Below are 72,089 nucleotides of genomic sequence, written 5' to 3'. Positions count from 1 at the left end.
ATGTAAAGGCTTCAATGTGTCTTATGCTTATGAAAATGCAATTTATCCAAGACGCTAATCCAGCACATATATTGTGAAACAATTAGTTACTTAAGACAAACTATTATAAAGTTAGATTTTATATCATTTACACATGTAAAAATATGATCGTTCCTTGTGTTAACATTCTATAATGATAATGAACATACTTTTTTTTAAATGAAATTTAAATAAGGATCACCGGTTCATAATTTAGTTAGTGAAATTGAATATATAACCGTCGGCTTGACGCAATATCACCTGGACTTTCACAGAAGTGGTAAATATTTTAACTTACAGAATACGTTGATAACATCACGGCATAATATAAATCATCCGATCAAAACCATATCTGTAATTTCGTGATTGTTTACCGTTATTAACGTAAATGAAATGTATGGTATTCCAAGACCGATGTTTAGTATAAGTGTTGCTGATAAATCCTAAAACAATATAACATTTGAATCGTTGCTAAAACTAATAAAAAATATAAGTGAAGTATAACTAAATATTTATCTAAATTCACAAAATATTTGTCTCTGATATAGCAATTTTCGGTTAGGAAAACGAAAATATAAAGGAAAAAAATAAGAATAAATAATTATGTGTGTCTGCATTCAGTAATATAAAGGCTAAAAGCTCATTTGAACGGTCGTGATAAGTTGGTATTATTTTGTCCTGAAATTAATATAGAAGCTCATTTTAGCGCAGGCAATCAGCACACGTTTTTGAAAGATATGCAAGCATTTTAAATTATTTTTTGATTAATTTTGACTTCCGGTTATGTCCAATGGCGGACAGTGTTTAACATCGCTAATGAAAAATATGATTTGTTGATGTTTCCCTAAATGTTATGAGGACATGAGTATATCGGTACATTGTACAAGCGTGTGCTGTAACTATGTGTTAGTCTACTTTTGCCAATGGACAAGAAGTTGTTGAATGAAACACTTAAACTGTGTCAGGTTGGTCTATATACATGAATTGTTGTACTGTATATTGACTTCTATTTAAAATATGGCATTTATTATACTTGATGCATTCAAAATGCACGCTTTCTTCCAAATAAGATTTACCACAATTAGTAATATTGTTTAATATTCCAAAAAAGATGTATAAATGTCGAAAACAATGGTTCTTATGAAGGATACCAAGTTTAATTTGAAAGAAATGAGCCTAAAACATTGTATTGCTACCTTATGAGATTATAGTAGATCACAGTAAATCTTTAAGTATTCACCAATCATTAAATCGCTTTCTGCTAATAAATACACGGTTACAATCTTGTTATCATTAATTGATATTTTCCAAAAATGCATTATTTAGTAAGTAGTCAAATGTTTAACAGTCAAAAATGATGTTTGTTTTACATATGTATGTATTAATTATGAATAAGAGTGTCACTTTAAACAAAATAAAAACAAGAAGTATAATACAAACAACATGTTTTGTTTGTTAATAAATATTTTGTTAAGTAATATTTAGTAACAATTTGATACCCAACAGTGATAACAGCTTACGGTATTGACGTAATATCAATTTTAAATATGATATCATTATTTTATTTAATTCGATTCAATATTTTTATTGCATTAAACTTATTAAACATGTTTATAGCAAATACATAATATAAACACATGTGAAATGCATTGAATAAGACATCAATTGTTTTGATAGAAAAGCAGAACATTTTTGATGGATACAAACAACGAAATATGTTCTAGTTTCTTAAGATGTTTGTGAAAATAAATAATTTTTGATCAATTAATTAGATATTCATTAGAATTTTTATATTATAAATGAATACATTTTCGCTGTTTTTGGCCAAAATAGTGGCATTAAAGGAATTTTAGGCTTTTCCAAATTGTCCCATATGCTTTAAGGTTGACCATTTTAAACCAAAAGAAGTGTTAAAGACAAAGTATTTGACGAATTTATAATAAGAATACTTTAGGGCTTTCATTCTGGAAATAAACGATCGTTTTTACATTCTAGACTTAATTATTTTGGAACACAAACCACATCTGAAGTAAACAAATAGAAACACCTTCAATTGGTATGTTCCTTGCATACTTTAGCTAACATTGGTGGCTTATTTAAGAAGATTACTCATTATAAAATGATTGATAAATACTTCAAAGAAACACTATAACAGACAAATAAAATAATACACAGTCTGCCTCAGTTACTCCAAAATGAGCTCAAAATGAGCTTGTGCTTATCAGCATAGCTAATCATAGTAAACAGTTTTGTGGTCATAATTTGTCCTCCCCTGCTGGGCTGACCACTGCCCAAAGTAAACACAAGCTTGTTTTCTCTCTCCCGAATTAAAATGTAAATGTGATTTTTTTTTTCATTTTGGAAACAGGAAAAACAGGTATGTAATCATTGTTTTATTTAAATATATACAGTATAACAATACATATTATATCATAATCATCATCATCATCAGATAGTGGGCTATATTTATAAAATGTTTATTGTTCCTTCAAATCTAGATACAACATATGTCAAGATGATATTCAATAGCCCTATTTTAAAAGATCTCTCAATTGTCATTGATGAAAATGGGACGTTTATTTTTTTTTTAAAGTATGGTGCACAGGAAGGATTGTGCAACGTTTCTAAAACAGACATACCCGATTTAAGTGATGTTGAAGGGCCAAAACTGCTGTTGCAAAAAGGTAATTCAACAAAGGGAGTCACAATAAAACGAATTTCTGCAAAACTTGCTAATGAGCCTAAAACAAAACAGGAATAAAGAGAAGAATCTCGAAAGAAGACAGTAAAACAACAACTATAGCGCCTTGATTTTCCGAGTTCATAAATGAATGCTTGCCAAACCATAGTCCAAACCGGACTGCACAAAACTAAAACTTTAAAAATCCAAAAAATATGACACCTTTGTCGTTTGAAGATAACAGAAACCCACAGCTTTGGATGCCACCAATAAGTGTCATTGAAAACATGTCTAAGAATGTCCAATTTCTCTTAGCTTACCATTTGACTGTTGGTGGCCATTCAAAACAAATGCCAAACCGATACAGGAGTCACAAAATTTTATCTTGGCCGAGACACGCACGTGAACAGTATCGGAGAATGCGTCGGGTGACAGATCCTGAAGAGCTAGCCTTTCGACTGAAGAAATGTGGCAAAAGGAGACAGGTTGAAACACCACAAAGATGAAGTAGGCGAAAACTCAGACCACAGGCTTCTTCAACGCCTAGGTATTCAGTTTTAAAATCATAATAATAATGCCTTTATGATAACACGTAACAGGCAGTTTGCGCTTCGAACTACCTCAATATTGCTTAGCTGAAATCATTTCATTAACATAGTAAATTTGCATGCTCGTGAGATTTTTACATAGACTTTGAGAATCCTGAGTAGCAGACATATATGTATAAACACCCATCGACAACAAATTGCCGATTTAAATAACATTTGCGCTCACCAAATCTACCTGAATGTATGTTGGATATAGGTTAAGAAATATAAATATGTAATAAACACCCAGTTCATTGAGTTCCATGCAATTCTTACTACACATTATATGCATATAATATTCATTTTAATATCGGTTGCTTTGAATATTGTCACCCAGGTAGCTGCAGTGGTTTGCCTAGGCTAGCTACGTGCCTGTACATATATGTTTACATAAGAAATTCAATAATTTGTAACCATGAGGTGAAATGCTTATCAGTTTTAAAGTCCTAATACTTTTTTATATTTTCAGAAAAAAATGACATCACAAAGAGAGAAAACGGACGGACATCCTGCTGACATCCTGATGACATGATTGTAATATGAGACTTAACATGTTAACATGACACTGACTATTATACACAAGTTTGTAGGAATTTAAAGTAACATAATGTATTTACAGTAGTTAAACTACAATATATCATCTACATATTATAATGATGCAAATATAAATATTCGTTTCAACAAACTTAAAGTAAAGGTAATTATTCAGACTTGAATAAGATATATCTAATTGAAAATATATCCTTTGTAAAATGAATTTGGAAAAAAAATTGGCTTCGTGATTGAAACAGCATATATTTAAGCTTAATGCGTTAAAATATGTACAGTTAAACAATTTAACAAACTGTTTTGCAATACGATTTACAAAATTTAATGAAAATGTGTCTGCTGGAATGATTAAGGCCAAAATCAGTTGTTGTACTCAGTCATTTTTGGAACACATGAACATCTGCATATGTTAGCATTATAAACTAAGGCGATTAACTGAGATGATTTTTTTCATTGTCTGTTACGTATTACCGTTTAAGCAGCACTGCTTTTATTACGCATGGTTTCGTTAATAACATTTTCCCGTATTAGCAAGGGAAAAGTTCATTACATTTACCGTTTTAGGAATTTATAAAGAATGTTGATGAACCATATTTTATCTAAGCTTGTGCTAAATTCGGTATCCTATGATATAAGTGTTATATGCTAGAAATGTATTACGAGTGTTGCTTAACCATGTTTCCTCACAGCTTGTGCTGTGTTCGGTATCTTATGAAAAAAGTGTTATTTGCTAGAAGTATAGAAAGAGTGTTGCTTAAACATGTTTCATCTCAGCTTGTGCTGTGTTCGGTTCCCTATCATAATATGAAATAAGGCACTGCCTTAGAAGGGCTCTAGGTATGTTGTCAAACTACAGGCAAACTTGATTTTATATGACATACTATGGCTATGACTACGACCAATTAAATCATTTAGGTGCATCACAAGTAAGTTTAAGGCAATGCAAAGCAAATTTAATATTTTAATGTTTGAGAAAACACATAATTACAAAAACAATAAATACTCTTATTTATCTAATACTGAATATCATACAAGCAGTTACAGAACAAAATAATGATTCCTACTTTAAACATAACAAGGTAAACAAACCTTAACTTAAAAATTAATGACCACAGTTATTTGACAATCAACCTGTACTTAACTATTTGTATATGTAAAACGGCATTGTGTATATTTTAGATGTTTAAGATTCTGCAAAAAAAAACAACGAAAAAATGACCACCTCATCAGCAGTTTGAAATGAATATAAATTCCCTGTAGTTGACGTTGTTAATACCATTCCATCATTGAACATAACACTGTATGCAGAAAGTATGAACATATTTAATTATTTAAAGTATGAGACTTTAAACTGAATAATAAACATTCAACAACTATACATCTATAACATTTAAAAAAACAAGCACATAGATTATTCAACAAAACATTATTATTATTGAAATATGTTATAGTTATATATTTACTTAGGGCATTAAGGAGACAGTATATATTTTACGGCATTAAGGAGACAATTTGTATATTTTTTTGTTTTATACTTTATATTGCTTTTTCGTTACTGAAATGATCATTTATTATGTGTTCAAGCTTTAGGCTTCTTAAATTAATTAACAAAAAATATACGTTATTTGCGGTCGCCTTAATAATTTGTAAGTATGTTGCAGGTTTTAAGGGGACAGGTATATATGCATAAGGGTTTGTAGAGACCAGTGTTTATATGATATTAATTTTTAGGCATTAAGGGACCATCCATATTTTATGGCATTAGGGGGACAAATTATATATATCTTTATTTTGACACTGAAAGCTCCCGTAACCTTAAGAGACAACTTGGTAATGGTAAATTTTCATAATTGTTTGTAATGAGTCCCGAAACAATGACCAGTCGAAACGGGAGGACTGCAAATTTCATAGGATATTCATCGGAAATCTTTTATCGACCATCTCGTTCATTAAATGCAAATTAGATTCAGTCTGTGTACCGTTTGGTAAACAAAATGTATAATGGTCAGGGGCGGGTCCAGGAATTGACGTTAGAGGGGGCGTAACTTAGGGCCATTTACATGAGGATTTGGGGTTCCTCAATCAAGAAAATTTTAACAATCTGTAGTCGGAAATGATGCATTATGTGCGTATATTATTATTTTCTTCTCCTATATTGACATTGAAAGTAAACTTGGACAATTTTAGAGGAGGCGTGCGCCGTCTGCGCCCCCCGCTCAAACCGCTAGTGAATGGTGACTTAATATTTAATGTATCATGGTTAAAAAGAACTTTCAATTGAATCACATAGAAACTGTAAATGCTCAATCCAAATTTTGTGCTAATTAAAAAAAATAAAAGTTTCCTCTTCACACGAATTTGTCTGCTAACGCTTGAAACAGTTCATGATTAAAGAACATTGTTCATTGGGTTACATGTTTTAATTGTGACCCATGGATATAAATGATTTTCAAGTGGGGATCGAATTTCGGCATAGTGATAAACATTAAATAGAGAAAACATACTTATTGAAGTACCCTATTGACATCAAAAACAATAGGGGTCATCTACTTGTCAATATCAACAAACTACCAAGTTTGAGGTCACTATGCCTGACCATTCATCAATTATTAATTTCTTTTGTATACAGGCAGAAATGGTTATTTGAAAGTAACAAATGGCCATAACTCTACTATACATAACTATATAGATTTTGAAGGCATTTGACATGCATCATTCATGCATATTACCTTAAAGAAAGTGATATATGATCCACCAGTATTAAGATATGGCTCCTGGTGGAAATGTTTTCTTAAAGAAATAGCTATAATATTATTAAAGGGACTGTACACCAGATTGGCACCAAAAAAAGTTTTTTTCTGTAACGGATCTCAGGACAATTATCTAATAGAATGTGTTACGCATTGATATCATAATTTAAAAAAAAAATAACAAAATGTAAAAAAGAAATGTGACGGAGGCCGGATTCGAGCCCAGTACAGTTCACCCTTGTATTAAGTTCTAATGCTGTTTCATGTTACATGTTGCATTATATCATATTATGTTTATAAACATTAAGTAAAACTGAGGGTTATGGAAGATACTGGTGTCTCTGTTCATACTATGCTATCCTCTGCCTATACATGCCAGTCGAAAACCTAGTTTGGTTTTATAAAAGAATAAACACCGGAATTTATTTAGAAATATTTACTGAACATCCAAATAACAAACATTCACAAACTTTGACACAATGTTATATTTAAGCACTCATGTTACCAAATCTCTTAAATGATTATATTGAATGATGGTTGTATACATATGACAAGGTTTTTGTATTATTATGGCCTAAGGCTCCAATATTCAAGATCTGGGTGCAACAATATTTCACCAATGCAAAAAATCTCCATTTAATGAATTGTTGACTGATTTATGTATTGTCTCTTTGAAACTCAATGTCATTTTTTATGACAAAATCACTATAACTGTATCAACAATGCAGCATGCAGTTGACAAAATGTTGGAAAATTGTACACAAATTTTAAAGCTACATTAGCTTTTGAGGAATACAAAAAGAGTGACATAATGTGGCTACTGAGAAAATATCCAAAATTACCTTTCAGTTTTATATTTGCATGTGTATTTTCATACAAAGTGGCACACTTATCCTGGAAAGACCTAAGTTGTGTTATCATTATATGATTATATAGATTCTGAGACATTTTTTTTTTAAAAGGTCAAAACTGTCAATTTGTGAGATTGCAGCTTTAATGGTCACTCTAATATATATGGCTATATATCACTGTGTGTGCATAGTGGTCAGTCAAACAAATAGGTAGCTGTTGTGCTATTTATTTCACACCTGTTCATGAAGGCACCAGACTAAACTTATATGAATAATAAAATTACTTTTTGCATATTATAGCTTGTTAGGTAGAGATCAAACTGAGTCCAAATGTTCTTGAATAATGTGAAAGTATTTATAAAAAGTTCTTCCACAGTATGTATCTTTTAAATATTTTTAATTCATTATTGTCTTGAGAATGATTATTTTTTTGCATCTTTAAATTTTTACAAATCCTTTCCCCCTCTTACAAATATTGGACTGATCATATCATAAATATGTCAAATACATCTTCACTTCATGCGAACTTATGTTTAAAGTTCAAAGACAGTATCTTGAAAACTTTAGTCCAAGTATTCCGGTTTTGCGTCACAATTGTTTTTGCACTTTTGCAGACCACCTGCAAAACCGACCGACTTGATTACTTTCTTTATGGTATCTTATCGTGGTGAAACTCCAATCTCTTCAGTGTATCGTCATTGCTGAATTTTTCTTCTGTGCTTTCTAAAGAAAGTGTTTTGTTTTCATTAAAAAGTTTTGTTTTTTTTCAATACTGCTCTATTCTGCTTAATCCCTACAGGGAGTGGGTCATGTCCATATCCAGGAAATCATCGATCCGTTTTTTACCTTAAAATACAAAAATGAATTTAAACAAGAAAGGCATCACTAATGTCATAATTTCTCAAATTGATTTACATTAATTATCAAGAATCCTGTTATTCTACTTACAGGATTATCATACTTCTTTTGAACCAAAAACCCAAGGATATTTCATGGATACGAATCAGTAAAATATCAAGTTATTACACTATTAAATCTCCAAATATCACTGGTGGTCTCACACTGGGGGAATATAATAAAGCCATTTAACCATACAAAAAGACGATTTTCTATTGAATGTACAATAGTAGTAATAAGCATAGTTATTATCTCACAAAAAATGTCAAGACCAGTTCATTTACCAGTAGCATCTGAGAGTTAATAATGGTTTTGGGTTTAAAGAGCATAATTTCCATTTTATTATTAGTTTAAACATTATACGGGCTCTAAACCGACCGAAGCTCGACAGAGCCCTATTACGGTCACACATAGCACTACTTTCGTTCAAAAGTTGCACATACTATCAGCCTGAATACAAGACGTAAAGGTGATGGAACCAGTATTTTTTCTGTTCATAAACTATATTAAGCGCGTACATGCCAGACACCAACGTCATCAGAGCGTGACGATACGGAAGAAAACATGCCCATGAAATTTAAACTATGAGATGCGGCGAAATAGCACCCAACTAGTTATTAAAATAATTCAAAATGTGCTCATAAGCAATTACTATGAATACTTTTGGTAAACTCAAAAAGACAAATAAAACATATTTCTATAGATTGTCTTAGATATATACTTTGTTTTCACTTCTTTATTAAAGATATTCATACGCATTGTTTACCATTCTATACGAAGGTCACACTTGACAGTTAGTAGTTGTCATTTTAGGCTTTACAATATCAATACTATTTAGATGTTTGACAGTTGCTGATCGGATAGAAATTGCGAATAATTAATGCCTGTTGGATTACCGATTTAATTACGACCATGGTTTATACCGGTACACATAGCAGAGCTTGTCACGTCAGCCAGGTACAGTATGATTATTTTTAAAAAATGTAAAACAACTTTTCAGTAAATCATACAATGAAGATATCAATTTCATAAACTTATGACATGCGGTTGATCAGTTCAGAAATCGCTATGGCTGAGCGAGATATTGTCACTGAAAAGATGGATGGGGTGTACTGTGTGTGAACCTCAACAATGGATGAGCGAGATGTTTTAACTGAGATCAAAGGATATGAACACCTTTCAATAACCATCACGCTGGTTGATAGATTGAAACTAAAAAGATATACAGGAATTGTGTGACAGGTGAACTCTTGTGCCATGCAACACCACTTTTGTGTAAATTAAGAAGTTGGGCGGGGAGGGTGCGGGAGGGGTATCCCCTCCTGCCAAGACGAACCATGGCGGAGCGCAAGATTATGACTGAAAAGATCAATGGACGGTTGCTGTCCGGCACCATGTGAATGATAAAGATTGTATGTAATATTAAACTATTTAATATGTAAAAATATACAACTAAAAGTGGATTATTTGTTTATTATATGTATCATAGAGTACACAGTGGCAAACACATTTTTTATATTTCTCAGACCAAGAGATCACCCAAGGGACTGAATCGCCCCAATCAGATAGCTCGACTGGCCACAACTGCAGTCCAAATACCAGGTAACTGAAATGCAACACCAATTTTTTGTGACAGATGTTATTAAATTAAGAAGTTGGAAGTAGAGGGTGCGAGAGGGGTTTCAACTCCTGCCAAAAAACCCATGGCGGAGCGCAATATTATGACTGAAAAGATAAATGGACGGTTGCGGTCCAACACCATGGCTTTGTGAGCTATTGTGACTGTAAAGATGAATGGTTTTGATTTGATCCACAGATTGTGTGAAAGATTGCAAATAAATAGTGCCGAGTAACCCCTCGTGCCAAGCAACACTATGTCAGATGAGAGATTGTGACTGAATATGTTGAGAGGAAGGCTGGCACCATAAGAGTGCAAGATTGTGATTGAAAAACAAATCGGCAAATGCAGGTTGATGGTTTTGCTGTGGGACACAGATCGTGTGAAATCTTGTAACTAAATAGTCAGTCCAGGGTGTGGAGAAGCCGAACCATCCTTCCAAACAACCTCCATGACTGAGTGAAAGTTGCCATACCCTTACAATGAAACAACATGGCTTTGTGAGAGAATCATCAATGTTACTAAAATACACTTACTTTACAGGTGCACCTGTATGTTATCAAGCTATGCAATTCTTTATTCATTCGTTCTGTTCTATATATATTTTAAAACTTTAAAATGGAGGTGCACCTCTTACATAAATACAACTGCACCTCTATATTTAAGATGGATGTGCACATCTTTAATATACAACTGCACCTCTATATTTAGACCGTCATGCCTTTTCTTACAGCTGCACCTTAAAAAATTAGGTGCAACTCCATTTTTTCAATTTACCTCGCCGTTTAGTATTTTTTCACCCAAATGGTAAGTCAAACTGTACTGGCTTGCTCACACTCAATTTCATGGTAAAGTTTGTTATAAAAGTGCCATTGTGTCAAAATTTCTGTTTATTATTAAGAAAAAAGTCTAAATGAGATGCCTTAAGAAGTTTGTGTTGTTGAGAATAAATTATGTAAACACTCTCTGCGATTCACTCAAATTTGCATGCGATAATGCACCAGTCAATTGTACCCCCCCCCCCAGGTCCGGGGAATAGTGGGGACTTTGACATTTGTTCCAGCCAACCCTGGCTAAAATCCCCGCCCTGTGGGGACGAACAGATGGTTAGATCCCCGCCAAATGCCCCTGCACCCAAGGGACCCTAGGAAAGGCCCATTACCCGCTATATTTAAAGCGAAGACAAAACCACCACATTCACCCGGCACTGAGGGCCACCTGAAAGGTAAACACACGGCCCATTTCCCAGTCTATCCCCTGTATACCCCCAGACCTGGGGGGCCGTTGTTACAATTGACTGGTGCATAACACCCCCAGCTTCTCGATAAATCTTAAGCGTAACGGACTTAAAAAGCTTGAACCTGTTATAAAATATTTCCATAAATTGTTGCAAAGAAACATGACATACAAAATAAAAAAAGTCATGTACATACAGTGTACTATGCTCAATAGCAATATGTTTGGTCATAAAAAAGTTGTGTTACTATAGTTACCCTATAGATTTCAGTGTAAATCACTTGTAAATGGGATATGTAAGATTAGCACAAATTACAGACTGTATTTCAGAATGAATCCATGCCACGTGGTTTTTGACATTACTGCTGTGGACTGATTTTCAGCAATGCAGGTATTGCCATGTTATGTATTACTGGAGGCAATAAGTTTGGAAATAAACCATACTTTTTTCAAGCTTTCCCTGAAATAAATTGCAATTATGTTTCTTGCTCTTTGATATTAACATTCGCTTGTTATGACATCATGATCAGTGTTTATTTCATTAGCTCATTGGTGAACTGTTCCTTTCCGAATTGAATTTCTTTCATGCCGTTTTTGTTGCGGCTTTGAGATAATATCATTTTCTAATAAAACTGCTGACCTTCATTGGTCTTTGGACTGTAGTGTGCATCTATTGTCACATTTTGTTTGCTCTTTTAAGCAAGCATTGCATTAATTGCAAACAAGTATCACAACTTACTACACATGATGCAGAATTATGTTTCATTTAGTGTGCATATGATTTTAAGCTTATGAACATGATAAACATCTACTTAAACAATCACAGCAACACAATAAGATCCCTATCTAAAGAAATATTGCTACTTTTCATTCATTCATACTGTCTATCTTTCATGAATATATACATTTACTTGAAGTTAATACATTGAAAAAATTTACATCTCAACTCTGATGGCAAAAGCAATAAAAAGTGAGCAGGGGGATTAAGATAAGTACCTTTTCCCTTTATGCATTAAAGAAAAGACCTAAATACGCTCAAAAGGCCTTAAAGGGTTCACCAGATTGGCACCAAAAATATTATTTTCTGTAGCGAATCTCGGTACAATTGTTTCATTAAATTTGATCAAAACGTTCAATCTGTGAGAGTGCAGCTTTAATAAATTAAAACACTAATTTATTGTTTATTTAATATAGCCATCCTGGTTGCTGAAGCCACAGAGGTATTTTCAAGGACAAGAACGAATGCTGATCAAAACATGGTCTAGTGATGAAATTCCATACCCGTTCTTGGCAAGGATTATTTAGAAAGGACATTGTCTGCAAGTAAGAAAGATTTCTAAGAAAGTCTGGTTGAAAGGCTTTCAAAATGCATCTGGGTACTTGATAAGTAAAGACTATATATTTAATAATTTTTGTTATAATTTTTATTGGAATTAATGAACTTTTCTGCACATTTATCGCATTAATGCACCAGTCAATTGTAACCTTGGACCCTCCAGGTCTAGTGGTAAACCGGATATTTACCATTAAGGTGTCACTGCAGTGCCGAATGAATACGGTGGTTTTGTATTGGTGCAAAATATAGCAGTGCGGGGACATTTGGTGGGTATTTTAACATCATTTCTTCCCTGCAGGGCGGGGATTTTACCCTGGGTTGGCTGGACTGAAAGTCAAAGTCATCGCTATTTCCCGGGCTTGAGTGGTGTTTACAATTGACTGGAGCATAATTTCTACATAAAAGGTTATGTATGTCTCAAATGAGTGTTTACATGCATTTTTCATACTTTTACAGTAGAAGAAGATCTTATTCTGTGTCAAACATTGATTTTGTGTATTGCTTGCAGAATATGATGTGCCAATAAGCTCCAGTTTGCTGCGGCTTTTTGCCCATGGCAGTGGTCCTGCAATCTAGATCCAGGAATTGCAGCTCTGAATCTAATATTTCAGGATGAAGATGTAAGTTAACTTTTAACCTTTTAATCTAGCCTTCAAAACAGATACTTTAAGCATTTTTTTTTTTAAACTTAGCATAATTAAGCTATCACTGCATTTTCTACATCATGTAGCCATCTCATACATGAAAACACTAGCAGTTGTCATGAATCTTTCAGTTTTGGTGTTTTTTTACCATTTCCTTTGCTGCGCCATTTGTCCCTGGAAGCAATTCAGCATTTCTTATTTTGCTTTGAAAAAAATCTTAATAGAGTAGGCAGGCCATTTTTATGGTGCTGTCTTATATATATATATATATATATATAAATATATATATATATATATATATATATATATATATATATATATATATATATATATATATATGTATATAAACTTTACTTGGTCAGATAAATCCAATGCATAAGGAAATAATGGCTCTTTAAAAGTTTGCGGCCTACCGATTGATGGAAATGGCTATTTCTGCTTTTTATGAAAACACCATGGTGCTTATACTCATTCTAAAAGTGTCTATTATATCATTGCCAAACTTTCCGTCTGTGTTGCATACAGTCTGAAATTGAAATATAGGAGTTTTGAAGTCTGTTTTTGCAAAAATATTATATGAAAATACTGTTTTGAAGAGATACATTGTAAGCTTGGTTAGTGTCTATATGAAACAAATAGTTAGAATAACTGTGGTCTTAGGCCATATTTACATATTTTTAACAACAGTGACTTCATTTGTTAGTGTGGTAGTCTCTTCATCTGCGTCAATGTAAACAAATTGACCCTTGTTTATTATATTCTGAGTCTTAAATAAGTGTTAATCTGTTTCAGATCGGAATTCATCACTATAGTACCGTATTTACCAGTAAGGTTTTATCCAGGATAACAGAGTGGCATCTGGGATTGATTTCTTCAGTAAGTTGGATTCACCAGTAACGTTTAGTCCAGGATACCAGAGTGGCATCAGGATTTGATCACTTCAGTACTGTATTCACCAGTAACATTTCAGTAACATTTCATGCAGGATACCAAAGTTTGCATATGGGACGATCACTTTAGTACCCTATACCAGAGTGCATTATGTATCTTGGATCACTGACTTCAGTACTGTAATCATCATGAACAAGTATTGAATTGAAATAAGAGACAAAAATTGCATATGTATCAAATGCAGAGAAATGTGTCAATTTTCTTGGAGAGTATTCCCCTATCAATAGATCAATACATCATAGTTTATTACAGTCCTCTTGTCAGTAGGCTGCTAAACTCTTGCTGGGGGGGGGGGGGCAATTTACTATGTCTAAAATACAGTGACATTGTTAAAATTAAAACAAAGCCTAATAGGTTCTGAACAATTAAGTGTATTGGCAAAGAATATACTTTTTTGTAGTTTTAAACTGAATGAGCTAATGTAAGCATAATTATAGTACATTTTTGTTCTGATAATGTTGTGAACAGTTAAATTGCTTTATTGTGCATATTTTATAAGTTTACAACTTAAATATATATGTATCAATAACAAGAACTAATGTTTTGTTGAATAATCTATGTGCTTATTTTTAGCTCACCAGAGCACAACATGCTCAAGGTGAGCTATTGTGATCGCCCTGTGTCCGTCATCCGTCGTAGTCGTCCGTCGTCGTCCGTCGTCAACAATTTGACTGTTAACACTCTAGAGGTCACAGTTTGGGCACTATCTTAATGAAACTTGGTCAGAATGTTACTCTCAATAAAATCTTGGACAAGTTCGATATTGGGTCAGCTGGGGTTAAACTAGGTCACCCGGTCAAATTAAAGGAAAAGCTTGTTAACACTATAGAAGTCACATTTATGACTGTATCTTCAGGAAATTTGGTCAGAATGTTAATATTGATAATCTCTAGGTCAAGTTCGAATCTGGGTCAAGTGTGGTCAAAAAATAGGTCACCTGGTCAAATTGAAGGAAAAGCTTGTTAACACTATAGAAGTCACATTTATGACTGTATCTTCAGGAAACTTGGTCAGAATGTTAATATTGATAATCTCTAGGTCAAGTTTGAATCTGGGTCAAGTATGGTCAAAAAATAGGTCACCTGGTCAAATTGAAGGAAAAGCTTGTTAATACTCCAGGCCCCAATTTCTAGAAACTTCTTAAGCTTAACAGGCTTAAGTATTTTTTTTTTATTTCAATTACTCGAAATACATACTTGAATGGAATTTTGATAAATGAAAAATGGTTTAATTTAACATATAGATGATTCCTATCTAAAGTATAAAAAGAAGTAAATATTATCCAAATTATTGAAAACCAAAAATAGCGAGTTTAGCTTAGTTATAAGGGACTTAAGAAGTTTCGAGAAATTGAGGCTTGAGGTCTCATTTACGACTGTATCTTCCTGAAAGTTGGTCAGAATGTTTATATTGATTAGCTCTAGGCCAAGTTTGATCTTGGTCATGTGCGGTCAAAACTAGGTCATTAGGTCAAATAATAAGAAAAGCTTGTTACCACTCTAGAAGTCATGACTGTATGTTAATTATACTTTGTCAGAATGTTTATATCGATTAGTTTTAGGCCAAGTTCGAATCTGGGTCATGTACAGTCAAAAACTAGGTCACCAGGTCAAGTAATAGGAAAAGCATGTTAACACTCTAGAGGCCACATTTATGACCACATGTTCATTGAACTTGATCAGATTGTTATTCTTGATTATCTGTATTGGATTAGATGAGGGATACAGGGCCTTCAGGGCCCTCTTGTTCTTTTAACTGTTATAGATGTATAATTCAGTTTAAAGACTCATACTTTAAATAATTAAATATTTTCATACTTTCTGCATACATTGTTTTATTCATTGATGGAATGGTGCTAACAACACCAACTACAGGGAATTTATATTCATTTCAAACTGCTGAGGTGGTCAAACCATTTTTTTCAGGTTATTTGCAGAACCTTAAAAATCTAAAACATGCACAATGCTGTTTTACATATTAAAATAGTTTAGGAGAAGTTAATTGTCAGATAACTGTAATAATTAGTTTTATGTAAACTCAATCTGTTTCGTTTACCTTCTTATGTTTAAAGTAGGAATCATTTATTTTTACTGTAAATGCCTGTATGATATTTAGCATTAGGTAAATTAAAATACTTGTGTTTGTTATTATGAGTTTTTTCAAACATTAAAGTATTAAATTTGCTTTGCATTGCCTTAACCTTACTTGTTATGCACCTTTATAATCTAATTGGTGTAGTCAAAGTCATAGTATGTCATATAAAATGAATTTTGCCTTTGACACTTGTTTACCTAAGACAAAATGTACTGCATTAGCAGTTTCTGCAGTTGATAACATACCTTGAGCCCGTCTAAGGCAGTGCCTTATTTCATATTATATTTAACAACAATTGTGAAGAAAGGTGTTATCATCATATAATATCTGCAGTGGGTGATACTGTTAAGCGATAGTTGAAAATATTGTCCTGGAGTTTTTACTCGAGGGCTGAGCGCGAAACTGTTACATCTGCATTTTTGTAAATTGTTCAGGAGAACCTAAAAACTGTTTATTTCTTATTTAGGCTTTTCTAGTTACTATATTCAGAAATTAAGTTCAAAATGATGTCAGAAATATAGGTATTACTCAAACTTTTACCAATGCCGTTTTAAAATATGTATTTTTTACAATATGCTACTTAGAACAGTTTCGCGGTCAAAATTGACTAAAACTAAAATCTTGTTTCACTGCGAAACTGTTCTATATGACATTTTATTTTTAAAAGTATGGTTCATAACTTTATACACAAACTAGTTATGAACATTTGTCACTTTTAGGAAAAAAGCAGCAAATAAATACTTTTTGAAATAAAAATTACTGCGAAACTATCCTATTTGCCGTTTTCGAATTGCCCTTCATATATCAGTTATCGAATGTCTTTACCAAATTTAACAACTATGAACTGAAACCATTTTATTAAATTGAAAATTGAAGTTAATAGTTGAAACATGATAAATAACATTAATTAAGCATGATTTGCAGGAACAAAATATGCATTTCAAGAAACATATTTCCTCAGTTGAATGAACAAATAATATAATATAATTGATATGTTCCCAAGCAAGAAATACGTTAGACCATGAAAAATGATTGTATGATATTATTATCTATGATGTAAGATTTTAAAGTAAACTGTGAACTATAAACTTTCATATTATTGTGAAAAAAGCATCTTTATGCCAATGTTTTTTTTTACGATTGAGCAAAACATCTGAACAGTTGTACAAAACAGAACAAACCAAAAGTGCGACAACAATTAGTTAAAAAAGTGTGACAACATTAGTTAAAAAGACTACAAATTTTTGTGTACACGTTATATCTGCGATGATGACCAAATTACTGCACTGTCACATCAGTCAATGTCAAGTGAATCGTGTGAAATTATGTATGGATATCCTGGACTCGAATTTTATTCACATAGCCTTCAGCCGATCATGAACAATCATATTTTTTTGGTGGCTAGTGATAACTACCCTGTGTATCATTCTACTAAATATCTCTACTAAACAATTTTAATAATAGTTAATGAAGTAAAAACACTTATTTATTAGTGTTTGCCAAGGATATCTCTTTACTAGCAAGCGCGCATGCAAAACGTCTAGATGAGAAACTGTATATATATATATATATATATATATATATATATATATATATATATGGCCTATAAATGAACTACGTTAATTAAAAGTTGGCGATTATTTTCATCAGATCTGTCTGTCAATTGATTTAATACAGACATTAGCGTTAACACTAAGGCATGATTGTGGTCACATATCTTTGTGAATTTGAAATGAATCTGCCTGACAAAATCATGACTTTACCTCCCAATTCAACATATTTTATCATTTTATAATTTATTATGAAATGGGATCATTGTTGTGACTTTGAGAGATAGGCTAAAGTCTGATTAAAAATTCAGAGTTATCAAGTTGGTTTGTTATTAGTTATTTTAAAAGCAAATATGGCATTGCTATATTAACAAGCAAATTCGTTGAATTGATATCCCCCGCCTGATTTGGCTAAGTAAAGGGATGGAAATCAATTGTTGATGAAATATATATACCTGAGTTTGAGTTTGATTGCAACTGTTTGAAATAAAAAAATGAATATTGTATATAATGTAACATTTAGTATTGACCAATAAGCCTAGTTTATGACTCAATATTACCCAGTTCAAAACTAATCTAACATTTCATCAAGGCAACCATTCTGATCAAGTTTCATGAAGATTGGTCCAGATATATTCATTGAGGCATTCTGATCAAGTTTCATGGAAATTAGAGCAGATGTATTGCCTCTAGTGTGTTCCCAAGATTTTTGTAAGATATGACCTAGTGACCTAGTTTTTGACACATATGAACCACTTTTAAAACGCAATCGAAATTTAACCTAAGACAACATTCTAACCATGTTTGAACTTAATCAGACCAATCAACACCATAAAATAGTTTCGGACAAGATTTTTAAAACATTTGACCTTGTGACCTAATTTCTTATCACATGTGACACAGTTAAATACCTACCCAAGAGTTCATCAAGGAAGACATTCTGATCAAGTTTCAAGAATATAAGACCATACATATTGCCTCAAATGAGTTTCAAAGATTTTTTCTTAAATTTGACCTAGTGACCTAATTTTTGACCCCATGTGACCCACTTTCTCAAGCGGTTCATATTACATCAATGTGTACATCATGACAAAGTTTGAACATAATCCGACCAATCAATACCATTCCGGACAAATAATTTCTAAAATTTGACCTAATTTTCAACCATATGTGAGCAAGTTTTAAATAAGTCCAATATTTCATCAAGGAAAACATTCTGATTAAGTTCAATGAATATTTGACCATATATAATGCCTCTAGTATGTTCCAAAGATTTTTAAAAATTTGACCTACTGACCTAGTTTTTGACCCCATGTGACCAACTTTTTTAAGTGGTCCATATTTCATCAAGGTTTACATCCTGACCAATTTTGAACATAACTTGACCATTCATTACCATGATATGGTTCTTGACAAGGTTTTTCTAAGATTTTACCTAGTGACCTAATTTTCTATCATATGTGACCCAGTTTTATTTACGACCAATAGTTCATCAAGGAAAACCTTCTGATAAAGTTTCATGAATATTTGACCATGTATAATGCCTCTAGTATGTTTCAAAGATTTGACATAGTGACCTAGTTTATGACCCCATGTGACCCACTTTTGAAAGTGGTCGAGATATGATCAATGGGAACATTCTGATGAAGTTTGAACATTTTCTGATCAATGCCTTACAAGATATGGTACCGGACGGACGTGGTCGATATATGATCAAGGGGAACATTCTGATGAAGTTTGAACATTTTCTGATCAATGCCTACCAAGATATGGTTCCGGACCGACGGTCGGACGGACGGACGGACGGACGGAAGGACGGAATGACGGACGGACAACGCCAAAACAATATCCCCCTCCTGAAATCTTTAATTCGACGGGGAATAATTATTACACTGAGGCTCATCCGGTTTTAAGTGCATCATTCTGAAAGTATATTGACAAAGTATTTGATAGTGAACAGTCTGTTTCTGATATTAGCTGATTGTATATTTCAATTGTTGAAATTATACAACTAATTCATTTTATTTGTTATAATTTATTTAAATTACAGGGGAAATAGGTGCTGTAACTTTTAAGTACCATGTTGCCAATTTTCGCACTCTCTAAGTTACCAATCAGACCATCATGACCTTTTCTTTCCAAACAACATCTGATGTACATGCATTTTAAAATTTAACTTATGCTAGAAGATTGCTTAGTCATTCTTATTTACCCTTGATATGAATCTTAATTATTTGTACAATAATACACTTCACCACACTTTTTGGGAATCAATTTTAACCTTATAAACAAAAACAAATAGTCAGGTTAAATAAACAACTAGAATTAGTGGTTTGACGGATAAGTAGTGTGTGTGTTGTATTGTAGGGAATGATGGAAGGGGCAATTCCGGTCGGCACCCCCAAAGCCGTTTTTAATTAATTGTCCAATTAACTTTTAATGTCAATATTTCAGCAAAATATAATAGTTCACACTTTAAATAGTTGAAAATAACGCCAAGTCGTTCATATCCTACTGATAAACATTGTTGTTATTTATCTGCATGCAACTTATTGCACAGTAAAAGCTTTGCCTTCTGGAAAATGTTCTGATTAATGATTAGACAAAAACAAAGAAACACCTTCCAGATGTGGTCCAATATTTACTTATACCAATGCCTTTTTTTCTCTCAGTCGACCTGTCTTAGAATGTTATTTCATGAAGTTTTTTAAAATAATATGTTGCTTGATTGTCATGCCATGCATTTTGAATCGGAAATGCAATACAATTATATAAGTCCCATAAGCCACCATTTGAGAGTAACTTATGTATAAAACATTCTTCGAAAAATTTGGATTACATTCTATCATTTAGGCTTGATCTATATGGATATTATTAAAATTTTAATGCAAAAGAGATTAAGTAGTCCGATTCACACGCCGGTTCATTATTTCGAAATACAGCACAAGTTAAAAAAATAAACTCAAACTTTAGACCACATTGTTGCAGAGTTAAAGCCTTTTTCACATTGTATTTCTTTCAATAGGTTGTCACTATCATTTTTCAGCCGATATATACAAATACCAGTACCCGGCATACAGCTACTAGAATTACATAGCATTTTATACTTTCATTGGATTTCTGACACTGGCTTATTATTCACCTAGATGTCTTGATATGACGATAATTTAGGTAAGGCTCATTGATAAGATGACCACTATAACTTTTAGATATGTTGGCCCATAGTAGTCACTCCTCTTCTACTTCATATTTTTCTCAAACAGACCTTCTTAAAGAATCTGAACTAAAACTATTTTATTTTTTAATGCCTGGTGATTCTTTATTATTATCATTATTTTGTTATACAGTTTGAAATAGGGATGCAAACGAATATTCGAATATTCGAATATTCGATCAAACGTTTGGTATTCGAATGTTAAAATCGATATTCGAATATTCGATGTTTTTTGTATAAAAAATAAAATAATATAACTATTGCCTCGAAATGTGCTGTTTTGTTTTTATAAGGAGTGACCCCTTATGCCAGAGGCGTGAATGTGATGAAAAATACACTATATCCGCGTCATATGTCAATTAGGGATACATCGTCGGTGATTATAAACAGTCCCCGTAATTTTACGAAAACTGGCAAGTAGACAAGTGACATCAAAGAAGTTTCAATAGTTTTCAGTATATCCAAATGACCATGCAAATAAAGGATTTACGACATCGGCCCCCACAGCAATCTGTTGTCTTGGCTGCAATATAGCTCAAATTGCCTTGATGATATGACATTTGCAACTGTTTGAAACAGACATTTTCTAGTTATGTGCTAACAAACTGTTTTCCATGCTTCGATATAACATCCGTGCTTTAAAATGTAACTGTATATGAAAGCGTTTTATGATATATGTTCTGTATTGTTATACAATAGATTAGTCAGAATTCTTTTTTTTTTCGTTTTATTATTTTACCATTTCCCGAGTTGGGTTGATTTTCCAAAGGTTATATTTAGTAGAAGTCAATTCCCGAACGAGGCTGCCCGTCCTACATAACAACCCTGAGATCCGGTTCGCGGCATTCAACCAGAAATTTACGATCTTCCCCTTGTTTAAAAATATTAATGCAGTGGAATGGAAATTATTATTGAAGTTGTTTTCTGTATGTTCAAAATCTATTGCTTTTTATTTGATTGTTTTGCTTCTGAAAATTGGGAATTTCAGTGGCTGAGTTTGTGAAAAATAAGGGTCCGTCGCGTGAACCGGCTACGACAAGGAAGGGTTAAAATGCACCAGCTATTACTACAGTGAATACTAATAATAGTTTACTGCACTTCTAAAATATTAATGTTGGTAATCGAATATTCGAATATTCGATCGAAAGAATTACCGAATATTCGAATATCAGTTTTGCCATTCGTTTGCATCCCTAGTTTGAAAGGGTTTTGAGAAGTAAAAGTATGTGTTAACATTTTACTGAAAATACAAGTGCAGTATCACAAAAAAGATTTTCTGCCATCAAATATTGCAAAATATCTAAGCCTAATTTCATTTGAAATATCAGGAACAAATTTAAAAATTCATAACATTATGTTTAATGTACTTTGGACATATAATGAACATGTTTGTGTACAGCAAATCATGTGGGGTGACCAGGCATCAACATTTAACATTCAGGTTAATGGATTTATCAGAATGTAGCTTAATGTGGGTCGCACTCCTACTAAAGGGTCACTCGCTAATGTTTTTGGACTTAACATTTTTCTGAGAGTAATGCATCTAAAAACTAAATTGCACAAAAAATAAAATTCATGTATAAACAAATTAAAAACTTGGTTTAAGTGTGTTTGGAATCAACGCCGGTATAGTAAAGGAAATAAAAGATACACGACGCCTTAACCTCTAGGCCATATTAAATGGATGATACCAAGTATAAGGATTTTTAAATAATACTTTTAATAATACATTGAAAACAACACATAATAATGCACCAGTCAATTGTAACTACGGCCTCCCCTAGGACCTAGGAATAGCGGGGACTTTTGGTCTACTTAGTCCGGTTAAATCCCCGCCCTGCGGGAACGAACTGCTGGTAAAATCCCTGCCAAATGGCCCCGCACCCCAGGTAAGACCCATTCCCCGCTATGTTTGGCACGAAGGCAAAACGAGGCATTCCCACGGCACTATGGGGCCACCAGGAAGGTACAGGTACAAACGGCCCATTTCCATGGCTACCCCCGGACCTGGGGGGGGGCGTGGTTACAATTGACTGGTGCATAATGTCATAATGTCAGTTACGATAATTAAAACTGTCATGGAGCTGTGCTGGTTCTGTGGCGTCAAAACCACTGTAACTGGGCAATTCAGTAGAAATATATTTTCAGAAAAAAGGAACAACCAATACTGGGTAGCCTTTGTCACCCAGTGAACACCCAGAGCATCTAGCTACCTTGAGCATTTAGTTACTTAGAAGTAGCCTCATTAAGATCTCAAATTAACAAAATGTGTATCAGAAAGCTTTTAAATACTGAACGAAGTGTAACTTTGAGGCGTGCTGCCAGCAAATATTTTCAAGGGCAGAAATCTCGCAGACGTTTGTAAACGATTACTAGTATGCCAAGCTCTAGCTTGATGATTAAGGCCCAATTTCAAAGTGTTACTCAGTAACACGGCGGCGTAAATTTAATCAAACATCAATAAAGTAACACGGAAAATAAAAAATGGCTTTAATTCCCTCACATTCATGGCAGAATGTCTGATGACGGTCCTGTATGCCAACCAGGACAGAGAATATGTGAAGCATGCACACTCACACACCTTTACAGCCCAACAGTCATTGAGTTATGGTCTCACACTTATTCACTTGCACAAACTCACAATTACTCAATCAATCAATCAATCAATCAATCAATCAATCAATCAACCAATCAATCAATCAATCAATCAATCAATCAATCAATCAATCAATCAAACAATCAATCAGTCAATTAATCAATCAGTCAATTAATCAATAAAAGGACACCCACCTGGAAAGGTATGACATCCTTTGGAAGAGATGAATATTGAAGTCTGGTAGACGGTTGCTGACTTAACTTTATTGTCCCAAGCAGCAACTGCAATTAGAAAAACATGTTGATGTTCGCACTTAAACAAAGCCTAGTATTTAGTAAAATTCAACATTCAGCCTGTTGGCTGGGGTAACATATCTAAATCCTCAAATGGATGATCAGCGAAACACGAATTGCATAACGTGTCCGAGGGGGGTCTCAAGGATATCTTGACGCAACTTACCATAGCCGCCTTGCGTTTTTGTTCACAAAGTCGGCACACACAGTTCATTCTTAGTTTGCATGTTGTGTACTGAAAAGTTCCAGCTTTTAATGACACTCTTCAATAAACCTATCCATGAATTAAAACAAATTAACAAATAACTAGCAGGTATTAAATGAAAATAATGTCATTTTTACCTGAATTATTGATAAATACAACTTTTATTGCATCAAACTGGATAAAATATCAGAAAAAAGTGTCCTGTTCCAAAAAGTCAGGTTTTGAAGTTGCAGACAATAGTCCAAAGACCAAGAATTAAAGTGTTCAGACAGGTGCAGGCAATTCTTAAAAATATTGTCAAAATTGTAAAATTTAAATAAAACTAAAAGTATACAAACCTTGGTTAAATCCTTTCAGAAACTAGGTGCCTATACCCTTAGAAACTTTTGTGAGAAATTTCATTACTGTACACTGCATATAAGCTGTGTTATTCCAAAATCTGGTTTTCACTTCTAGGTCACGGTCCATAACAAAATTGTCCTTCTTGTTATATATATATATATATATATATATATATATATATATATATATATATATATATATATCTACTTAGGGCATTAAGGTGACCGTATATTTTTTACGGCATTAAGGAGACAATTTGTATATTTTTTGTTTTATACTTTATTTTGCTTTTTTGTTGATAATTTAGTATTGAAATGATCATTTATTATGAGTACAAAATTTAGGCTTCTTAAATTAATTAACAAAAAATATACGTAATTTGCGGTCTCCTTAATAATTTGTAAGTATGTTGCAGGTTTTAAGGGGACAGGTATATATGTAGAAGGGTTTATGGAGACCAGTGTATATATAATATTATTTTTGAGGCATTAAGGGGACCATCCATATTTTATGGCATTAGGGGGACACATTATATATATTTAACTTTTGACAGTATAGGCTCCCGTAACCTTAAGAGACAACTTGGTAATAGTATTTTTTATAATTGTGTATAATAAATCCACAAACAATGACCAGTCGAAACGGGAGGACTGCAAATTTCATAGGATATTCATCGGAAATCTTTTACAGACCATCTCATTCATTAAATGCAAGTCAGATTCAGTCACTTGGTCTCTGTACCGTTTGATAAACAAAATATATAATGACCAGGGGCGGATCCAGGAATTCTCGTTAGAAGGGGGCGTTACTTAGGGGCGTTTGCAGGAGGATTGAGGGTTACTCAATCAAGTAATTTTTAACAATTTGTAGTCGGAAATGATGCATTATGTGTGTATATTATTATTTTCTTCTCATATATTGACACAAAAAGTAAACTTGGACGATTTTAGAGGGAGCGCACGCCAACTGCACCCCTTCTCAATCCACTAGTGAATGGTGACATAATATTTGATATAGTATGGTTAAATATAACTTTCAGTTGAATTATATAGAAACTGTAAATGCTAAATACAAGTTCTGTGCTTGTAAAAAACAATAAAAGTTTCGTCTGCACACGAATGTGTCTGTTAACGCTTGAACAGTTATATAGCTCATGATTAAAGAACATTGTTCATTGGGTTCATTGTGACCCATGGAAGTTTTTTTTTATTAAATTCCAACTTCCCCTTAAATTTTACTTGCCTAAAAGTTTAACCTAAGTCAATCAGGGGCCATAACTTGTATTAAGGATATGGAGTTATGTAACCTCATTGGCTTATGGTCCTGAACAATTGTGTGAAGTATTAAGTCAGTTTAATGAAGGGTATAGAACGCCTTAACCAATAGGCTACGGAGACGGTTTTAATGCATGTACTCAATTGCAGATTCAGGGGGTGTTGGGGGGGGGATCGGTCCCAGCGCGCGCGCCGCCCCCACCCCTTTAAATCGTCCGTTTATAATACGTTCTCAGTCAACATCGGGAAAAATACAATATTAAGATTAAATTTGCTCTATTTCGGACTATAAATGAGGGGAGTCTAACCCCCACCTGGGTCCAACATTTTAAGCCATTCAATTTCTGTTCTGAGGGAGGGGCGGATGTGGAAAGATTAAGCCCATGAGTTTCACGTACCCCTTCTTAAGTCAATTCCTGGATCTGCCACTGATATCTGTAATCGGATTTTTGTTTTATAATGTTATAGTTCCTTTAAACAGTTTAAACCTTTTATGGCATCAAAATAAACAGACGCATGTTCAGTAAAAACATACTCTGTATACAACGTTCTCGTATATTTTTCCTCGTAATGCATCTGAAAACACTTACATGTATATTTATTTTACTCCTTGGTACTGAAACTGCCGAAATAATAGTAACCAGGTTGATTTTCTTTTATACTTCAATTGCATTTTTAAAAAACAGATTAAAGTATTAAAAATTGATCTTGTTCAAGTTGGGAGCAAGCACATGTGGGTGCAGATAACACATAGAATCAAAAACGGATCGCTTATCCACTCGCCCACAGGGACTCATACTAAGGTGTTGAATATTTTAACCTTAATGGAAGTTATTGGTTTATCACGTGATTATGTCAATCAACTGATTGTGCAACAGCCTTTTGTTGAATCGGGTTAGTAACGCATTTCAAAATTTTGGACTTCAAAGACTATATTTTAGCACATATCAACATTTATTGAAGGGTTTCAGCCATCAATAGCTTGGCTTTAACACTTCGTTTGATTCGCCATACTTTATTTCGTAATAACAATCTATAAAATCCAAGTAAAAGATGCATTTTCAAAACACTTAACGCTTCGCTTATATTCACTCAAAAACTCATGTTCGAAAGATTTAAAAAAAGTATGTCATAATCATATCCTCTTTGGCGGCTGAGTTTCTTAATATTTAAATCTCTTATAAATTTGCCAAATAAAATTCAACATGGGTAAACAATTATAAAAAATAACGTATTTTATGTATTGCAACATATTTATAAAAAGATAAAGTCAATTGAATCAAATGAACATTTTCAATGTACTTTCTTTCTCGCGGAAAGTGGACATTTCATCTTACTCCAACAAATGTGGGGTATGGTTGATTCTCTTCGTGACTGAAATCAACTTTTTTAAACACTTGGTGCATTTCAAATCTAGTCCATATAAACAGCCCCTTCAGATTCTTTGACGATTGCATTTCCATGGGAGATCACTGCGTATGATAAACATACAAGTGTTGTTTAGCCACACTGTGGTTTCAATTATGTCAGGGGTGTAGCTACCCCTCTATTCATGTGAATTCATAAATGTGCTGGGGGGTTCAGGGGCGTGCCCCCTCAGAAAATTTTGAAAACCATGGTGCAATCTAGTGCATTCTGGGCGTTCCGATGTGCATTATTTAGTACTGGAAAATAACCAGTTTTAGATTCATGTAGTCAAGTTCGCATACTGCAACTTTGGTTGATTTTTTTGTCAGAATCATGTGGATTCAGCCACGTATTCACGTATAGGCGGCTACACGCCTGTATGATGTGCATATGAATGTATAATTTGGTTTAAATGATGCATCCTTAATGTAACACCTCCTTGCTGCTACACCAATAGAAACTTCATGTGATGTTAATAGTAAAAGAACTAGCACTGACGTTCCCATTTTTGACTGAGTCATTTAAATAATAGATAACAAATTACAAGATAAACAAATTTGTTTTCACTTCTTAAATGAATTATATAAAAACATTGTACAAAGATATCATGACACTTTTAAACAATAAGTATGGTTGTCAATTAAACAGTATGCTAGCTTTAAAGATTTAGGCAAACCATTGGAATTTTACAGCGGTCTTAAAAGGTGTATTTAAAGCTGCAATCTCACCGATTGATCGTTTTGACTACTGGTACTCTTTTATTGTTTGTCTATAAATGGAGTATTTTTTGCAGAAATGTCTAGACCCAATTTGAAGTGATATTAGACTGCTGAAAAAAGATCATATTGCAGTTCATCATATTTATGTTAAAAAAATGATGTTTTATGACTAAAAGCATTACGAACAATGACTAAAAACATTACGAACAATTTAATGTAAATGAACTTTTCGGCAGTTTTACCAAACATTTTTGATTGGTTCTATCGTGAATTATCTAATATGACTGAATTAAAGGAATGATAACCAAATCAGCCGATTTTGAGACAAGTTTGTGTCTAAACTGACAATCTGTAAGAGTGCAGCTTTAAGTGTTGATCTAAAGCTTCATATACACATTGTTATATTGTCAATAACTGTTTAAAAGGTCTCATGTACTAAATAAGATAATAATTTTCATAATATCTAAAATTGATTAAAATAAATAAAGTACCATTATACCTATTTCTTAATAGTGCCGTTTCTCATCTGACAATACCATTCAAAGCCATCATTTCAACTAAGAATTTATTTTTAACTTTCAACTTTTCTATAGCATATGCAACAAAATATACCAAAAATACAAGCCATGAACAATATGATTGTTCAACTTGCATTATCTTTGACCTTTTGATATGACCATTTTCCAGTTTTGTCTATTTGTAAGTTGTGCCCTGAAGAATAAAGTATGACTGTATGAATCAAAAACAAGCAATAAAAACACTAAAAATATGCCCCAATCCCTGTAATTTCTAATACAGTAGTAAAATCAAGCAATTAAACATTTAGAGCTGCACTCTCACAGATATACCGTTTCCACAACTTTTTTTGTCTTGGAATGAGCAAGTTTTGGCGTAATTATCTGCAAACCAATGATAAAAGATTGCTGACAAAAGATCCGATCGCAGATTTCATATTTCCGTTCGAAAATTAATATTTACTAACGGTTTAAGAAAAGTGCATAAAAAACATCAATGTTTTAACTTAAATAGAAAAATCTGGGATTTAATTTTTCGCAAAAATTGGATGGTTCCAATCCAAGACATAAAATGAAAAAGGTTGTCAAAACATCCAAAGTGTGAGAGTGCAGCTTTAACGTTTGAAAGTGTTTGCCTCGTGCTCCTAAACAGGGTTTAATTATATCATATGCCCAGTGGGCTTGTCCCTGTATATTTGATTGTATGATTGCAGTAATGGATACTGGTCTAATTATCTTCTGACAATTTTTCACCAATTTTAAAGAATGAGAAAACACATATTAAGCTCATATAACACTGTACAATTTAATCTCATTCATTAGGTTGAGAAAAATTCCCTAAAAATATTAATTGTGGAGACATATCTTATTTAAATACATACAGGAAATGGCGACATCATTTACCCTTTAGTATGAAAAAGGCAGTTTCCTGATATTTGAATAGCGGTTTTTTATTTAAGCATCTCAATTCATAGTATGTTTACGATTGTTTTCAAAATAGATTCACACTCTTGATAAACTTCTTTTCCTAGTTTCAACTTTTGAGACTTTTTGATGAGCCTGCACCTTCCCCCTCTTATGCAGTGGCTTCAAGCAATAAAGCTACCAGCTCAAGTTGCACAGCTGGTGAACAAGACTGCTGGTAGTCGGCAAACTGCACACTTGATGCCATGATAAATCATGTCCATCGACTTCCAGAATGAAGAAATGACAGCAGCACAGAATTGATTTCAATTGGACCTCTCTGTACTTTCATCACCTTGTTGTAGTCAAAGACTATGTCTTAGTGTGCAGTGCGGGATCTTGAGAAGCTTTCTGCTCGTCTGATGAAGTACGTTTGGCAGATTGTGACACTCCTATCTACTCATATGGCTAGACACCTGTGATCTATGTCTTCTTGTGTGTGCCCAACCATCACCTGAAGAGAATTTAGAGGAAGTTAGTGCTTGATTACAAGTCAATGTGACAAAACAAGGTCTTTCATTTATGCCACCAAGAACTAGTATTCCAAGTTTCATAACTCGTATGTTAACTCAAAGCAATTGAGCAGAAACTGTTTGGTAATTAATTTTAAGTCACTGCTTCCACTTATACTGCAAGTAATATTGAACGTGAACCGCCTGACCCAAATGCAATTCTAAATAATTTTTATGTGCAGAAACCTTAATCCTATTGACACAAAAGTAATCCAATTGTATGTCTTCACAAAACATTCTACAACAATATTTGTCAATTTAACTCAAAGATTGATTATTGTTTTTTAGTCAGACAAACACAGAGATGGCCCTATATCGCTCACTTGAATTGAGAAAGGATTCTAACTTAGTTATTGTTTGGACACTTACTGAACACTTTTGGTCTGACTTTATAATGCAGCTGGTGAAAATATTAAAAGTCCCTTAATAATGGGCTTACAAAAACATAAAAAAATGTATTTGTTTAAAAATTACAAAGGGCCATAACTCTTACAATATTTAAGTTTGTATTGAGCAGAATAAAAGGCTTTGACTAAAATACAACCTTAAAGCTATATTTACAAGTAAAACAAAAAAATCTACAAATATGTTTTTAGTATCTGGTTTTTGAGAGTGAATGATCAGAAGAAAACATCACACATTCACAATCATATTAAATAATAATTTAGTTTTTTTTAAAATTATATTATATTTCAAAAACACTGCAAAAGACAAGACACTTACGTTTCAATTTCTTGATTTAATACAGTGATGATTATCAATTCTTATGAAGGGAGATGGGTCTTTTTTACACTCTAACCAGTGCAACTTGCATGTTCTTAGTTGCTCAGTTATTACCTTTCTTAAAATTCTCCTCTTGATCTGAGCCACGCCAAAATGATGGGAGATGCTTTTGTTTTTCCATCAGAATGTATAGCACCTCTGTGTTTCTGTTTGTCTCCTGAAATAGTAAAAGTTTATTAATAATAATAACAATAATAATAATCAGTGACTTTTATTGAAATTATTTTCACCGATTGTGCCTTGCACATTGGGGAACAAAGTTGACTTCTGAGGAGAAGATTTTTCCATTTAGACATATAGCAAAAAAATAGCTCCGCACCCTGGAGCATTGTTTTTTTATGAATCAATATCCAGTGAAGAAAATTCATACAGGGTATTGAAACATATTTTGCTTCAAATGAAGACTTTTACCAAAGTTTGATTGAGAGTTTAGTTTCACATCGACAAGTCTTTACAGGTCTATTAAAGCTGCACTCTCACAGATTGAACATTTTGAAAAAGGTTATATTTTTTATCTTGGAATGAACCAATGTATGCGAAAATGATGACAAAACAATGTCTTTGAATTCCCGTCAAACATGTCCGAACCAAATTCAAACTATGGATAATCACTGTCATTCACAATGAAATTCAGGACTTCTTGCCCAGTATATATACCCTTACTTTAAGCAGAAGGCAAATTAAAACAAACACACTTGTCCGATATTTAATCAAACTTTAAATGGTAGTAGGATTGTCATTTGTTCACGTAATTTTCAAGAATCAGGAAGTGGGGAACATTATAAAGCCATTTAACGATACAAACAAGACGATTTTCTATTGAATGTACAATAGTAGTACCGGGGCAATATGCAAATAGTTATTATCTCAAGAAAAGGACATCAAGACCTGTTCATTTACCAGTAGCATCTGACAGTCAATAATGGTTCTGAGTTTAAAGAGCATAATTTCCATTTTATTGTTTGTTTAATCATTATATATTTAACACCAGTTGTGAAGAAGGAGTTATCATTATATAAGATTATATTATCTGGCAGTGGTTGAAAATGTAAAGTGAGACCAGTTTTTTACCTGTTATTGAACAAACTGTTATGTTGGCAGGACTGTCCTCCTCAGCAATGCAAAGAACAGCAATGACTGGCTGGCACTCTGTAAAATGGCGATTAAAACATTTTGTCCAATTAAAACTGTCCCTTTCTAAACAATCCATCAGCAATATATATAAATGAGCTGCGCCATGTGGAAATGTATCTTGGGAAGTTTCCATTCCATGTAATGATGTCATAAAGATGAGCAGAAGACATTACTTACAATGCAGTAAAAGTTCTTACTTTAACAGTAAAGATATCTTTTTTTGAGAAAATTTATCAAAGTGAGCTCTTTTATGTCATGTTTCTAAGTCTTGTACACATCTATGTTACATATATAAATAATAAACAGGAATAAAATGAGGAGTTGTGTACACACTTATTCCTCTTTATGTACTGTGTAACTCAAGAAAAACAATCCATAATACTAGTAAATCTCTAGAATTCCCTTACTTTTCTCGCTGTACAAAAATGAATGAGGAGTTGCAAACAAGCAGGGCCATAAAACTTTTGCAATTTAAACTGTACCGCAACAGCAATTTAAAGACAGTGATACTCATTGATGGAATAGGCACTTAGACAGCTACATTTTCTGAGAAATGGTGATCAGACTAAATTCTCCAGAGATAATTTATAGATTTATTTGAAATAAAGAACATGTTGCAGTGTTTGTGTTAAACTTGTTACTTATCCCTGATTTAACACAATCATTACCTTCAAAATGGTGATAAAATAAAAACAAATATACCTTATTAAACACTGTTTACTATCACATCTGTACCCCCCCCCCTTCTTACATACTTAAGCAGCTGTTACCAAAGTAAAGAATGAAAGGTCAAGGCCAATTATAAACCATGAACCATGAGAATCCTGTTTACTAATTTGATTTTAAATCACCCAAAAGGCTTTCTACACATAATGGTTCCTTAATTTAAATCTAGTCTCCAAAGGTGTCACAGTTGTGATTTCATTGAAAGACTTGAGATACGTTATTTAAAAAAATGACGAAAGGAAAGCTTAAACGCAGAAGTCTGGCCGGGTATATGAGCCAGGAAATAAATACGCAAAAGCTCACCATGCTGCTAAGGAGTCTTATATAATTCCCGGCCCCAGTTCAGCTGGAGATGTTGATTCCACACGGCTGGAAAACCGGCCCAGTGCACCCAAGCTTCACCATCGGCAGTATCTGCAAGAGGAGGGTGTAAATCTGGGAAAACGCATTTATAATCAATTTGCGAAAGTTCTTATCCGTCATAAGTAGTGAACATGTATGTGGCTTATAGAACATCTGAAATTAAGTTTAATGAAGGAGACAAAGTTCGGTCTGGGATCTAAACCTGGATTTTGATGCTGAAATTGTAAGGGCCGAATTCAGAACATCCACTCTCACTCACACTCCAACCACATTCCCGTAAGGGACACTCAAATGATCACTTGAGTGGAATATGGGGAGTGACACTCAAGTGATCTGTTCGTATTCACACGCCTTGCTAACACTCCACTTCATCAAGTGAGCAATACAGTATATAATTATAATAAATGTTTACATGAGCATATCGGATTATCTGTTTGACTATGGTGATGTTTACATTATACATTGTAAACATATGTTTATTTGAGATTTGAGTACCTTATTGTTAGTTATGGCAACAAACAAATGATAATAAGTGTTATTCTGAAACTGAAATTTACATTTTAAAACAATTGGTTAATAAAAATAAACGTTTTGGGTTGTAAATAACTGTTGCAAAATACGTTTAAATGCATGTTTTCTGTTGTCGTTGTTGTTGCTGTTTTAAATATGTAGCCGTTTTCCATTGTATCACGTAATTTAAATATGTATTCATATATAATCTTGCATTGTTTGCATAATCTACAATTATTTTAGCATTGTTTTAGAAGAAAACTCATATAAAAATGCTCTGAAGTAGAAAACAATTTAAGGCCGCTAATGTATGACTAAAAACATTGATTTATCATATTTCCCATTTAAACCATTGAACCTTGAAATAGATAACAAATTCAGGCCGCTAGTCTGCCAACCTCACGCCGCTAGGCCGCTAACTTGATGCCGCTAAGATGCTAACTTCACGTACCTTTAGCTGCCTGTCTTTGCAGCCATTGATGAATTGCAAACATCAACATTGCTGGGGGTTCAAGATCATTGCGAAACAAAACAAATATATGATAGGCGCATCCTTTTGAATTTGTTTTGTTTATAGATGGCCACGTTATTGAATGAACATGTACTTCAATGGATTATCCCACTCTCTTAAATATTGTCTGGGAACGAGCATGTCCCTTATTTGTTCCAAATATTTGATATATTTAATCTTTTCTACTTGCCATGTACTGTTTTCACATACACTCATTCAATTCCTATTCAAAACCAATCCTCGAGGGCGGTTCAAGTGGCCTAGCCGAGCACTCACAAATGTCCCACTCACGCAAAACACTTGAGTCTCACTCACACCTGTGAATACGGATATACCTTTCACTCGAAAATATCTCGACCGTTATGTGATTACAGAGGATTAACTCATTGAGTGTGAGTGAGAGTGATTGTTCTGAATTCGGCCCTATGTTTTATTCAAATGATGTATAAACTTACTTGAGTACAGAGATATCTTGAAGTCTAGATTTATCGCTTACCTGAAGTTCGTAGGGCTACAATTGAGAGCTTTTCTGTAAATTGCAGGAACTGTCCCCATTAGGTGATTGGTGGTACCACTCTGCATTTCTTATCCACACAAAACACAGTGTATCTGAAAATGACAGAGAATGGCCATGCACTTATGAAAGCTATGCTAGAAATAAGCCGTTATGAGTGTATCAGATGACATTTCCACACAGAAATTGTGAGGCATCCAATACAGCAGTACTGACATCAATGACGAAAACATATATATCTGTCATGGAGCTATGCTGGTTCTGTGGCGTCAAAACCACTGCAACTGGGCAATTCACTAGAAACATCTTTTCAGAAAAAAGAAACAACCAATACTGGGTAGCCTTTGTCACCCAGTGAACAGCCAGAGCATCTAGTTACTTTGAGCATCTATTTACTTAGAAGTAGCCACATTAAGATCTCAAATTAACAAAAAAGTGTATCCGTAAGCTTTCAAATACTGAACGAAGTGCAACTTTGAGGGGGGCTGCGAGCAAATATTGTCAAGGGCAGAAATCTCGCAGAAGTTTGAAAAAGATTATGCAAAGCTCTAGCTTGATGATTTTGGCCCAATTTCAAATTGTTACTCAGTAACACGCGGCATAAATTTAATCTAACATCAATATAGTTACACAGGAAAATAAGAAATAGCTTTAAACTCTCTAACATTCATGGCAGAGTGTCTGATGACGGTCCAGTATGCCAACCAGGACGGAGAATATGTGAAGCAAGCACATACACACCTTTACAGCCCAACATTTGGTTATGGTTTCACAGTTATTCATTTACACAAACTCACAATCAATCAATCAATCAATCAATCAATCAATCAATCAATCAATCAATCAATCAATCAATCAATGCACACCCACCTGGAAAGGTACAACATCCTTTGGAAGAGATGAATCTTGCAGTCTGGTAGACGGTTGCTGACTTAACTTTATTGTCCCAAGCAGCAACTGCAATTAGATAAACATGTTGATGTTCGCACTAAAACAAAGTTTAGTATTGAGTAAAATTAAACATGCAGCCTGTTGGCTGGGGTAACATATCTAAATCCCCAAATGGATGATCTGATCCCAACAGATCAGCAAAACACAAATTGTATTGCGTGTCCGGGGGGGGGGGGTCCCAAGGATATCTTGACGCAACTAACCAAAGCCGCCTTGCGTTTTTGTTCACAAAGCCGGCACACACAGTTCATTCTCAGTTTGCATGTTGTGTACTGAAAAGTTCCAGCTTTCCATGACACTCGCAATAAACCTATCCAGGAATTAAAACAAATTAACAAATAACTACCAGGTAATTATGGAAATATAAATGTCATTTTTTACTTGATTGATAAATACAACTTATATTGCAGTCAAACTGGATAAAATATCAGAAAAATGTGTCCTGTTCCAAAAAGTGTGTTTTGAAGTTGCAGACAATAGTCCAAAGACCAAGAATTTAGTGTTTAGACAGGAGCAGGCAAATCTTAAAAAAATGTCAAAATTTTAATAAAACTAAAATTGTACAAACCTAAAATAAATCATGTGTACACTTGAAAATACATACAAGGATACAATGTACACATAATCAAACGCTACCTGAGAGAATCATTTTTTTTCAAGAACTACTTGAAGGGGTACTGTGACCCGCAAGCATTTCGTTGTGGGCGGACACCTTTAAACCTCTTTCCCACACATTAATTAAACACATCTTATGTTTTGTCAGTCCCGGTTTTGATGACCAGTATAAATCTAAAAGCAGTTTTTCTGCCAATATTTACCCAAATGATTTGGATGAATGCTTAACAAGAAAGTGCAGTGTACACAATCAAATAAAGTATTTAGTGTTCCAGAAATAACGAGCAATCTGAAATCTGACCCCTTACATTCCTTAAATATTCACAAAGAGTTAAGTTCAAATTTAAGCAACAAATATCACATTCAAGCAGAATAATTTCAAGCAAAAATGAGCAAGAAAATAGAAACCAACTGAATTGTATTTTCAAATGTTCCATCCGTGTTTGTTTGTTATCTTTTTATGATTCAAATGGTAACAAATGGTGCAAATGTGAGAAGCTCTGAAGAAGAAAACTGATATTTTAATAGAAATAGTGATGAAATCACTGACATTATGTTTACTTAGCATCTAAAGCAACAGACCAACCAGACCTACCAGTATGCTAATCTATATTTAACTGCTAAATTTTAAAAACCCTAAACATACAGATAAGATCTGTGGCGCTGTTGTTAACATTGTGTGATTAAAATGCATATATTTTTGTTGGTGATTTGTTTAAATCCAAGATTTGTTTTCAGAAGATCAGCAATAATGTATTTTCTTTGTCTCAATGAAAAATGTAATGTTCATGTTCATAAGCGCTGTTTTATCTGAGAATTTCCCTTGGTGTGAACCGCTTACTGTGTCCAAGTTATCCAAGCTGGATCTAAGACATTACTACAATATGGGCAATTTGCTCTGCCATTTTTATAGATAATTGTGTATTCCAAAGGTATTCATTTGGTACATTGAACTCACAACAATATTTGAACTCATGACGTCCAGCACCGCTGTCAGATTATCTAATCCAACCACTATGCCATTGCATGCTCTTTACTGAACGAAAGATAAATGAATACTCACAATTTTGAACAGTATTTCTTTGGTCACAGATAGCAACCTTTTAACCCCACTTAAACCTGTCTTTCCTATTTGGCAAACAGAGAATTTTTAGAAAATTTGTTATCTGATGATCCTGTAAATTTTGTGTGGATAGACTAAATACTATTCGAATTTAGTAAATCAAAACTAACATTTTGGGTTTATTCAGTGTAGACCCTAAAATATCAATTTTGATTTATAAGTATGTAGGTTTGTTCAAAAGCTCAGTACAGTTTACTTGTTAAGTTATCCGATTTCTGTAAATAAATGTTACTAAACTTGACTATAAAATACTGTAGGGGGGCGTGTCGTAAAGTTAAGAAAAAATCCAAATAATGCAACAGTCAATTGCAGCATGGGCCCCCAAGGTCCTGCTAATAGCGGGGACTTTGACTTTCGGTCCAGCCAATCCCAGGTAAAATTCCCGCTCTGCACAGACAAACAGCTGGTAAAAGCCTTGTCAAATGAATTATGGTCATTTCGTAACCACTTATTGTTGGTCATTTCGTAACCATTGTGTTAGTCAATTTGTAACCGTTAAGAAATCGAATGGTCATATCTTAACCGTTGACTCCTATAATTATGAGGAATTAATTTAATACCATTTGAATTTACAAAATAAGTTTACTGTAAGTATAAAACATAAAAATAACAACATAAACAAAGTTAAATCTAGTAGTTGTATTCCTTCTTTATTCCTAATAGTTTAGTGCGATTTGCCAATAAACTCTTGAAACTATGACAAATAGAAACATTCACACTAGCTATTTTTTTATGTTGCGAAGGAAATATTATAAGTAGGCTGAATATTAAATGTAATAATTTTTTAATTCATAGATTTTCTACCATTGAGAGGAATTGTGACCTTAAGCCAATATTTTTTAAATATATAGACCATATAACTTTAGAATTTCAATTTTTTTTAAATTGCATAGAAGTATTGTAAAATGTAGTGAGTTTGCCGAATGAGAGTATGCGCTTTTTATATGCTTATTGTATTAAAAATGTGCCGATGTGTTTAATTTTGTATCTTGTTATTGGAAATTAATACATTGGAAACTCACTAAACCGGAGTAAGTTTACTCAATATATTAACTGAGTTAACTTTTAAAGGCTTTTGTCCTCTAGGGACAGTTCAATTCACCGACTTTTAGACGGAGGTTGAGACATGATTAAAGCACTTGCAAAAGTGATAAGCATAATTAAACATTTCTGCGTTTTTATAACCATCTTTTTTCCAAGTCTTGAAATAAAACAACTCTCGTAATTGAATGCTTGTTTAGTATGTTTGATAGTTTAATTAAAGCACCGCTCTAATTTGATTCAATCATAGAAGTCTTTAGATAAAACAACCCTTCAAAATGATCACTAAAAAACCGTTTCTAGTTCTTTATTTTCTGCAACAAACAAATAAATGTTTTAATCAATTTTCTTTTCACAAGTTTGATTATCGTTTGATTATCGCGCGACAGTCAATCCACAGCGCAATCATCATTATCGATTATCGTGTTAACACAACATCACAGGTGTAATATTTAACGACGTACCGGCTGTCAAAACAAAGTGACACACGATTCGCGAATTCCTAATACACAGAATTATTTTGACATGTTTGAACAAAACGTCCGGTTTCGTGAGGTAAAATTACGTTGACAACTAACAAATTTTCTCGATTTTTTTGTCCGGTATCCGGAATTCCGGGGTTCCGGTTTTGTGGAGATCCGGTTTAGTGAATTTCCACTGTACCATAACTAATAATTTTAGGCTGTTTTTTGTCGGTTTCGGATATAAAGTATGCAGAATATGGATCAATTGAGAAAAGAACAGAACAAAATTTTGTTCGTTTTAAACAATTCGAACAAATATTGTCAATGAAATAGGTCAAGAATGATCCTTTATGTAAACGTAATTTTACTCAAAAATACATCACGATCAGTCTTAAATTATTGTTTATAAGTAAGCAAAATGTAAGAAAATAATTAACATATTTTGGTAGTATAACAAATCATTTCTAATTTAGCATTGGCTTGTTACTAGTGAGAATTTGAGTAATGTCTCCCAATAAGTGTCTCGGTTACTGTGCCATATACATCCACGTTCGAACAATACACTTAACGAGGTGCTAAGTGTACTATTTATCACCTTGTTAAATGGTGGTAACCATATGAGCAATTGATTTCTTGACGGTTACGAATTGACTAACAAAATGGTTACGAAATAACCAAGATTCAGCAGTTACGAAATGGTAAGGTTACGAAATGACCAGATCCCCGTCAAATGCCCCTGGGGACATCCTAGGTTAGGCCCATTCCCAGTTTTCAGCGCAAAAACAATAACACCGCATTCACTCAGCACTGCTGGTCCACCTGGAACGTAAAAACATGGCCCATTTCCCCTGCTATCCCTGGTATAAACAAGACCTGCCTGGGGGCCATGGTTACAATTGACTGGTGCATAACTGTGGCAGAATAAGGGAAATATTTTATTGTTGCATTTATTATCAAATATGAGCATTTAAGACACATGCAAAAAGCCACAATACGAATTGGTGATAGTGTTCGTTCTGTTCTGCTATTCAAAGGTGATGAGAATGACTAATGACATGACATTGACAAACAAAATGTAAGGCATTTGTATCATTTCGTCTTTTATTTATTAAAATCTGAGATGTTAAGGGAGCAAATCCCTTTTTAGATTGGAACATACCAAACAATAATAAGCGACGATGTAGTGGTAAACCAAGTTTGCTAGAAATCAATCGGGTTTCTCCAAAATACCAGCAAAAATAACACCGGATGTTGATACTAGTGATTTAGTTTCGGATGAACAAAATCCGGATAAATCATTTGCTTTTCATCCAAAGGGTGGACGATTTATACTACTGTACAAAAGTCATAAAAATAAACGAAAAAAACGTTGAATATGTATTTTAAACACTTACCAAGTTACCATTCTCTTTCCGTAAGAGATGAACGCCATACTGCATAATTGCACGGAGATGGTACCACGGAGATACCCGAAAATTTCCGTTATATTCCGGAAAGTTAAATTTCTGTATACTTGAAAATTTGGATGCTGATGGTACACGAAATATCGAATTTCCTTATTTCTGTTTTTTATGGAATGAAACTTCGGGATAATATACAATAGGCTTTAAATAAAGTAAAACAAATAAAAAATGCTTAGTATATAGCTATTTTTGACCAAAATTATGATTTTTTCCCTGGTCGCCTTAATAGCTATTTTTATGGATACACAAATATACACACACAAAAGTTTAAGAATATTTTTTTTAATATTAAAGGATAATAAGATTTAAAACAATGAAATTATCTCGTAAATAAACATTCAAGCTTATCAACTTACTGTCAATGGACATTTTTATTGACATTTGATACATCAAATCTGGACTGAAAATATTAAGGAGACCAATTTTTGTCGCCTTAATCCAGCGGTCCCCGTAATGCCTAGATTAATATATATATGGTCACCTTAATATCTGTAGTAGATATATATATATATATATATATATATATATATATATATATGTAAAATCACTCCAGCTCACCACTTTATTTTGAATTTGCCGAATAGATATCAGCTATGACACTATTTTCCGACAAATTATGAACACTTAATTGTCAGTTAATTTAACACCAGAAAACCATATCAAGATAGTTTCGTTTTCTGCTATCAACATTTCTTTTCAGTCGCTATCTATAACGTACACGTGCCACAGTCATGGCCGCATCTCTGGGGTCATCTCTAAATCCATCCCCCAAAGAAAGACGTCCTTCAAAATATCATTCCAAACCACATCACTGTATTAAATGTGATATAAATTATGTGTAAACTTGAAAATACATACAAGAATACAATGTACAAATAATCAAATGCTACCTGAGAGAATCATTTTTTTTCAAGAACTACTTGAAGGGGTACTGCGACCCGGAAGCATTTTGTTGTGGGCCAACACCTTTATACCTCTTTCCCGCACATTAATTAAACACATCTTATGTTTTGTCCGTGCCGGTTTTGATGACCAGTATAAATCCAAAAGCAGTTTTTTTCTGCCAATATTTACCCAAATGATTTGGATGAATGCTTAACAAGAAAGTGCAGTGTACACAATCAAATACACATGTACAGTATTAATACACATGCACAGTATTTAGTGTTCCAGAAATAATGAGCAATCTGAAATCTGACCCCTTGCATTTCTTAAATATTCACGAAGTGTTAAGTTCTAATTTAAGCAACAATAATCACATTAAAGCAGAATAATTTCAAGCAAAAATAAACAAGAAAATAGAAACCAATTGAAATCTATTGTATTTTCAAATGTTTCATCCTTGTTTGTTTGTTATCTTTTTGTATTCAGTTTTGATTAAAATTGTTTCCCAATGTTATGATAAATGGTAAACAAATGGTGCAAATGTGAGAAGCTTTGAAGAAGAAAACTGATATTTTAATAGTAATAGTGATGAAATCACTGACATTATGTTTACTTGGCAAATGAAAAATGTAATGAACAAGTTCATAAGCGCTGTTCTATCTGAGAATTTCCCTGGGTGTGAACCGCTTACTGTGTCATAGGCTTCCTCATCACCATTGAAGTTATCCAAGCTCGATCTAAGGCATTATTACTCCAATATGAGCAATTTGCTCTGCCTTTTTTATAGATAATTGTGTATTCCAAAGGTATTATTTTGGTACATTGAACTCATGACACTATTTGAACTCCTGACGTCCAGCACCGCTGTCAGAATCAGATTTTCTAACCACTATGCCATTGCATGTTCTTTACTGAACGAACGATAAATGAATATTCGAAATTTTGAACAGTATGTTTTTGGTCACAGATAACCTTTTAACCTGTCTTCCCTATTTTGCAAAGAGATAATTTTTAGAAAAGTTGTTATCTGATGGTACTGTAAATTTTGTTTGGATAGACTAAATACAGTTCGAATTTAGCAAATCAAAACTAACATTTTGGGTTTGTTCAGTGTAGACCCTAAAATATCAATTTTGATTTATAAGTATGTAGGTCGGCTTCAATAGCTCAGTACAGTTTACTTTACTTGTTCAGTTATCCAATTTCTGTAAATAAATATTACTTAACTTGACTATAATATACTGTAAGGGGCGTGTCATAAAGTTAAGAAAAAATCCAAGTAATGCAACAGTCAATTGCAGCATGCCCCCCCCCCCAGGTCCTTCTAATAGCGGGGACTTTTAATAAACAAACTTAACATATATCTATGCATATTGGAACTATAATGGAATCCGGACCTGGTTTTCAGCTAAAGAAGATATGCCATCATATGGTAAAAAAACATGAAAGGTAATTCTACAATACGGACAAATAACATTTCTGCAAGATGTTTAAAACCATTTCAATAATTTATAATATGATAAGAAAGATTTGTAAAGGAAATAAAGATGTTCCGCAAACACTTTCGAAAAAAACAACACTAGTGTTTAAATAAGTATTTTTACAAAATTTAAACACTTTTACTTGTAAATCAAAATTAAAAGTACTGTCATGAACTACCATGAAACAGATGACCCTGATTTCGTATTTACCATTAACTCCACATGTCTTATATGTTCTTTGCCGATGAAACATATATTAAGAAAGAAAAAAAAAAACTCTTAATTATATGCACTATGTTTCAAATACTGATAATCCATCGCAACATAGTAATAAAATAAAACAAATATACAAAGCAAACACGGCGGTTTAGCAGTAAATGTGAAAGGATAAATATCTAACAAAAGCAAAACACACAACGTCACGATATGATTAACACAAGGAGGGAAAACAATATATTGAGTAACACGACTCTTACACAGAAAATAAAATAAATAAATATTGTCTTAATGGGACATATAGAGTCTTAAATAGCACGATTAGCTCGTAAATTCTATACTTGTTACTTTCTCATGTTTACATTTTTTAAACACATGCATTTCTGTCCTTACAAGATTGTTCTTGAAAGCTATAAAGATCTGCATTTTCATGTTTTTAAGACTAGAGTGTCTTTATTGTATGCAATATCTGCGTGCTGTCATTATTTAGCAATAAAAGCAATCAATTAACTGAATTACAGTAGTGTATACTTGACATGTAAATACAAACACTTACTCAACATAAATATAACATGAATGGTACATTATTTTTTATTGAAATGATATCATGGCACATGAATTATTCAACATGCTAACTTAAACTTGTACATTGATGATTTTATATAGCTAGGCTTCAATATTTTATGTTACTTGGTTACCAAACATGTTTTTGTTTACAAGTGATGATTTACAATAATTCCTTATCGGACCGAAGTGTGAACGAATGCATTGATTCATCCATTAATAAAAGGACTGTATTTTTCAAAATTAAGTTACGTTAGGAAGATATTGCATTGATATCAATTTGTTCATCTTTTGTTCAGAATATAAGGGCATTCGTGCCACAAACCAAGGGATTGTCGTTATCAAGATCAGTGAATAGGTTTGGATACCATTTCACCCTTTACTTTTAAATTCATAATTTATATTCTATTATTAAATATAGTTTGTTTATCCTATGCAATGTGCTTAATTAATGCATAAGCACAACAAACTGTATTATGGATAATATTTTGTTATGTTTCATTTACACCTATCAATATGATCTTACAACCCCCTGACAGATGACTTACGCGCTGTAATGCGAATGTAAAATTGTTATCAAATGTTATCAAATGCATTAAGAGTATTGATCTTTCAACAAATAAACTAAATGATTATTTTCTTATTTTTTCATTCAACACAATTATTCAAACAATTAAAAATGACTATTTCGATATATACACATATTTCTTTAAAACGTAAAATATCACTTACCTGGTCATGTCCGAATGCGTCCTGAAAAGTGAATAATGCATGTACAATAGTCAAGACGATCTAACAATCTGAAAGATGGCTAGTGCATTGTAATGCGTAAAATATATGAAATTATAAAATGCATTAAGAATATTGAATTTTCAGAAATCAACACCAAATAAATATACATGTTTTTTATAATCATTTCAAGCGAATCAATATTAATACGACACATTAAACGTATGTAATTTGAATGTAAAGATCACTTACGACCTCACGTCTTCCGGTATTCTGCTGAAACATTACACAATCAATCATTAGATGTTGTAATAATATTCAATATAGTAAGATGAACATTGGATGCGAAACTTAATCAACCATATCATTGAAATATCACTGTCGTGATCTTCATAATAACTTTTTACGTTATATCTATCGATATCATCCTTACAATCATAAGAAGCAGTAGCAGCGCCATAAAAAAACATAGTCATAACCATAGTTATCCTGACTTCGAACTCAATGAAACACTATGTTTGTGGCAATTGTTTCATACATATAAATATACCACCATTGTTTATAAACTTTTATTTAACGTATACGTTTGTGTTTGCAAACCATCAAACATGTCCAATGGTCACTACGAACCGGGGATATATTTGTGTCCGAAATTAACCCATCATATGGCATCTTTAAAACCAAGGGATTGTCGTTATCAAGATCAATGAATTGGTTTGGGTACCATTTCACCTTTTACTTTTAAATTCATAATTTATATTCTATTATTAAATATAGTTTGTTTATCCTATGCAATGTGCTTAATTAATGCATAAGCACAACAAACTGTATTATGGATAATATTTTCTTATGTTTCATTTACACCTATCAATACGATCTTACAACCCCCTGACAGATGACTTACGCGCTGTAATGCGAATGTAAAATTGTTATCAAATGTTATCAAATGCATTAAGAGTATTGATCTTTCAACAAATAAACTAAATGATTATTTTTTTTTATTTTCATTCAACACAATTATTCAAACAATTAAAAATGATTATTTCGATATATACACATTTTTTTGAAGCGTAAAATATCACTTACTTTATCACTGGTACCGATTTACTCCTGAAAAGTGAATATTGCATGTACAATAGTCAAGACGATCTAACAACCTTTAAGATGGCTAATGCGTTGTTATGAGTAACATAAATAATACTATAAAATACATTAAGAATATAACAAGCAGTAGCAACGTCATAAAAACAAACCATAGTAAAAACAATAGTTATCCTTACATCGTCATCAATATATGTGTGTGGCCATTGCTCGTACATATCAATATACCACCATTTTTTTATAAACTTTTATTCAACGTTTACGTTTGTGTTTGCAAACCATAAAACATGTCCAATTGTCACTACGAACCGAGACAAATTTGTGTCCGAAATTAACCCATCATATTGCATCTATAAAAGGAATGCTTACTTAAAGAAAATTACACAAAATGTTTTTAAACAAATTGCCATCTACACATGGTCAAAGTAAGATTCAGCACCACATTAGTGTCTTAGATGGAATGTTCAGACGTCTGCATAGTTCATGTACTAGTTAGGTTTTAAACTGTTGGCTATTTTTTCTGGACCATATTTAATCGTTACTGTTCAAAAGGTCTACGTATTTGTATGTACATGACTTGAGTGGGCTAAACTGTATGTATTAAACTTTCGGAATGAAAAAAAAACAACACTAAAGATGTCTCCTCATCTATGATAGCAATTATTTTTATGAAGTCTTTAGTACATGTATTTACATGTCAGATTTAACATGCATTCACTTTCTTACGTCAGAAACATTGACCGATTAATGCACAGAATAGGAAACATATACAACATAAGTGAGTTAGTAAGTAAAGTGATTATATTTTTATGGAGAAGTTTCATTGTTCGTTTTTTCTAACATGTGTAACTACGGCGAGCCGTTTTTCCGCCCATTGTTACCTCTAGCTGAGTGTGAAGCCATATCCTTTTAAAACATAAAGACATTCATGATTTAGGACAAGTTTTATTCAACTGCATACGAAGTCTGTTTTGCGTACGTAGTTCGTATAAAGTACATTAGACAGTTAAGCCGTTTTATTTATTTATTTTCGAACGAACAAGCACCTGTTTTTCGTAGATCTACGAAACATTTTACGAAAGGTCCCAGGAAGGCGTACTTACTTCGTAGACTCAAGATTGGCCGCCACCTCAAATTAACTATTTCAAAGAGGCGATCTTTCATTTATTTTGACGAATTTTTATCAAAACCAACTGCCAATTCTACAATAGAAGGCAATTCTAAGGAATCTGCTAACCGTAAGTAAATTTAATATTCCGTTACGATGCTATTCTTAACTAAATTTTCAGGGGACGCAACCTCGCGCTATCTATCAAAATGTGTTATAAAACAAATTGCACTTATTTCGAGGCATTGCATGAGTTATTTTTGTGAATACGACACTTGCATACTAGACTGAAATACTATCCACCAGTCATACACGGGGTTTCTGAATCTATGTTTTGAGTAAAACAGTGAAAAATAGACTGTTTGTGTTAATTTCATATGTCAGTTTATTTGTCAAAGATTTATATCATTTTTCCTAAAGCAGATTGCAAGATTATCTAGGAACAAAAACCTGCTGTCTTTTATCTTCATATCACTCATAGTATTGGCTTCAGGAATTTTAAATCAAAATTGAAGCTAAGGATGCGGAGCAGAGTCTTAAAGTATCATTTATGGTCTGAATTAGGAAAATTGTTTGTGCCGAACTACATTTTATTTTTTCATATTTATCGCCATTCCGAAAAGAGTGCGGCTAGTAACGGGCATTTGACTGGGGACTCCCTGCTTGCAGGTTGCGTGCTATATTACCTTAGCTAACATGCCAATATAACTCAAAATACTTTAAGCTTTCATGTGAATTGTTCGACCAGCTGTGCCACATTTTTATTGATAAATTTATTTGCAAACTGTCTGATATGTGTGTTTAGGACTGTAACACACTCATTAACGGTATTCTATTTGTACCGTAAACCGATTTTTTTAAAGTGGGATATTTTCAAATCCTGAACCCCACGACTGATTAAAAACTTGAACTCAAGCAACGGCTTTGTTAAAATAGAAACCACCTTGTAGTTAAGGAAATATGTTTACCATATTTAGAACTTCAATAAGAACACATACTGTTTACATATAACTTATTTGCATTTTATCACAGCTCGTCACATGTATCCAAGATGCGGATCTGATTCTTTTACAGAATTCAAATTTTCGGGATGGGCAACTTAATTTCCGAATTTCTTGTTTTAATGTGTTATTTTCAATAACATGTAAGATACTTAAAAACACCACAAGTGCTGATCGCGAGTAAGGTATATATACAGTCCGTTTGTAGCATTTTATTTAACCAAATCTCAATTTAAAATAAAACCATTCAAGCTTATCATGCATATAGTTTGATCCGCATTATATAATTGATGTATTAATGATGTGCACCACATATGAAATCACTGGACACATGTACTTATGCTAATAATTTTTGCTACGCTTTAAAGCTGCACTCTCACAGATTGAACATTTTGGCAATATTTTTTTTTTGTCATAGAACAAGTACACTTTTGTCAAAATGCATTGAATGGAGTGATTTAAGACTGATGATAAAACACAGACAGCAGGTTTTCATATTTAAGTTCCATAATTAATTTTTAATGCCTTTCTCAAAACATTAATTTGCGAACAAAAATATGAGAAACTGTTATCTTTAGTCTACAGGATTTTAGCACCAGTTTTCAGAATATTGGTGTGGTATATGTATACAAAACCAAGAAGACAGAATATGTTAATATGTTCCTGGTCAATTCCTAACCGGATCAACATTGGGCGTATGAAGGCAACATGATACCGCTGTAGCTCCAGCTTATTGATAGTAAGTCAACCTGACATGGTAATGATCCCGGACAATTATTATAGTAGTATTAATAAGCTCGCCTAGCCAGTAATAATGAACAAATAGCAGTTATACAGCGATGATTAAACGCCTGTTTTTTAACATGTTTCGGATTAGTTAACGACTGTTCCCATTAGTTCCAAAACTGACTTTTGCTTTATCCGATCTTTGATATCGTTTCAAAACCTGCAAATAAGAATACACGAATGCCCTCAGTCGTGTTGTTCTTTGCCTATTTCGTAATGGACACATACAATATATATATATACAATATAACATCGTATATATATAAAATATTGTTATAAATCTTCACTATAGACTTACAATGTATTGCTAAATTTTATGTCCCTAGCATTTTGGTGTAACGTCAGCCTTTCATCTTGATTTATATCCAAAATGACTTACCTCGTAAGGTACAACCAAAACCTCCAAATTACACTTACACTGTGATTTAAACGTGCCTTCATACACCCGAAGGTGATCCGGAATGAAATTGAAAAGGACCATATTATTTTGAACATCATTATTTCGTTCTTATTCATTCAGTATGCAAAAACAGTGCTGCAACTATTCTGACCTCCCGCTGAGACAATAATTGTTAAAGATAAGATATCTTTTAACAAAAATTGACATATGTTAATGTTGCTAAAACACAAACGGTCAGTTAAACAAGTTATGATAATCTAAGGAAATACCATTAAGGTATTTGAACATAACTGTGGAATATTACAATTCCGTATGAGTTAAAACATAGTATCCTACATCATTCATCTGAAGACTGTGGAACATGAGTAAAGGAGATCATGTTAAGTAGTAAAATACGCAGGAAGAGCTTGGCAATGAGCTAATATCTGATAAACCATTCTGCGTGCTGTTATTATTTAGCAATAAAAGCAATCAATTAACTGAATTACAGTAGTGTATACTTGACATGTAAATACAAACACTTACTCAACATAAATATAACATGAATGGTACATTATTTTTTATTGAAATGATTTCATGGCACATGAATTATTCAACATGTTAACTTAAACTTGTACATTGATGATTTTATATAGCTAGGCTTCAATATTTTATGTTACTTGGTTACCAAACATGTTTTTGTTTACAAGTGATGATTTACAATAATTCCTCATCGGACCGAAGTGTGAACGAATGCATTGAATCATCCGTTAATAAAGGACTGTATTTTTCAAAATTAAGTTACGTTAGGAAGATATTGCATTGATATCAATTTGTTCATCTTTTGTTCAGAATATAAGGGCATTCGTGACACAAACCAAGGGATTGTCGTTATCAAGATCAGTGTATTGGTTCAGGTACCATTTCACCCTTTACTTTTAAATCCATAATTTATATTCTATTATTAAATATAGTTTGTTTATCCTATGCAATGTGCTTAATTAATGCATAAGCACAACAAACTGTATTATGGATAATATTTTCTTATGTTTCATTTACACCTATCAATACGATCTTACAACCCCCTGACAGATGACTTACGCGCTGTAATGCGAATGTAAAATTGTTATCAAATGTTATCAAATGCATTAAGAGTATTGATCTTTCAACAAATAAACTAAATGATTATTTTCTTATTTTCATTCAACACAATTATTCAAACAATTAAAAATGATTATTTCGATATATACACATATTTCTTTGAAACGTAAAATATCACTTACCTGGTCATGTCCGAAAGCGTCCTGAAAAGTGAATAATGCATGTACAATAGTCAAGACGATCTAACAATCTGAAAGATGGCTAGTGCATTGTAATGCGTACAATATATGAAATTATAAAATGCATTAAGAATATTGAATTTTCAGAAATCAACACCAAATAAATATACATGTTTTTTATAATCCCTGTTTCTTATAGTCACTACGAACCGAGACAAATTTGTGTCCGAAATTAACCCATCATATTGCATCTATAAAAGGAATGCTTACTTAAAGAAAATTACACAAAATGTTTTTCAACAAATTGCCATCTACACATGGTCAAAGTAAGATTCAGCACCACATTAGTGTCTTAGATGGAATGTTCAGACGTCTGCATAGTTCATGTACTAGTTAGGTTTTAAACTGTTGGCTATTTTTTCTGGACCATACTTAATCGTTACTGTTCAAAAGGTCTACGTATTTGTATGCACATGACTTGAGTGGGCTAAACTGTATGTATTAATCTTTCGGAATGAAAAAAAAAACTAAAGATGTCTCCTCATCTATGATAGCAATTATTTTTATGAAGTCTTTAGTACATGTGTTTACATGTCAGATTTAACATGCATTTACTTTCCTACGTCAGAAACATTGACCGATTAATGCACAGAATAGGAAACATATACAACATAAGTGAGTTAGTAAGTAAAGTGATTATATTTTTATGAAGAAGTTTCATTGTTCGTTTTTTCTAACATGTGTAACTACGGCGAGCCGTTTTTCCGCCCATTGTTACCTCTAGCTGAGTGTGAAGCCATATCCTTTTAAAACATAAAGACATTCATGATTTAGGACAAGTTTTATTCAACTGCATACGAAGTCTGTTTTGCGTACGTAGTTCGTATAAAGTACATTAGACAGTTAAGCCGTTTTACTTATTTATTTTCGAACGAACAAGCACCTGTTTTTCGTAGATCTACGAAACATTTTACGAAAGGTCCCAGGAAGGCGTACTTACTTCGTAGACTCAAGATTGGCCGCCACCTCAAATTAACTATTTCAAAGAGGCGATCTTTCATTTATTTTGACGAATTTTTATCAAAACCAACTGCCAATTTTACAATAGAAGGCAATTCTAAGGAATCTGCTAACCGTAAGTAAATTTAATATTCCGTTACGATGCTATTCTTAACTAAATTTTCAGGGGACGCAACCTCGCGCTATCTACCAAAATGTGTTATAAAACAAATTGCACTTATTTCGAGGCATTACATGAGTTATTTTTTGTGAATACGACACTTGCATACTAGACTGAAATGCTATCCAACAGTCATACACGGGGTTTCTGAATTTATATTTTGAGTAAAACAGTGAAAAATAGACTGTTTGTATTAATTTCATATGTCAGTTTATTTGTCTAAGATTTTTATCATTTTTTCTATAGCAGATTGCAAGTTTATTTAGGAACAAAAACTTGCTGTCTTTTATCTTCATATCACTTATAGTACTGGCTTCAGGAATTTTAAATCAAAATTGAAGCTAAGGATGCGGAGGGTAGTCTTAAAGTATCATTTATAGTACCCAGGGCTGCTGGAATATAAGCATAAGCTTTGATGGTCTGAATTGGGAAAATTGTTTGTGCCGAACTACATTTTATTTTTCATATTTATCGCCATTCCGAAAAGAGCGCGGCTAGTAACGGGCATTTGACTTGGGACTCCCTGCTTGCAGGTTGCGTGCTATATTACCTTAGCTAACATGCCAATATAACTCAAAATACTTTAAGCTTTCAAGTGAATTGTTCGACCAGCTGTGCCACATTTTTATTGATAAATGTATTTGCAAACTGTCTGATATGTCTGTTTAGGACTGTAACACACTCATTGACAGTATTCTATTTGTACCGTAAACCGATTTTTTTAAAGTGGGATATTTTCAAATCCTGAACCCCACGACTGATTAAAAACTTGAACTCAAGCAACGGCTTTGTTAAAATAGAAACCACCTTGTAGTTAAGGAAATATGTTTACCATATTTAGAACTTCAATAAGAACACATACTGTTTACATATAACTTATTCGCATTTTATCACAGCTCGTCACATGTATCCAAGATGCGGATCTGATTCTTTTACAAAATTCAAATTTTCGGGATGGGTAACTTAATTTCCGAATTTCTTGTTTTAATGTGTTATTTTCAATAACATGTAAGATACTTAAAAACACCACAAGTGCTGATCGCGAGTAAGGTATATATACAGTCCGTTTGTAGCATTTTATTTAACCAAATCTCAATTTAAAATAAAACCATTCAAGCTTATCATGCATATAGTTTGATCCGCATTATATAATTGATGTATTAATGATGTGCACCACATATGAAATCACTGGACACATGCACTTAAGCTGATAATTTTTGCTACGCTTTAAAGCTGCACTCTCACAGATTGAACATTTTGGCAATATTTTTTTTGTCATAGAACAAGTACACTTTTGTAAAAATGCATTGAATGGAGTGATTTAAGACTGATGATAAAACACAGACAACAGGTTTTCATATTTATGTTCCATAATTAATTTTTAATGCCTTTCTCAAAACATTAATTTGCGAACAAAAATATGAGAAACTGTTATCTTTAGTCTACAGGATTTTAGCACCAGTTTTCAGAATATTGGTGTGGTATATGTATACAAAACCAAGAAGACAGAATATGTTAATATGTTCCTGGTCAATTCCTAACCGGATCAACATTGGGCGTATGAAGGCAACATGATACCGCTGTAGCTCCAGCTTATTGATAGTAAGTCAACCTGACATGGTAATGATCCCGGACAATTATTATAGTAATATTAATAAGCCCGCCTAGCCAGTAATAATGAACAAATAGCAGTTATACAGCGATGATTAAACGCCTGTTTTTTAACATGTTTCGGATTAATTAACGACTGTTCCCATTAGTTCCAAAACTGACTTTTGCTTTATCCGATCTTTGATATCGTTTGAAAACCTGCAAATAAGAATACACGAATGCCCTCAGTCGTGTTGTTCTTTGCCTATTTCGTAATGGACATATACAATATGTATATATATATATATATACAATATAACATCGTATATATATAAAATATTGTTATAAATCTTTACTATAGACGTACAATGTATTGCTAGTGTATATGTCCCTAGCATTTTGGTGTAACGTCAGCCTTTCATCTTGATTTATATCCAAAATGACTTACCTCGTAAGGTACAACCAAAACTTCCAAATTACACTTACACTGTGATTTAAACGTGCCTTCATACACCCGAAGGTGATCCGGAATGAAATTGAAAAGGACCATATTATTTTGAACATCATTATTTCGTTCTTATTCATTCAGTATGCAAAAACAGTGCTGCAACTATTCTGACCTCCCGCTGAGACAATAATTGTTAACGATAAGATATCTTTTAACAAAAATTGACATATGTTAACGTTGCTGAAACACAAACTGTTAGATAAACAAGTTATGATAATCTAAGGAAATACCATTAAGGTAGTTGAACATAACTGTGGGATATTAAATTCCGTATGAGTTAAAACATAGTATCCTACACCATTCATTTGAAGACTGTGGAACATGAGTAAAGGAGATCATGTTAAGTAGTAAAATACGCAGGAAGAGCTTGGCAATGAGCTGATATCTGATAAACCATTTCATAGACACACCATTTACCTTAGAACCAATATCGTACATACTCAATCGGAATATAATAGAGATGGTCGTCATAACCAAGGAATGAGACATCTCTAGAAAAAGTATGTGAGCAGGTTTACGCAAGTACAAATACATATTGAAGGATTGAGATTGAAATTTTTATTGCCGGCGGTATTGTTCTCCTTCTGGGAAGTACCCAAAGCAAACCGTTCAAACCAATGTATTTAATACCTGTAAGAGGGTCCATGTCAGCTTTCAAAACACTTAAATACAAGAGCCAGAGTTACGAACGTACGAGTACGAACTGGACTACAAAGATGGATATAAGGATACGCACACTCTAGCAGTTTGTTCACTATCATTAATGCAACGAGATAGGTTGACAAAGGGTCCTGAGAGATGGGGACACAATGCTTATTTTGTTGCTCACTGATTGGAACTATGTGCGTTTCAATGAAAGATGACGCAATGTAATGATCATGTGCTTAATCTCATGGAATACATAAAAGTATGAAATAAGATGAAAAAATGATGTTGGAAATTACAAATATTCAATTAAATCTGAATGGAAGGCATTTCAAGATCCCGCTCCGTTTGCCGATGAAACATATATGAATGAACAAAACCTCTAAATTATATGCACTATGTTTCAAATACTTATAATTCGTCGCAACGCGTTTAATAGAAATAAAATAAAATAAATATACAAAGTAAACGCGGCAGTTTAGAAGTTAAGGTGAAAAGATAAATATCTAACAAAAACAAAACACACAACGTCACGATATGATTAACACAAGGAAGGATGAAATATAATGAGAAACACAAAAGGCGTCTTTACTTTCAAATTAATGACTTTTTACACTGCTTTTTTAAGCTCTCTTGACTAGAGTGTCTTTATTGTATGCAATGTCTGCGCGCTTTTGTTATTTACTAATTAAAGCAATAAATTGAGTGAATCGCAGTAGTGTATACTTGACATTTAAATACAAACACTTAATCAACATAAATACAACATGAATTGTACATTTTTTTATTGAAATGAGTTAATGGTACATGAATGATTTAATATAGCTAGGCTTCAACATTTTATGTTACTTGTTCACCAAACATGTTTGTTCACATGTTCTATAGCTGCATATTAGTGTTAACAAATGCATTAATTCAAACTGTAATCAAAAGGACTGTATTTTTTCACAAATAGGTTACGTAAACTCTTACGAAGATAATACAATGATATAAATTGGTTCAGCTCTTACTGATAGGTGGATAATACGGATTCGTTAACGTTATGACAAATTGAAATATGCCTGAATGTGACCACTTATCGGTCTGTTCATATTATTGAACGAAAACTGATGGGCAAAATCCCACGGTTGTATTTTAACAGTAAAGAACAAATCGAAAACTATTCTGCAAAATCGTGTTCTCGATCCTATATTATAGCCGATTAAATTCGTAACGATATATTTTAATTTTTAAGTACCAAGGAAAATAACACGATTCCTCTAGTTCTTATAGCTGCCTGAAAAAAAAATCTACAATAATTGTCAGGTCAGACAACTTAATTAATTATTTAAGGTTTTAATGTAGCCATAATATGTAAACCGATTCAGTCAATTATGATATTATTAATTAATCAGTATCACAAGACCCTTGATTGGACTGTGTTGAGTACGATATGTCCTGACTTTCATCTAACAGTGAGAACAGTTCCAAACATATAGTGTAACATCATATTTCGGTAAAATAGTTGTTACATATAATATGGCACATTTAACATATTTTGCATGTTAACATATTAACAATTTAATATTATATTTGAAACAAAAACAAATTTTTAAACTACTGTAATTTGAAACAAATATATTTCGATAATGTGTGATATACATAACTATGGTTTATAACTATTTTGTATAATATAAGTGCTATATATTTATAAAATTGGTTTGACATGCATGCACTTATTTAGCGCCTTTGGGACAAACATATTGAGTGACTCTAACAATTGTCGCAGAAGGTTGTGTACAAATGATTGTGTAACACGTTTGAGTTCTAGGGCTGAACTGGTGCAATAAGTTTCCAAAAAGAGAACCTTTATTAGTTATTGTTTGTAATAAATGTGTTTTAGTTGGCAATTGAACTGTGCTTTTAATTAGCTTGCTTCAAGGATATCGCTCATGTTTAGTTAAATTTAACATGGAATTATTAAAATTTAATTGGTGATTACAGTTCTAGCACTGTTTTTTTCTATATGCATGCATTATTTTCAGGTTACTTCGTATGCAACCGGTTCAGGATGTCAGAACTTGTGAGAACGAAAGTAGTCGAGTGTTAGAACCGTGTCCTCAACTGGTATGTTTTTACTTGTGTGTTGACTGTCTATTTTTTATTTGTTTATTTCCATATAATTATGCCATATCAGTTTTAAAAGTCATTGGATACCGAAATTCTGAAAAGCTTGTTAAAGTGGTATTGTTTTACTATGATGAAAACTTGTTTTATTATTATTATGGCCTTTTGTTTCAGGCCACCTTTTGGTCCATTTGTTGGATTCATTTCAGAGCCTCTAGTATGGAGTACCTTTAATAAACCAATCATTATTCTTCAATAAAATTAAAATACCAATCAAACAGTTATTCACAAACCTACAACCGCTTGCTCACCATGGCTTCACAAAGTTGATGATTTTTTTTTCTACAAGTTACAAGGCTAGCTTCAATGCATCTACATAATGCCACTGACTGATTGAGTGGCTGAGAGATTGACTGAGTTAGTGAATAAGTGAGTGACTGAGGTTAAACAATTTTGATAAGCGACCAACCTGGGTATAACTCCAATGAAGTAGACTTTGTAAAACGGGAATATTAAAAGAATATGTTTGGTCTTTGAATAAACAACCAAATGACCGGCGAGCGGCCTTTTTCTTTTTACTAGGTCCGCGAACAGTTCCACAAACGCGTAGTTTATCTCATATTTCTTTACAATTTATGTTAAAATATGTACAGTTTAGGTCATAATTAACGATTAACAATTAACTTTAACGTTTTATAACTTGTGTCAAAACATGCTCCTTAACAGATATATCGAAATATAGACGAAGTTTTGATTGATCATTTCCCGCCCACTCATCCGCGCCAAACACGTTAATGTTTCGTAAACTTGCGTCAATATGAACATATTGTACATTTCTTGACGACTCGTGACAGATCAAATTCATGTCATTTAGCACTTTTTTGTTTACGTTTATATAGTTTCTTCATAATATCATTTGCATGATGATTGACTATAGACAGAAGCCTTTTAGCTTGACTTGATCGTGTTAATATTAATTAATTTGATACAATACTAAATAAATTGATAAACAGCTGAATTTCAACATCAAAATCGATTCAGGTTTTAAACACTGTACACATAATCCATAGTATATTACAGTTTTTGCAAATATTCAAAATAAGGTCCACCCAAAGTCGTTCATGTACAGGTTATTGCAAATCTGTGAGCTCAAAAGCTTTTGTTTACTCTGTTATATATACATGCGACTGCAATAATAAGCTTCCTTATCCTAAATTTATTCGTCCATATCGATGTTAACTCAACCTTGTGAACATACAAGTTTTTAATGTTCTATTCTTTTTAACAGTAATTCACTTAATATAAACCGACGCCCTACTTCAACCTCTTCCATGTTACACAAAATGACATTTCACGAACATGGTTTTCATTGGCTGTTGATTGGATTGTGAATTTTTGAGAAGGTATTCCCGACGACAAACACCGAATTATCACTTACTTGAGCAAACCAAGCTGAACTATGCAAGAGATAATATTCGACCCTTGATTGGACTGTGTTGAGTAAATAGACGAGAAAAACAATGTCAGACATTAAAGATGACCCTTGAGTAAACATGGCTGAGTTCTTCAAATAATAATTGTGAAAATAACTTTTAAAAATGCTGAATTGCGCATTTGTTACATCTGATTAAGATTATTGATCGACATCCGGTTATAACCGGGACAACGAAATGTTTAAATTGTTGCAAACTTAATAGTAAATTTGATTAAGAAAAATCACTTCCATATGTTTTTACATTCCTGATCTTCGTTTGATTAAAGTTCAGTTACAGCAATTGAATTAAGTTTGTTATATCATTCATTATATTTTGTGATATACTGTATTCGTTTCTTCGCATTGAAACTAAACATAATGCGATACAACATCATACGATGATTCAAGCCTTTGTCACATGCGAAGATGAATTATATACCTTATATTCAAAAATATGTACATATTGTATGTATACAAAATAAAGTATGTGTAACTGAATACACAAGTCTAAGTATAAGATCAATCGATCGCAATTTTAAGTGTACAATTAAAAAACAACATTATTACCTTGACCGACTTTGATGTTACGTCTATATTCACGAATAGTACAAGAAAGCAAAAAAAAAATATAACTAAAGTATACTATGCTTGGCTTGCTGTACATTGACAAGAACAAAACACTAGAGTGTTATATCGTTTTGTTCCCTTTGAAAAGTGTTCATTATATATTCATAGAAAATTAGCATGCATGCAATACGTTGCGATTAACTAAGTTTTATATTTGAGGAAATACTAAGTCTAGCTCCATGACTAATAAGCTGTCATGTAAGATAATATGTATGTGAAAAAACTACAAAAACAAGTTCATGTTACCAAAAGTTAAACACGTTAGACAAGTTGGTATACATTGAACAGACAAGAAATATGATGTTTAATGTTATGAACATATATGTTAAATACATCTTAACACATATAAAGTGATAGTTAAACAAAAATAGAATTCAACATTGAAACATAACATTTTTGTTCAATTATCATCCAGTAAGAATACATACATAAACTAGTTTACGATATATATAAAGTTTTATTTAAAATCAAAAACATACATACCGTCCCGGCCTTTCCATAACCCTGAAAGTAGAAAGATATCCCTCAATCGTTAATCAAGTGGAGTGTATGTAATAAATGTATGATGAGCATGTACACGGGCAAAGAGTTGTTGTTGCCATATATAATGATGAATGTTAACACTTTCATAACAAAAAGTATATGACATGAAGTCATGGCTTTCGAAAGTGAGTTGTCTATAAAGTATTATGCATGTACATAGTTTGTTTAAAGTGAATCTATGCTTGGACAATATTTATGATGCAATGGCACATCGACTGCGAGTAATGGCTGGTACTTGTCCCTTTTAATATCCTTTAAATGGTTCCTGTCCAGTACATATCAAGGGTCACACTGTTAAAAATATGACTTCTTTAATAATCATTAATACAAACTATTTGTTTAATATTGTTGTCAATAGCAGTGGCTAGAACATATGTTGAAAATACCCTGAAGTGATCACTGCAAATTCCCTAGTATTTTTTTATGTTTATACACTTACTCAAAACAACTTTTGATATGATATACTCATGGACTGCAATAGCTAGAGTTAATTTATATATATCCCGGGAGTGCGTTAACCGAACAACCTTAAAGGCCTAGTTTAAGCCTTCTATAAGTGCTTCCCCCCAAGTACCCAACCTCTGTTAATTGATCTTAATCTTAATGCCAAATTGGCTTATCAGATCTTCAATCTGAGTATCCTGTTGCGCAGTTTTCATTGTTTTATTATAAATATTGACCCTAAATGGCCCTGAGCCAATAAACCAATGCAAATGATATTGGCCCCTACTGTGGAACCAGTGTGATAAGCAGGAGTTGCTAGTAGACTCGAGAATTAATGTATGATTTAACACAACGATATTTTACCTCGGTGAGTAAACACGTATTCACTGATCATCAACGTTATGAGTTAAAACAAGTATTCACTAATCATCAACATTATGAGGTAGTTGTGTGTAATATGCAAACGAGGAGATGACAGACACATGTCATACCATATATGGAGATGCCTCTAAATGATGTTGAAAAGTTGAAGAATAAACTATTGATGTTATTTGAATTCTCGACAGCAATTTACAATATATGCCTCATTTACGATATTAATTTGAAAGATGGTTGCTCTATCTTCAACAGAAAGGGCAGCCTCGGTACGTCGGTGTAGCTCTATATAACTCACAAGTATATATAAACTCGTATGCGTGTGTGTGTGTGTGTGTGTGTGTGTGTGTGTGTGTGTGTGTGTGTGTGTGTGTGTGTGTGTGTGTGTGTGTGTGTGTGTGTGTGTGTGTGTGTGTGCGTGTGCGTGTGTGTTTGTGCGTGTGCGTGTGCATGTGCGTGCGTGTCTGCGTGTGTGCGTGTGTGCGTGTGTGTGTGTGTGTGTGTACGTGCGTACGTGTGTGCGTGCGTGTGTGTGTATGTATGTGTGTTAACTTATTTGAATATACGAATACTCTTTATTAACTTTTTTCAACACAGTTAGCATGCGCGACTGCAACTACATTTTTGTACATCGGTTTATCCAAAATCAAGTATGGGGTCACTAAAAAAGAAAGGCTATATTTGAAGAAAATTAATAGTTGAAGAAAGTAAAAACACAAAGAATGATAACTATGAACAAAAAGTTAAATTTAGTTCCGTTATGCTGTTTCTTAACAGTACGTCAGATACACTTTCAAAAGAAAATTAACGTACAAGGGAAGATAACGTTGCCAGAAATTTAGATTTAGAACAAACATTTTAATACAATTTAGATATCAAGGGGACATGACTCATTCAGCAATATTTAGACTAAGAGTGATACATTCTTGCGCTAAGCACAATCTAATAATGTCATCTATAAATGTACAAAGTTCAATTAATTATTTTAATACTTTTTAGTTATACTCTGGACATAATTTGGAATGAAGAATTAGCAAGGAGTGATGACTTTAAAAATAAGTTCCAAAGAATTGGGATACTTTCAAGGTTTACATCTTTACACTGTCATTTATTAATGTTCAACCATTTGTATGCATACGCATAAATACATTTTCTTTCATATCCAAATGAACAATGGGAGATTATTTTGTAAAATGGTGCCATAAAGTTCACATAGCAACCTTTATGTGTTCTATTTTGCAGGTTTCATCAATTCCTTAGATGGTGTCTGCGTTCTGCTTCGGACAAAAAATGGTTGAATAAGAAATGACTGATGTTTTGTAATATTTCTCATACTTTTGACGTAACACACATTTTAAGATGACCGCAAAATGCTTAATAGGTTGTGTGCAAAGCCCTGTTAAGGGAGTTGATTTAAGGTATACGTTTTTTATTTATGTGTACTGTGGATGCCTTGTGAATATACTCTTTTTTGAAGACGAGATATTTCAACATATCTGCATATGTTAGCATAATAAAATAAGACGATTAACTGAGATGATTTAGAAGTTGTAAATCTTTTTCTTCATGGTCTGTTACGTATTACCGTTCAAGCATTTCTGTTTTCATTACGCATGGTTTCGTTGATTACGAATTCCCGTATTAGCAAGGTAACGTTCATTACATTTACCGACGTCTTCCCATTTCAGCATGGCTTCGTTCATTACGGTGTTTTTTTTTCGTTTAAGCATGGTAACTTTCATTATGTATTCTCGCAATAGCATGGTAACATTCATTGTGTCTTCTCGCAATAACATTGTAACTTTCATTGTGTCTTCTCGCTATGACATTGTAACGTTCATTGTTTCTTCTCGCAATAACATTGTAACAATCATTGTGTCTTCTTGCAATAACATGGTAACTTTCATTGTGTCTTCTCGCAATAACATTGTAGCATTCATTGTGTCTGCTCGCAATAGCATTGTAACGTTCATTGTGTCTGCTCGCAATAACATGGAAACTTTCATTGTGTCTTATCGCAATAACATTGTAACGTTCAATGTGTCTTCTCACAATAACATGGTAACTTTCATTTTGACTCCTCGCAATACCATGGTAACGTTCATTGTGTATTATAGCAATAACATGGTAACGTTCATTGTGTCGTCTCGAAATACCATGGTAACGTTCATTGTGTATTATCGCAATAACATGGTAACGTTAATTGTGTCTTCTCGCAATAACATTGTAACGTTCATTGTGTCTCCTCGCAATACCATGGTAACGTTCATTGTATATTATCGCAATAACATGGTAACGTTCATTGGGTCTTCTCGCAATAAAATTGTAATATTCATTCAGTCTTCTCGCAATAACATGGTAACTTTCATTGTGTCTTCTCGTAATAGCATTGTAACTTTCATTGTGTATTATCGCAATAACATGGTAAAGTTCAATGTGTCTTTTCGCAATAACATTGTAACATTTATTGTGACTTTTCGCAATAACATTGCAACGTTCATTGTGTCTTCTCGCTTATTGAGTTTTCTCGCAATAACATGGTAACGTTCAGTGTGTCTTCTCGCTTATTGGGTTTTCTCGCAATAACATGGTAACGTTCAGTGTGTCTTCTCGCAATGACATTGTTACGTTCATTGTGTCATCTCGCAATATCATTTTAACATTCATTGTGTCTTCTCACAATAACATTGTAACGCTTATTGGGTTTTCTCGTAATTACATGGTAACATTCAGTGTGTCTACTCGCAATAACATTATAACGTTCATTGTGTCTTCTCGCAATAATATTGTAACGCTTATTGGGCTTTCTCGCAATAACATGATAACGTTCATTGTGTCTTCTCGCAATAACATTGTAACGTTCATTGTGTCTTCTCGCAATAACATTGTAACGTTCATTGGGTCTTATCGCAATAACATTGTAACGTTCATTGTTTATTCTCGCAATAACATTGAAACGTTCATTGTGTCTTCTCGCAATAACAGTGTAACGCTTATTGGGTTTTCTCGCAATAACATTGTAATGTTCATTGTCTCTACTTATTATAGCACGGTAACATTCACTGTGTTCTCTTGCAATAACATTGTAACGTTCAGTGTCTCTTCTCGCAATAACATTGTAACGTTCAGTGTGTATTCTCGCAAAAACATTGTAACGCTTATTGGGTTTTCTCGCAATAGCATGGTTTAGTTCATTGTGTCTTCACGCATTAGCATTGTAACGTTCATTGTGTCTTATCGCAATAACATGGTAACTTTCATTGTGTCTTCTCGCAATAGCATTGTAACGTTCATTGGGTCTTCTCGTAATAACATCGTAACTTTCATTGTGTCTTCTCGCAATAGCATTGTAACGTTCATTGTGTCTTCTCGCAATAACATTGTAACGCTTATTGGGTCTTCTCGCAATAACATTGTAACGTTCATTGTGTCTAGTTACTATAGCATGGTAACATTCATTGTGTCTTCTCGCAATAACATTGTAACGTTCATTGTGTTTTCTCGCAATAACATTGTAACGCTTATTGTGTCTTCTCGCAATAGCATTGTAACCTTCATTGTGTCTTCTCGCAATAACATTCTAACGCTTATTGGGTCTTCTCGCAATAGCATGGTTTAGTTCATTGTGTCTTCTCGCAATAACATTGTAACGTTCATTATGTCTTCTCGCAATAACATTGTAACGTTCATTGTGACTTCTCTCAATAACATTCTAACGCTTATTGGGTCTTCTCGCAACAACATGGTAACGTTTACTGTGTCTTCTCGTAAAAGCATTGTAACGTTCATTGTGTCTTCTCGCAATAACATTGTAACGTTCATTGTGTCTTCTCGCAATAACATTGTAACGCTTATTGTGTTTTCTCGCAATAACATGGTAACGTTCAGTGTCTCTTCTCGCAAAAACATTGAAACGTTCATTGTGTCTTCTCGCAATAACATTGTAACGCTTATTGTGTTTTCTCGCAATAACATGGTAACGTTCAGTGTCTCTTCTCGCAAAAACATTGAAACGTTCATTGTGTCTTATCGCAATAACATGGTAACTTTCATTATGTCTTCTCGCAATAACATGGTAACGTTCATTGGGTCTTCTCGTAACAACAATGTAACGTTCATTGTGTCTTCTCGCAATAGCATTGCAACGTTGATTGGGTCTTCTCGCAATAACATTGTAACGTTTATTGGGTCTTCTCGCAATAACATTGTAACGTTCATTGTGTCTAGTTACTATAGCACGGTAACATTCATTGTGTCTTCTCGCAATAACATTATAACGCTTATTGGGTCTTCTCGCAATAGCATTGTAACGTTCATTGTGTCATCTCGCAATAACATTTTAACGCTTATAGGGTCTTCTCGCAATAACATGGTAACGTTCATTGTGTCTTCTCGCAACAACATGGTAAAGTCCATTGTGTCTTCTCGCCATAACATTGTAACGTTCACTGTGTCTTCTCGCAATAACATTATAACGCTTATTGGGTCTTCTCGCAACAACATGGTAACGTTCATAGTGTCTTCCCGTAATAGCATTGTAACGTTCATTGTGTCTTCTCGCAATAAAATTGTAACGTTTATTGTGTTTTCTCGCAATAACATGGTAACGTTCATTATATCTTCTCGCAATAACATTGTAACGTTCATTGTGTCTTCTCGCAATAACATTGTAACGCTTATTGTGTCTTCTCGTAATAACATTGTAACGTTCATTGTGTCTTATCGTAATAGCATTGTAACGTCCAATGGGTCTTCTCGTAATAACATTGTAACGTTCATTGTGTTTTCTCGCAATAACATTGTAAAGTTCGTTGGGTCTTCTCGCAATAACATTGTAACGCTTATTGGGTCTTCTCATAATTACATTGTAACGTTAATTGTGTCTTCTCGTAATAACATTGTAACGTTCATTGTGTCTTATCGTAATAGCATTGTAGCGTCCAATGGGTCTTCTCGTAATAACATTGTAACGTTCATTGTGTTTTCTCGCAATAACATTGTAAATTTCGTTGGGTCTTCTCGAAATAACATTGTAACGCTTATTGGGTCTTCTCATAATTACATTGTAACGTTAATTGTGTCTTCTCGTAATAACATTGTAACGTTCATTGTGTCTTCTCACAATAACATTGTAACGTTCATTGTGTCTTCTCGCAATGACATTGTAATGTTCAGTGTGTCTTCTCGCAATAACATTGTAACGTTCATGGTGTCTTCTCGCAATAACATTGTAACGCTTATTGAGTTTTCTCGCAATTACATGGTAACGTTCAGTGTGTCTACTCGTAATAACATTGTAACGTTCATTGTGTTTTCTCTCAATAACATTATTACGTTCATTATGTCTTCCCGCAATAACATTGTAATGTTCATTTTGTCTTTTCACAATATCATTGTAACGTTCATTGTGTCTTCTCGTAATAACATTGTAACGCTTATTAGGTCTTCTCGCAATAACATTGTAACGTTCATTGTGTCTTCTCGCAATAACATTGTAACGTTCATTGTGTCTTCTCGCAATAATATTGTAGCGTTCATTGTGTCTTGTCGTAATAACATTGTAACGTTCATTGTGTCTTCTCGCAATAACATGGTAACGTTCATTTTGTATTCTCGCAATAACATGTTAACGTTCATTTTGTCTTCTCGCAATAACATTATAACGTTCATTGTGTTTTCTCGCAATAACATGGTAATGTTCATTGTGTCTTCTCGCAATAACATGGTAACGTTCATTTTGTCTTCTCGCAATAACATTGCAACGTTCATTGTGTCTTCTCGCAATAACATTTTAACGCTTATTTGGTCTTCTCGCAATAACATTGTAACGTTCATTGTGTCTTCTCGCAATGACATCGTATAGTTCATAGGGTCTTCTCGCAATAACATTGTAACGTATATTGTGTCTTCTCGCAATAACATGGTAACGTTCATTGTGTCTTCTCGCAATAACATTGTAACGCTTATTGGGTCCTCTCGCAATAACATTGTAACGTTCATTGTGTCTTCTCGCAATAACAGTTTAACGTTTATTGGGTCTTCTCGCAAAAACATTGTAACGCTTATTGTGTCTTCTCGCAATAACATGGTAAAGTTCATTGTGTATTCTCGTAATAACATTGTAACGTTCATTGTGTTTTCTCGCAATAACATTGTAACGTTCATTGTGTCTTCTCGCAATGACATTGTAACGTTCATTGTGTCTTCTCGCAATAACATTTTAACGATTATTGTGTCTTCTCGCAATAACATTGTAACGTTCATTGTGTCTTCTCATAATGACATTGTAACGTTCATTGTGTTTTCTGGCAATAACATTGTAACGTTCGTTGGGCCTTCTCGCCATAACATTTTAACGTTCAGTGTGTCTTCTCGCAATAACATTGTAACCTTCATTGTGTCTTCTCGCAATAAAATGTTCATGACCATTGTGTCTTCTCGCAATAACATTGCAACGCTTATTGGATCTTCTCGCAATAACATGGTAACGTTCATTTTGTCTTCTCGTAATAACATTGTAACGTTCATTTTGTCTTCTCGCAATAACATTTTAACTTTCATTGTTTCTTCTCGCAATAACATGGTAACGTTCATTGTGTCTTGTCGCAATAACATTGTAACGTTCAGTATGTCTTGTCGCAATAATATGGTTACGTTCATCATTACTGTTATAGTAACGCTGATAACGTATTTCTTTTCAAGCATGGTAACGTTCATAATTTATTCCCGTACCATCATATTCACTTTTATTACCTATTCCAGTACAAACATGGTTACGTTCCTTACGTATTCCAATATTAGCATGGTTACGTTCATTTAGTTTGAATTTAAACGCAAATATTTAAATGTAGTCAAATGTAATATTTACTTTCAGAATACATGTATTTATCCTAGGATATAAGTGTTATATGCTAGAATTATATAAAGAATGTTGCTAAACCATATTTCATCTAAGCTTGTGCTAAATTCGGTGTCCTATGATATAAGTGTTATTTGATAGAAATTTATAAAGAGTGTTGCCTAAACATGTTTCATCTCAGCTTGTGCTGTGTATTGTATCCTATGAAATCAGTGTTATTTGATATAAATTTATAAAGAATGTTGCTTAGACATCTTTTATCTCAGGTTGTGCTTTGTTCAGTATCCTATGGTATGTGTTATATGCTTGGATGTTATAAAGTGGGTTGCTCAACCATGTTTCATCTCAACTTGTGTTGTGTTCAGTATCCTATTGTATGTGTTATATGCTAGGATGTTATAAATTGAGTTGCTCAACCATGTTTCATCTCAGCTTGTGCTTTGTTCAGTATCCTATTGTATGTGCTATATGCTAGGATGTTATAAATTGAGTTGCTCAACCATGTTTCATCTCAGCTTGTGCTGTGTTCAGTATCCTATTGTATGTGTTATATGCTAGGATGTTATAAATTGAGTTGCTCAATCATGTTTCATCTCAGCTTGTGTTATGTTCAGTATCCTATTGCATGTGTTATATGCTAGGATGTTATAAAGTGAGTTGCTCAACTATGTTTTATCTCAGCTTGTATTTGTTCTTTAATTAACGAAAAAACAAAACACTTTATGTCAGGTTTTATAAAGTCATTATCAGCGGCCTTTCACTCTTTTAAAAATTAATTGCTTTTTTGCAGAAAAGAGTTCTGGTAGAGTTAGTAACAGGAGATAGATATTTAGCCCGTTTTATACAAATGTGATGTTTAAATATTTTTTTTTTAATTTATAAACTTTGTTTTCCAATATATCTAAATATTACTTGTCTTCAAAGGAAAACTGTTTTTGCATTGTAGTTTAGCCGCACGGTAGTTATAAAGTAGTAACACAAATTATAAAAGTTATTGCTCAAACATGCGAGTTAATGTGAAGACGAAAAACAAAAACAAATCATTCTAGAACAATTTGCATTGATTTATGGTCTAAGATTTGTCGTTAATATTATGGTTTTATCACTATTTCGATACCACTTTAGATAAACAGTAAATTATTTTCATTGTTATCATTATATTTTTCACATGCTTATTGTTCTATATCTAATCACTTATATCAGATACATGATTTTTTTTAAAAGTAGCAAAATGATATAATTTATCTTCTGTTTTTTTTAATTGTAAAATGGAAAACCTCTGCCCGCACAAAAAAACTTTAATGTTTCGCATACTCGAGTCAATAAACACTCATTTGCCTGTTTGTATGCCTGTACAACGTCTCACCACTGAAGCTTCAACAACTGCAAAGGCAAGCCGGTCATGGTTTATATCAAAATAATCAAAATGTCTAGCCTGCAATGTTTCTAGTAAGTCATATGTACATCAATAGTAAATGGCTGATAATTTAACCCCTATTTAACAGTTTGATGCTTTACTTCGTTAACGCATATGCCTTTTTTAACATGTTTACCAATTAAGATTGTCTATACCGAAATGCTCCTTTTCTGAAATTATTTTTAATCAGCCATGCAAAAAGACCGGACATGTTTTATAATTTCTAAAGCGGCAAATTAGAATAAACGGATGTACTCAATCTTTTTACTATCAAAAGTCAATAAAGACCGCATGACAGTCTCATTGCCTTGTAAAAGGTTAACGCCACCTTAGCAAGGTCAAAATGTATGGTTTTAAAATATAAACAAAAAGCAATAACACATGTTTACTTCCTATAGTAGGAAGTTTCGATATGGCTGCCAATTTAAACGTAAAGATAATAGTCGGTCCTACATTGCAACATCATACTCTCCTTCCAGCAATAGTGTTGTAAGCATGTAACGCAGAATTGTTAAGATACATCAACTACGTTATGATATATTTGGCAAAAAGAAAACCAAACATGCAAAGATTAACATAATCTCATGATTGTTGTGTGGATACATACACAAGAGCAGAACGTTTGCGTGCCCTTCCTTAAGTGTAAAAGGATGTTTGGTAAAATGTATGTATTGGGATTTTGTATATCGTATGCAAAGTATCCGTGTTTCATTCGTAAGCAATCAAAGGTCATTTCAACTGACTAAAGCACACTTGTCAACTAATCTTAACTCAATAATTAATTATTATTTAACAGCTCACATTTAAGTTAAAGCATGTGAACACTCTGTATGACTACATGTAAACACAAGTATAAAGAGATGGATTAATGGCGGTTTTTAGAACGGTTTGGCATTTATAATTATACAAAAAATAGATATTGGAATGTGGTTAGTTCAACAAATATACATTTTAAAATAAAAACAACAACATTAAATAGTTAATCAAATTCAATTATTTGAATTAAGGCACAATACAATCGATACAGTAGTGAAATCAAACAAGTATTTGACACTTAATCAAATTCTTTTTAAGTGATAAAATGAGATTTCAACAAAATTAAATGTTATTTCCCTAAAGTATATATATATATGTTTGCAATGTGTTGTGTTGTATAATATTTGTCGATATTGAATAATACAAAAAAAATACATTGATTTTTACTTCCTCTGCACTTCTTTTACGTACATATTAATAAATCAGTACTAAAACTGCACTCTCACAGATTTACCGTTTTGACAACTTTTTTTTGTCTTGGAATGAGCCAATTTCGCGTAAATGTCTGGAATTCAGTGACATAAGACTGCTGACAAATGATCAGATCACAGTTTTTCATGTTTAGGTATGAAAATTGTGTTGTTTTATGGCAATAAGCGTTACAATAATACTCACACTTTTTCGGCAGTTTTCAAAACAGTTGAGATCTGTTATACTGTTAGTTATCTTATATGACTGAAATGAAGGCATTGATAACAAATTCAGCAGATGAGACAAAACTTTAAAAAATATGTCAATCTTTGAATGCAACTTTAAAGAGCATCTTTATTTCAACTCGCTCATACAAATGGGAGGATTAGGGAATACTGCTTTCAATGAAATGGAAGTTTATAATCGGAATCAAACTATGAAGAAAGTAAGCTAACAATTAGAGCCTTTTGAAAAAAAAAAATAAGATACAAAGAAATCTGGTTTCTTCAAAATTAGGACTTAATGCAATTTTAATAAAATGCAATAAGAAAACTTGAAATTAATGAATATTTTTGTTGTTTTCATTTATTAATCGGTCTCTTTTGACGCCTTACCTTATATATGATCTTATTTTTACAACATTCATCAAAGCAGATGTCACAGATAATATAAAATTGTTTGAATACAATTACAGTCGAAACTCGTTGGCTCGATATCTCATGGCTCGATATCCTCGTTGGCTCGAACCAGATGAAAAAAACCGATTTTGTTTTACTCTTTCTTCATATAAAATTCGATCGGATGGCTCAATATCTTGAGGGTCAATATTTCTCCACGCTCGAAGTTATTTTTGCTGTCCCAAGTAAGAATATTACACTTTGTTTTGTTTGCTTGGGTCGATGTCATTTTCGCGGGTTCAGTTAAGAATCTCACAACTTGATTTGTTTGCTTGGCGTCATTAAGCACAAGGCGCTAATCGATTAAAATTGCTTGACTGGTATTATAATTATTATCAAATTTAAATGGTTAAACAGCTTGAATAAACATGCCATAACTTTAAGTTCCGTCTCTTATTGTTATCCATCTATAACATTCTATGCTTTTTAATATACCTTATAAGCTATGTTTGTGTTACCCATTGTTAAAAATTGTTTGTTTGTTGTTTTCGCATAAATGTATATTTATAATAAATAAAAGAAAACAAATGATATTTTCTAAGTATCAATTAAATCATGTTTCGAACTTTACAACTAAAATTATGTCCAATAAATACTCTTCTCATGCGAAGATAGCGAAGCCAATTACAAACGACGTAAAAATACTTTTTGTAACGAATGAAAATAATATTCTGTAAGCAATCCCGCTTAGCTCGATATTCTCGAGGCTTGAAGTATTTTGGCCGGTCCCTAGAATATCGAGCCATCGAGTTTCGACTGTATAAGGGATATAAACCTTCTGGATATTTATTTACTTTTCTATTTATTTATCTTTATTTAATTCATGCATAATATGATAATAATACTTTCCGCAGTTTGTCGATAAAATTAATAAATAATTTTGATAATTCGTGTTTCGTAGATTGATGACCTACTTGCCATGTGATTATGAAAATAATTGATATCCGCGCGACATGCACTAATTGGAAAGGTCATAAAAGAACCCGAGATAAAGACAGTGATGACACTTCTTAAATATATTAGGTGCCACCTTTCAATATAAAAACAACATATATTAGTTATGCACCCAATTTATTCGGTCACCAATAAATTGAAACAGTCGTCTGTGGACGTATCTGAACAATGTATTAGTTAATTCCTACGATTTACTAAAAGCGATACAGCCTTATGTGTTTATATATATATATATATATATATATATATATATATATATATATATATATATATATATATATATATATATATATATACAAGTCCTAACATTTAGGAGTGAACCTCACCCCTCATAACCTATATGCTCTATTGGTATATTCATCACATACGGGGGAACTAAACATTCCCGAACATTAAGCGTGTACGGGAAACACAACTTGTCCGTGTTTCCACTTTGTACGGGTAATGTTACTTGTATATTTCCAAGCATCCATAGTATGCGGGATTTGTACTTGCCCGTATATTCATCATGTACGGGAAACTAAACATTCCCTGGCCCTAGCCGTGAATTTATCCACCCAGCATTGTTAAATTCAATTATTTTGTATCATAGAGATGCCATTGTAATATCTTCAACGGCTGTTAGAACACATAAAAGCGTCATTATTTCTACAAAACACGACCCCTGTTACTCTGCGAAAGACGGAAAAACGGATAAGTCAATGGTATATGTAATAAATGTTGATCGTATCATATATGCTGTCAAATGTACCACCACTCAGCATTTTCAAATCTTATTCTTCTATATCATGCCGATGTCTTTTTAATTTAATCAAAGTCTGTTAAAACCCAAAAAGCAATTACAATTTCTACAAAACGTGACTCTTCCTTACATATTCCCGTTTCTCTGCAAGTCAATGGTATAAATGTTGTTCATATCATATATGCTATCAAATGAAATAACAATTAACATTTTTTGATTACAAAATTCAATACTGTTTTAAAGCATTGGTGTACGGGAAAGAGTACATTTCCGTATATCCATAGTGTAAAGGAATTGTTACTTTTCCGTACACTCAGCGTTTATGGAAACTTAATATAAGGGAAATATATAAGCCCGTATATTTATCGTGAACGGGAATGGTATAATCCCGTACTCTTAAAGTGTACGAAAGAGCATAAATTCCCGTACACTCAACATGTACGGAGACCATACATGTCCGTCCGCTCAAGATATACGGAGATGTACAGTGCCGTACATTCATTAAAACATTTTTAGTAATAGCCGTAAATCGACCCTACAAGCATTGCCGAATCTCACTTTTTGTATCATAAACATGGTGCTTTAATTTTATCAAAGGCTGTTAAAACCCGTAAAGCCTTACATTTCTTACACTACGTGACCCTTCCTAACACATTGCTGTTCCTCAACTTAACACGGAAAAATGTATACAAGTCAATGGTTTAAATGATGTTCATATCATATATGTTGCCAAAAAAACACCAAATTGCCTTACTTGATTACAAAATTTAAAACTATTTTATAACATTGGTGTACGGGAAAGAGTACATTTCCGTATATCCATAGTGTACGGGAATTGTAACTTTTCCGTACACTCAGCGTGTAAGGGAACTGATGTATTTCCGTACATTTATAATATACGGGAATTGTACACGCCCGTATATTCTTCGTGTACGGGAATGGTATAATCCCGTACACGATGAATATACGAAGAACATAATTCCGTATTTTCAACATGTACGGAGACCGTACATGCCCGTACACTCAAGATATACGGAGATGTACGGTGTCGTACATCCATTAAAATAGTTTAAGTACCATTTTTTTTAATTTCTTCAAAAGCTGTCGAAACCGATTAAAGCATTCAAATTTCTACAAAGGTGATTTTTACTTATACCATTCTGTTTTTCTACGTAACAGCGATTTTTTAAGA

The 72,089-nt window shown here is 33.1% G+C and overlaps 1 long non-coding RNA gene across 2 annotated transcripts; it reads right to left on the bottom strand.

Moving 5' to 3' along the window:
* Positions 1-28,023: 28,023 nt before the first annotated feature.
* On the bottom strand, positions 28,024-40,244 carry LOC128222661 (uncharacterized). 2 transcript variants are annotated; one of them, XR_008259196.1, is made up of 7 exons: positions 39,931-40,244; positions 35,213-35,299; positions 34,325-34,437; positions 32,748-32,858; positions 31,656-31,733; positions 30,639-30,741; positions 28,024-29,743 (listed from the first exon to the last, which is right to left on the bottom strand). It is a non-coding gene; the product is annotated as an uncharacterized LOC128222661 (long non-coding RNA). The 2 variants fall into 2 exon arrangements; XR_008259195.1 differs by lacking the exon at positions 39,931-40,244 and adding an exon at positions 39,696-39,776.
* Between the last annotated feature and the right edge of the window lie 31,845 nt (positions 40,245-72,089).

The sequence above is a fragment of the Mya arenaria genome, chromosome 16, assembly GCF_026914265.1.
Source record: "Mya arenaria isolate MELC-2E11 chromosome 16, ASM2691426v1".
Classification (NCBI taxonomy): domain Eukaryota; kingdom Metazoa; phylum Mollusca; class Bivalvia; order Myida; family Myidae; genus Mya; species Mya arenaria.
Note: the sequence above shows the minus strand (reverse complement) of the source record. Positions and strands in the feature narration are given on the sequence as shown.